This window comes from Sorex fumeus, unplaced genomic scaffold, assembly GCF_029834395.1.
Source record: "Sorex fumeus unplaced genomic scaffold, SorFum_2.1 ptg000183l, whole genome shotgun sequence".
Lineage (NCBI taxonomy): Eukaryota > Metazoa > Chordata > Mammalia > Eulipotyphla > Soricidae > Sorex > Sorex fumeus.
Genome location: NW_026606240.1, coordinates 3,451,784 through 3,523,872, shown reverse-complemented (window position 1 = coordinate 3,523,872; position 72,089 = coordinate 3,451,784). Strand labels below are relative to the sequence as shown.

The following is a 72,089-nucleotide window of genomic DNA, read 5'->3' as shown; positions in this document are numbered from 1 at the left end:
CCAATTTAATCTTTTGCCTTCACTCAGTTTCCCATCTGCTGATCTCTGGCAGACAAAACAATTTTTATTTTATTTTATTTTTTTTAAATTTTTAATAGTGAAACATCATGAAGTACAGTTGTACATTTACCAATTTTTGTTCTTGGGTATTGATTATACAATGATCAAATGCCCATCCCTCTGCCAGTGCCCATTTTCCACCACCATGGATTCTAGTATGCCTCCCACACCCATCCCCCCCATCACACCCTGCCTCTGTGGCAGGGCATTCCCTTTTCTTCTCTCTCTCCTTTTGGGTGTTGTGGTCTGCAAAAGAGGCATTCAGTGGCAATCATGTTCAGTCCATAGTCACAATTTTTATTTTCAAGGGATTTCTTGGCAGAGATTTGGCATTGTTTGCTAGCAACCAACTCCTTTTCTTCTGATTTTTTTTCTAGAAATATATACTTATACAAAGACTGATTAGTCATGGCACCAAATTGACAAATGTCCCTGTTTTTACTTCAGTTCTGTTTCCTAATTATCACATATAATTAGCAGTGGATAGAAAATAACTAGCCCAAAATTCTTGGGGGAATGGGAAATGTTTATGCTTTCCTTAGTTTGGAAAATCCCTGTCAGTAGTATAGAGATATTCATCTAAATTTGTAAACACAGTGATTAAGAAGAGGTAAACCATGACTGCCACTTCAAGGAAGAATGGGCCTTCAGCAAAGATGCTTGGTTTGCAGAAGGATGGCTCTGGCCTGGGTGTGGATAAAACATGAGAACTGTGAGCTACAGGCAGTTAACACAATGCTCTGAGGCTATGTGGTGACACTGCTGAGAAATGTGGAGAGCCCTGATTAGGTAGGGTCATGGGGGAGAATGGAATGATGACAAGAAAACAGAGCAACAGGAAAAGATGATAGATTCCTTTGTATAAAAGTTTTCATCTCTAATGTATTAGTCTATGAAAAAGAGAACCAACTTCTTATCATTCTTCCTGGCAATATATTACACTTACATAGTGCTTCAGGAAAAAAAACGCTTCCCTTGTTAGATAATATAGCCTGAATATCTGTGAGGTCTTTGAACTCTCTCTATGTATACACTGCTGATGACTGAAACCAATCTTACTATTTAACTATCTAAACTGCAATAGTCTCACCATTTAACTCTCTAAACTCTGATGGCTCCAAATCTTCTAAGATCAGCTTTCATCTCTTTCATGATATCCAGGCTTCTCTTCCCAACTGTCAACTCTCCCTTTCTTTCTCCCTCTCTCTACCAACTATGGTCTCCCTGCCAAAATTTGCTAAGACAAGCTTTCTTGAAATATAGATGTAAGTTGACTTCTCTTTTTTAAATTTAGGCAATTTTGATTTTCAAAGTCATTTATAATGGAGTTTTGTCATACAATATTCCAATTCTAATCACACCACCAGTGTCTGCATCCCTCCACCAACAAATGATACATTTTGCCCTGCATTCCCACCGATTTCCTTGATGAACACATTTTGAAATTTAACTATTGTACTTTGGGTTCCATACTTACAGTAGTGTTGGCATTGGTGGTTAAGACATACACCTCAACTTTTTCATGCTGGCCTTCCTGGATCAATGCCCACTGATACCATATAGGGGAAATATATGAGAACAAATCATTAAGCTCCAAATTTGTCAAATAATCTTTAAACAATTCTGATTGAAAAGAAAATAGTGTGAACTGGAGGGGACAACCCCCTGGCAGCCTACAAAGTCTTTTCATTTTTCCACGTTACAAAAGAGGAAACCAGTGAAGGAGGTCTCTCATCACACAAGTTAGCTGACCCTGCTGAGCTGTGGTCAACAGGGTTTTTTGTGCTCTTCTCTCATTCCACCAGAAGTCCCAACCCAATTAGTTTTGTCTCTTAAGTCCGCATAAAATGAAAAAAGTTTAACCACACAGGCACCCATGTAATGAGCCCAGCCAAGCTGATAAAAATAAATTTCAGCAAATTCATAGGTTTGTCATGGTGGTAGAAACTAAATATCATGTTTTTGTATTGAATCTGCAGGAGACACATATTAGAAACCTTTTCATGATTCAGTTTCGATCATAGGACATTTTAACACCCAACCTCCACTAGTATACAGTTCCATTGCTACTGTCCCCAGTTTTTCACCACTCCCTCTCCCAACCCCAAACCTCACCTGACCACCTGCTGTCTCTACACTATGGCAGGCACCTCCTTCTCTCTCTCTCTCTCTCTCTCTCTCTCTCTCTCTCTCTCTCTCTCTCTCTATCTTTCTCTCATCCTTTGTGCATTATGGATTGTAATACAGATACTGAGAGGTTATCACGTTTATTCCTTTTTTTCAAAGAACATTTATTTTATTTTATTTTATTTTTTTATTATATGAATTTTATTTTTTTTAATTTTTTAAATTTTTTTTATAATTTATTTCTTTATTGAATCACTGTGGGAAAAGTGACAGAGCTTTCGGGTTTAGGTCTCAGTCATGTAAATATCAAACACATTTCCCTTTACCAATACTTATTTTTAACCGCGAACCCCAATAGAACCCCACCTCCCACCCCTCCCAATTCCTGTGAGGCAGATGAGTTCTAGTTAATACTCTATCTACTTTGACTAGATACATTGTTTCGATAGAAGATGCACAATTATTGTTTAGAGTTTACGACCCCCCCCCCCCAATCAGACATGCTGAAACAGCGTTGTGAAATGATTTGCTTTCTACAACTTGGTTTAAGAATAAAATGATGTTGCGCGGCTGCCATAGCGGCCGTGCGGTTTTGGATTTCTGCTATTTTACTTATTGACCCTGGAAGAATTTCTATTAAAAGTTAGATAGTTAAGAGATTGGTTTCTGTGCTCTGGAGTCGTGGCCGTGCCAGAGAGCCGCTCGTGGGGGGCAGCTGGTGACCTCGGTCGGGCGTGAAGGACGGCCCAGAACGCCCCCCCTTCCCATGAGGCCCCTGCCGCCCCCCGCCCCTGGCTCAAACCTGCTGTCCACAAGGCTCCCGTGTGGCCGCCATCTTTCTTTCCAGAGAGGAGTGGGCGAGCGGGTCAACACCCTTTCCCCTCCGGGCAGGCATGCTGGCGGGGTTTAACACATAGTCCATTTGCTTTTCTGCTCCAAGCGGGTGGCTCTCTGTGCTAAGTCCTTGTGCCTCCGGGGCCGTGGCCGTGCCGGAGAGCCGCTCGTGGGGGGCAGCTGGTGACCTCGGTCGGGCGTGAAGGACGCACGTTTATTCCTTTACCTACTTTCAGCACTCAGTTCTCACCCAGAGTAATCACTTTCAACTATCATTGTCATAGCTGTCCCTTCTTCATTCCAAATGCCCGACTTCAGCACTTGTGGCAAGCGTCCAACCATTGACCAATTCTCCTGGCACGTGTTTCTGCTATCCTGGGGTATTAGTCTCATATTCTGGTTTTTTATATTCAAAAAAAGGGGTAGTCCAATCAGTATACCCCTTTCCTTCTGACTGGTTACATTCAGTATGATATTCTTCCCTGTACATCCATTTATAAGCAAAGTTCATGATGTCAGTTTCCTACCAACTGCATAGTATTAAATTGTGTAGGTATACCATAGTTTCTTCTGGCTATTTTGAATAGTACTGCAGATGGTATTTCTGTTATAAATATCATGTTTAATGTAGCTTACATAGGAAAATACTTCCCAGGTTCCAAACATACAGAATCCAATTACAAACCCAACTTTTTAATTTTTTTAAATAATATAATTTATTATGATGCTTTCTAAAAAACTGTAGCTATTAACAAAAACTCAGGGAAAGCATATTCTATAAAAGCAAAAAAAATAATAAGTTTAAGAAAGAACAACAGCTACGTGTTCTTGATCCTCAAAGGTCCATGTGTTTCTTGATATAGTGTCAACATCATTCTATAGCCATAAAGCTCTTCAATTTCATTTCTAAACATTATTTTAAGTTATATTAATTTAATAGGTGTAATCAGCTTTATAGAATATTTGTTTGATTCTTTCATATTTTGCATAAATAATGTTTGAATTAACCATAGCACTGTAGCACTGTCCTCCCATTGTTCACCGATTTGCTCGAGCGGGCACCAGAAACGTCTCTATGGTGAGACTTGTTGTTACTGTTCTTGGCATGTCGAATACGTCACAGGTAGCTTACCAGGCTTTGCCATGCGGGAGGGTTACTCTCAGTAGCTTGCCGGGCTCTCCGAGAGGAGCAGAGGAATCGAACCCAAGTTGGCCGCATGCAACGCAAATGTCTTACCCACTGTGCTATCGCTCCAGCCCATATATATATTTATACATATATATGTGTATTTACACACATACATATCTATATATTCCTCTTACATGGCTCTTAAACTCCACCTCATATTTCTTCCTCCTCCAATTATTTACTACTTCTCTCCCCCTACTTGTGGTTCAACTAATTTTCCGAGTGCCCTCAAATGCATTTCTGAGGCCATGATAAAGGCATGCATAACACATAAATGCAAGGAAGGCACAAAGCATATGTAGATAAATTTCATATGGACATATAATTGTGATGACTAGTTTACAAACTTTATTTCCTTCAAGTACAGTGTTCCTCATCTCAGCAACTGTGTATTCATACTCCATGCACTGTCAACTATCCAGCTACTGTCCACAACCAACTAACAACACTCCCCTACCCATTTCAGTCATTTACTTCCCCTCTTCTAAGGACGATTCTGATGTCAGAGTGTAAAGGTTTGATTTTGCTTTTGTTTTCTTAGTCCATTTAATTTTTTCTTTATATTCCAGAAACAAATAAAATATTTTTTTTAAATAAAGGACAGGAGGTGATATCAGGCAACAAATGAAATAGTTGATGTGGCTGAGAATCAGCAAGAGTCTTTCAGGTCAGTGTGAGGAAAGGAACATCCAGTTTTCCTTCCCAGCATATTTCCAAAGGGCTGGCTTGGAGCAGGGTACATGCTGGGAAGAACCGCAGGACAGTGGCAGTGTCTTGAACATGTAAGGACCTATTTTCTTCTTTGAAAATGTAATGGTATTGACCTCCATTGCAAACCACAACACCCTGAAGCAAAGAAAAAGCAAAAGGGAATGCCCTGAGGTGGGGCAGGATGGGGGAGATGGGGCGTGGGAGGGTCACTGGGTTCCTTGGTGGTGGAGAATGGGCACTGGTGGAGGGATGGGTACTTGATATTTGTATAACTGAAACCCAAGCACAAAGGTATGTAAGTCTACAACTGTACCTCATGATGTTTCACTAATAAAAATAAATAAATAATAATTTAAAAAATTAAAAGTGCTATCAGCTGGTATAAGAAAAAAATGTAATGGTGTTGACTAGATTATATCAAGATCATTTTTAGCTATAGGATGCTATGATTCATCTTTGATTCACTGATTGATACTTTAAAATGTCCCAGTTCATTTTCATTCAGAGAAGTCATTTATTTCTTCTAGTATTGATTTGTACAGGGAATTTCTCACAAGATTCTTTATATAATGTATATTGAGGGACTCAAAGATAATGTTCTTATTACAATTTTCAAAGAATACAAAAATACACTTTTAATAAGATTTTCTTGGTTCTCTATATAAAAGCTAAAAGACAACTATTAAGGTTAACTCAATATTTTCTAAAGCACATTACATTAGTACTTGAAAAGAAATTTTAAAAGATTCTAGGAGAGAGGAGGAGGAAAATTCATGGATCCATAAAGATTAGTACATGTCTTTGGGTGTGTGGGGCAGGGGAGTGTCTAGAAAAGTTAGGATCACACTCAGCTATGTGATCTAATCTCTATATATCTATTCTCTAAATTAGATACCAGCGATGTATCCACACAGGTGTATTCATATGACTATCATGTACACTAGTGAGATCCAGGAAAATAATTCTTAGCACTGACATTCTTGGAAACTTAAGTAGTAATCAGGTTTTTATGATTAAGTTGTTATGATTTCATAGGCAGTGTTTGTTTCCTTAACCAACCTGGAATGTCTTTAAAAGACCAAGTATAGGAACATTCTTTCATTTTTAATTTAATATAGAAAATGCTGAATTTACAAGTTAAATAGAGATGAAAATATTTTTCAATAGTCTATTTGGGACACTGACCTTTACTTGTTTTATTAGGAACTGAATGTGGTACCCTATAATCTCTAATTCGATCCCTAGTCCTCCCTTCTCTACTTGTACCAATCAAGACAAACTTCACTTTAGACCTAGTTTTCAGTAATCTCAACTAAACATTAAAGTAAAAAATAAGTCTGATCAAATAATTCTGTTATCCAGCAGTTGTTTAAGATGCTTACACCAATGAACAGATTATTGAGAAAGAAACTAATACTCCAAATTGTGTGTGAAGAAGGCAAAGAATACATGTTGTAATTGACCATGTAAAAGAAAGAAAATTAAAATAAGTACCTTGGTAAATTCTGGTAGTCTTGGAACCATGTTGCCCATGGGGTAGTCAGCTAACTAAGTCTTCCTTAACTTGGATTTTCCTTGTTCACATCCCTGATAACACTCTTTTCCTCCTCAGATCCCATTCCCAGTAAATCATGTTCCCACCAGATCTTGTTGTTTCAAGCGTTGTTTTCAGAGGAACCCAAATTTCAAGCCCTTCCTTTTGCACTTATTGTCTCTTTTCCTATACTTTCAGACTTTTCTCCCAACATTTTTTCCTCAGTGAATGCAAATTTACTTCAAGGGAGTTGAAGCTTGTTAGTTTTGAGAGTTTACTGGGATCATTTTCCTCTAGCCATACATGAAAGGTAGCAAAACACTTTTCAAGTTTTTCAGTTCCCAGTCAGTCAACTACCCTTTCCTGGGAAAATTTGTTAGCAGTTTAGTCTCAGGTCTGTCAGAAACTGCATTCGTTTTCCTCCATTTCCACCAAACTAGTTACTGGTACCAAGCAGAGTTAGTTAAATATATGTTCCTGTTAACATATATTTGCACTTGGGATCCATGTGAACACCTTCCACCTGGCTTTTATTGAAGGTGGTCATCCAGTTTGCTTTTCTGGTGGCATTCTGTTTCTCACTATTCCTCTCCACAGCTAAGTGATGTGAAAATAACATATTTAGTGAACGGTATGATTGAAAGCTCTAGAAGGAATGCCAGCCGTTTCAGCTCTCTCGGTCTTATATGTAAACTGTTCTTTGGAACCTATCTTATTTTCGTATTTTTGTTTTGAATCTCATTTAGAAAAAATATTTTAACGTATTTGAAAAACATCCACCAACTATCCCATGATGATGACCAGATTTCCAGTTCCCTACCCTTCCCAGTTTCCTTTCCATCCATCCATCACCCCATTAACTCTCCTAGGACCTTCTCTTTCCACCACCAATTTCCAGGCTCAAGGTCAACTGGTACCAACTGCTTTGGGAGTGGTGACCTAGGACACATGTCTTAATACGGTACCTGCTGCAACGCAGCCACAATGCCATTTATAAAATTGGTTCTTGTGTGAGCTGCAGTTAAAAGCGATGTTTAGAGAAAGCTACAGGCACCAGGAACCATGGAAGACCAAATACCAGCCCCTCAAGCTAATATAATTTTAGGCTCCCGCCACCAGAAATTTCCTGAAAGCTGGCTTGGCTACCTTGGGGAGTAGCTTGGCTACCTTTGGATTTACAAATCCAAAGACTTACAGAGGCAATGGACCTCATTGTTGAAACTCACTAGTAAAGTGTCACTGTGATAGCAACTATGAATATTGTTGGGAATAAGTGAAATGGTGCAGCTAGGGGTGCTGAACAGAGGGCCCGAGGACATGGTGACTTATCTTTGCATCTCCCAGGAGCTGATCTTCAGGCTTCATGCTGCAACTGTTCTCTTGGCAGGGTCCCTGTTAAGAGTCATTCTTGAATGACTCTGAGGGAGTTGAACACTCATCTGGTAGGTTTATTCCCCAGTGATTGTGTTCGCATCCCCCAGCCATCATTTATAGATAGACCACCCAAACCTTTTAGTGATGTGTCTCAAATTTGGTTATTGCCCAAAGGTGGCCATGAGGCGTAAACACAGCCTCCATGGAAGAATTTTTACTTTTCTTCCGGTCACCTTAATCTCATCTGCCTTCCTCAACCTATTCCAAATTTATTCTTTTAACCAAAAACCACAGACCGTGCCATTTCTCCCATTTTTTTTTTTGAGGACACCAGGGATGGGGCATACTTGACTGTGCTCTGGTCTTACTCCTGGCTCCGTGCTCAAGTTTCACATCTGCTGGGTCTCTGGGGACCATAAAAGATTGCAAGAATTGAACTGGGTCCTTCTTGCTTGCAGAGAAAATGCACTGTCAGCTATACTCTTCTTCCTCTGACACTACCCCACTCTTCATCAGGCCCATGCAATTTCTCCTCTTATGGGCTTTATAACCCTGGAAATGTTTGTATTTCTTAGAGTCTTGTCTATTGCCCCTTTTTCCTCTCTCTAACTTCCCATTCTTTCCCATCCCATCCTTTAACCCCCAGCCACTCCCCAAAACAACCACAGTTGACAGCATCTCAAAATTCAGAACTTTTATTAACAACCAATTAACTATGATGCATCTCTTTAATTTGAAAAAATATATTAGAATAAATAAAAGGTGTATGGCATGTCAGTGTTTGCCTAGGGAAACAATCAGGTACCTAAAGTGGAACCTACCATTCCAGCTCTCACATTACATAGCCATAGTAGAGAGAGATGTCCATCTCTTTTTCCCTCTCAATAAAGAACTGCACTTTCCCCCAAAGACGTGTGTTTGGCATCGTTCTCACGCTCCTGCTGAGCCTTCCTTTTCATAGCCTCACGCTCTGGTCTCTGCTCTTTGGTGATGGGCTTTGACATGACTGGCTCAGGAACATTGGGCTTTCTCCATGGAATTGGTTGGAAACGGAAGTCTTGGAGGAGAATGTGACTCTGACGTTTGGGTGGCGACTGCCTCTTGTTCACAGAGACGGGAGGAGTCTCCCGCTGGAGAGAAGTGCCAGCTGCTGTCTTGTAGGGAGCAGGTCTAGAAGCTGCAGGGTGACTAATAGGCTGGCTACGTGGATTCTGCAAACCTGGTTGAGATGGGGTGGTTGAAATGGACTGAGCAGGTTTGGCAGAACCAGGCAAAAATGCAGTGGTTGACCGGGAAAAATTGGCAGCAGTTGGCCGACCTGCATTGGTAGAGCCATGCTTGGCAGCGTAAGCTGCAGCAGGACGATGTGAGGCCACAGACTATGGTCTCCGAGGAACAGGTCGAGCTTGCGGCCTCTCCATGGTAAGAAAAGGCAAAGGTACCAATTTGACCTTCCCAGGAGGTGGCAGCTCAGACTGGGCTGGAGATGAGAGTTTTTCAGCACTGCTACTTAGTTTCTGTGCTTTGACCTGAGTTTTCTCAAGGCCTTTTCCATCTCGTGTAGCACCTAGCCATGGCTTTACAGCTGAGGATGGATTGACATCTTTAGGCTTCTTTGAGCTACTCAGGACCTGGGGGGAAGAGATTCCAGGTTTTGGATCACTCTTCTTCCCCAGAGCATGAAACACTTGCACAGAATCCAGCATGTGTATGCCTAGGTAGCGGCGGGGCTTTTTAACGGACTCTTGGCAAAGCTCAGGTTGACTTTTCTTGCGTTTCATCTTGCCAATGGTGGGCTTTTCTTCTGCCTTGACCTTGCTCCCTGGATGCTTACACTTGTTAGCTTTCTTAGAGTTTTCTCTGGTGTTTTTTATCTTCTCCTGCCCAAGGCTCTTTGTCTTGCTGATCCTGCTGGATGCAGCTTTCTGAGGTTTGCTGTTAGTTTTGGCCTTGATCACAGGACACCTATCACTGACTGCAGCATTACGAAAAATCCCTGATCCCTCTAGCAAGTATTCTCCGACTTTTGGCTGGATTTTGGCCTTGGGTTCTCCCTCAAGAGGTTCAGAAGCCTCCTTTTTATTCTTCTGTTTTGCATGGGAGGTCCCCTTAGTGCCACTTGAATATTCTCGCACCTGCTTCAGAGTGATGCGGTCAGTGATGTTCATTACCTGCAGATCTTTGCATTAATCTAGGTCTACTGGCATCTGGTAGGTCTCCAGAGGTTTTGAAAGCCCAGTTTTCATCTGATCAAAATTCTTGACTTTTTGTTCCTGAGTTGGAGTTGGGGTCAGCGCCAGGTTACTTTGGGCTGGAGATATTATGGGAACTTCTCCAAGCTCAGGTGGTGGATTACTCTCAGGTCTTTGAATCCTGCTACTGCAAGATGTGGGCAATTCGGAAATTTGTGTCAGACCAAATGTCTGACCTGAAGCTTGTGATGCCAGGGAAGTCTCCATCCCCAGGAAATTCCTCACTAAAAAGGAACCAAGGAAGAAATCAGTCCCTGCGAAATGAGATATTCCCTCCACAAAACTAGTGGTGCAACAAGGGTGCACCTACCAGAAATAGGCAAGGCATTGTTACTCGGTATTCTACAGATAATGGACAAGGCCCTGTGCCTGAAGATTGGAGATAAATGTTGTAGTTCTTACTGTTTGTCATGTGGTGCTGTTGTTTTTTGGTTTTCTTTGTATTTGAAAGTGTTTCTGTGTAAACTAACTTAAAAAATAAGAGACTTGGGACAGATGGATAGTACATTTGGTAAGGCCCTGGCCCTGCACACAGCTGACCTCAGTTTGATCTTTCGTATCACGTATGATCTCCTAAGCAACTTCAGTAGTGATCCCTAGCACAGACCCAGGAGTAATCCCCGAGCACTTCGGTCTATGACACAGATTCAACCTCCTCCAAACAAAAGCTTTTTTTTTAAAAAAATTAGAGATTTTCAAACTAATAAGTGCCATACAGAGCTTAGCATTGTAATGTATTATACTCTCAGTTTATTCACTTTCCTGGAAAATAAAAGGACGTTAATAACATAGAATAAGAGTATGAATGAAGCAGTACTTCAGCATGATATTTGTGCTGAAGTACAGATTCTAGGTTTCATGGTGTGAGACAGAATCTCCGAACCACAAGTGTATTCAGAACCTTGCTGTTCAATAATGGAAGGGAAAGTTAAACTGGTACCATTACAATAAGAGTTCTGAAACTTCTTAAGAAAATAACAAAATACTAGTTTAAGACATGTATTTTACTTTTAGTGTGATAATTCTGGAGGACTACTGAACTAGAACAGTGAAAAATGTGACATTCCCTGCCACAGAGGCTGGGTGGGATGGGGGGTATGGGTGGTGGGAGGAATACTGGGATCCGTGGTGTTGGAGAATGGGCACTGGTGGAGGGATAGGTACTCCATCATTGTATAAATGAAATACAAGTACAATAATTTGTAAGTCTACAACTGTGCCTCATGATGTTTAACTAATAAAAATTTAAAATTAAATGAAATAACTAGGGAAAAATGTGGCATTCGTGTGCTCCTGAAGTTTCATTATATGAAACCTAGATGTCCATTATACGATCATACCTTACAATCTCCATTAGGAGCTCTTATGTTGAGTGTGAAAATAACATGCTGAAAAATGAGTGAGGGGAGTAAACATGAACTGAGTTTAGTTAACTTCATTTCATAAACTTAAAAATATCAGTGTATTTAAATACCATCTGTCTATGGACAGTTTTCCTCTTTTTGATTTCAATTTTTGAGTTTTCTTTCCCTTCTCTCAGTTTAACTCACCTTGATAACTCGATTCTGTGATGGGTTGAGCAGACATAGAGAAGTCAATTCCAGAGGAGGAGGCTGATGTTTGGTTATTTGGGGGATGGACCTCCTTCAGAACCATAACCATTTCTCTAGATGAGTTGCTGTAAGCTTGGGGGGCAGAGCCATTTTTCCCTGTGTATGACATGGAGTCATAGGACTGCAGGCCAGAAAGGAGAGTTCCCAGAGTGCCTTGATGATACTAATACACCTGGCTTCGTTCCTGGTAGGGAAGTGACAGGCTTAGAATCTGATGTGGAACCAGAGATGGTGTTCTCTCAACAAGACTGCCAGAAAGTGATGGGTACACAGACACCATGTTGTAGGTATACAGGGTTCTCTCATAGCGAGCTGACTTAGACATGGAAGAGACAGTGGTGTATTGGTCAAGGACAGTTACAAAAAATTCTCCCATGGAAGACTTCACTTCAGCACTTCCTGCAATATCCCTTTGCAAAACACTCGGGTAGGAAGCAGTTGAGGTGGATATATGACTCTGGTGAAACACTCCAGATAGCGTTGTTGTGCTGAAATGTTGGTAAAGATGGGCACTACTCATCAGTGGTTTGAAAGAGGTGCCAGAGGCTGAGGGCAGGAGCCAAGCATAACTACCAGCTGGAGCAGATAGTCTGGAGTAGTTGCAGACACTTCCTGTAAGGGAAGCTGCATCGTTCACCACGGGAAGGGAATGCTGCAGAGTATGTGCAGTTCCCAATACAGATGTATTTTGAAAATTTTCTGTAAGGAACAAGAGGGAGATGAAAAAATTCTGTGAGACTAATAATCTCCTGCAATGCTGAGAGGAACAATATTAACTTAAATTTTAAGCCATCGAGATGCTTCTAGTACCAGCAGTCAATTGAGTTTCCAAAATTCCAACAATTTAGGGTGATTCAAATCCTGGAACCTTTTAGCAATTTGTGTATTTGGTATCGTGCTTCCAAATGAACACAGAACTGTAGAAGAACCAGGTGATCGTGTCTGTACCTGGAGTTCTTGCTTACAGAGAGTTTCTCCTTAGCCTAGCAATGCCTGTAGCTTGCTCTCCTATTGACTCATATGTTATTTCCTATAAGGGAAGCTTTTCCAAACTAGGAAGTCTAAGAGAATGGGTAACATTCTCTGGACAAGAAGAAACCTGAGGGCCAGAAATGACAAAGAGACTTCATGTTTTCCAATAATTTTTATTGGGCGTGGTAAGGAGTATAGTTTGGACCAATAAATGACAGTGATCTTGGCCTCTTTCTGGCTCTACACTCTGGAGTGACCCCTTGTAACATTCAGAAGGGTGTATGCAGTGACAGAGATCCAACCAGATTGGCTCTGTACAAGGCAAGTGCCTTATCCCGTCCAGTACTATCTCTCTGTCCCTTATGAATTCCAAGTTAAGGAATCTAAGCATGTGGACTTTTTTCCAGGACTCTGCATGATCACTACAATGCAGAAACGGTTAGGAAGATACCTTATATTAATAAAGGCATTTGGGGTCTTTACAACTATTACCATTGTAATCATCAGGTTTCCGTTTTACTTGTGCAATGAATATCTGTTAGTTACGGTTCACTTATGACTTAATCTTGTTGATGCATTGAAGGTTACCCTGATTTTTTATCCACTTCAAAAAGGACTACTTGAGTTTTTCCCAAGAAAAGTTTTTGGAAGGAAAACTTTATTTAAATTCTGTGTCTTAAGCTGTTTATCTACAATGTAGTTACTAATAACTCTAAGAATAACAATGCATACATGAATATAATTTTTCCATTTCATGTGGTTTACATAGGAGGAAGAATAAAGAAAACATAATGAAAAATATGTATCACAGAACTAAAAAATAAGAATATAGATATCAATGAAATCTGGGCTATGTAGCAAGCAGCATAGTACAGTAAGTTATTGAGAGCAGACCCAAGAGTCAACCCTGAATAACAGTGGATGTGGTCTCAAACAAAACCATGTTTTACCAGTAACTACATAACAAAAAGAAAATAGGAATACACGTGATTGTATTTCATAGGCAAGAAATGTTTTAGATAAAGATAAGATAAAGGCCCTCCCGTTGATCGTCGATTTGCTCGAGCGGGCCCAGTAACGTCTCCATTGGAGACTTTGTTGTTACTGTGTCTGGCATATCCAATACTCTCGGTAGCTTGCCGGGCTCCCCGAGAGGGGCGGAGGAATCGAACTCGGGTCGGCCATGTTGGCCGCTTGTAAGGCAAACGCCCTACCCGCTGTGCTATCGCTCCAGCCCAAGGTAAAGGCCCTCCCGTTGATCGTCAATTTGCTCGAGCGGGCCCAGTAACGTCTCCATTGGAGACTTTGTTGTTACTGTGTCTGGCATATCGAATACTCTCGGTAGCTTGCCGGGCTCTCCGAGAGGGGCGGAGGAATCGAACTCGGGTCGGCCATGTTGGCCGCTTGTAAGGCGAACGCCCTACCCGCTGTGCTATTCTTAGTTACAAAAAATTATTCTCATCAGTACCTCTGAATATTAACCAGTAAACAACACGTGTTTTTAAACATAGCATATGATTTCAGTTTATCACACAAACAAACAGAAAAGACCGTATAAAAAATGATCACAAAATATTGCAAATTTACTTTCAAAACCTAGATTAGAATTATCTTTATTAACCAGGAAAACGTTCTTCTCATTATTTAATAAATGAGCACCAAAATCCCATTAAATATTTTTAATGTAGGAATAATCAAAATTCACAAATATGACAAAAATGTGTAATTAGACACGTGAGACTTGATTTTCCTATTTCCTCTTAGGATCTAAAAACAGAAGTTGACTATTATCAAAATACTCTCATCTTAGAAAGAAAAAGTCACAGGAAATAATATTTGTAAATATGACAAGCAACTTTAACCTGGAACCTACTTACAACACAAATGAATCAAATCTCCTGAATCAAGTTAGAAGATACCATTTTTTAAATTTCAACAGGCAACGCTTACATGTACTTAAAAACCAGAACGTAATAAAAACATTGAAGATTCTATTTCTTCCACCCACCTAGATAACCACTATTAGCTATTTATGGGATGTATCATTTCTGAAGCATGTTTATATTCCAAATTGTCAAGTACCAAGTTCTGTGTTCTTAGAGATAATAAGGAAAAAAGTCACCAAGGATGGCTTTCTGATATACTGGTTTTCCTACTGGTACCCTACTCAAGGAATAGTATACTTTCTAGTTCTGGCATTTATTGAAGTAAATTGCTTTGACTTGCTCTGACTGTATTTATCTCAGCACATTTAACATATATTCTTTCTTTTCTGATTTTAAATCCTTGGTTTTCTTCAACATTCTATTCAGACGGTTTCCTCTTCCTTGATAATTGCCGTCCATATTCTTTCTTTCTTCCTTTCTTTCTTTCCTATTTTAGTCTCCCTCACATCTTCTTGGTTTCTATTGGTCGATGTTTGATGAAAGTGCTCCCAAACATCTTACCTTTGAGGGCTTGCCTCCCTACCACTCAGCACTCCACACCTTCCCCATGCCCCATATTTTCTTATTACCTGGTTTAAATAGAAAACTCAAAGATAAATGATTATTACTGTGTAATAGCACTATATTTAAAATACTGAAGTATAAATACAAGTGGAGAGACCATTACAGAGAAAACATGCTAGTATCTATGAACAGGTTTCCACAGCATCTACATTTTCTGTTTCTGTAAAAATACTGTCTCTGATTTACTCTTTTTCAATGGATATCATGTAAAATACACGAATAAAAGGAAAAAGAAACACAGAGAATCAACATATATATGTTTGTATTTGAGCTCGTAAATATGTCTAAAATATAAAGTAATCAATGAGGAAAAACAGTTTGTATGTGAGAGAAAGTAAGCCAATGTCTAAAATCACACAGCAAATGTCAAAGTCAAGCTAAAATGAGGCTTATAAAATTCTACTTGAATAGTTTCCTTCACTACTACATGTTGTTTTTACTAGAATGCTACGTTTAGGGAGGATAAATCGAATGTAAAGCTTTGAAAAGTATTATTCCTTACCTGACATGGTCAGAGAAGAGGAAATATCGATGCAAGCTAGACGAGAAGAGGAGACAGCACGAGAGTACATCAGTAAACTGCAGCGGCTTAAGACCACAAGTGTCCAGTTCAGATGACTGGTCAATGGTGATTGGTCATTGATCACTGGTCACTTGCCAGGATGATTCAAATTTGTTTACAAACAACCACATGGGAACCCCAAGATTCTTCCAGTTGGTAGTTGGTTTGGTGGGAGAACGATGTCATAAAATAGGCAGTTGAAAGGTAGAGGCTAGCCAATCAGGAGGTCAGATTCCCAAGAAGAAGACCGGATTGGATAGAGAGAGAAGTAGAATGAAGCAGGCTAGGGAGATGGAATCCTACAAGACAGTTATAACAGTTTCAACTTCCTCAGACTGTTGTGTTAGAAAACTACTCCCATCATACTCAAGAGCTTACATATTTCATTAATAAATCACCAAAATTAATAAATAATCATTTTTATTGCACTGTTAAAGAAACAACATTCAGTATTACTAGTATATTTTCTATAACGTTTACAGCACAGCCGGTAACATTTGCCTTGCAGGAGGCCAACCCTGATTCTGATTCCTCTGCCCGGCAAGCTACCCAGAGTATCTCGCCCTCATAGCAAAAGCCTGGCAAGCTACCCATGACGTATTAGATAGGCCAAAACCAGTAACAACAAGTCTCACAATTTGTTGTAAGATGTTACTGGTGCACGCTCGAGCAAATGGATGAACCACGGGAGGACAGTGCCACAGTGCTATGATTGAAAAAAAAGGTGGTTTCTTTCAATATGACAACACTTACTAGGATAAGTTGTAGATGAATCGAGATGTGTTAAAATGTAAAAATAATGAGAAGAAATAGTAAATGCACAGGTATCTTATTTGTACAAAACAAACAGTTGTTCTCAGTTTAAAACTGTAGAATATAAAGAAAAACATATGCTCATTTGTGTGAAAATTTTACAATCTGAAAGAAAAGGTAAAAAGTAAATTAAGTAAAAAAAAGTTAAAAAAAAAAAGTAAATTAAGTGATCAAAAAACAAGCAAAACAAACAACTACTGGCAATTAATATGATAGGCAAAGTGTGAATGTTTTTAATAAATTAGTGCTATGAAATAAATCAGTATTTAGCTATTAATCTTGTATAGAAAAAATAAGCATAAAGCATGATCATATAATCTGTACTAAAAGAAGTATATATGACTCGTAAACACAAGAGCAATTTTCAAGCTCACTAGTAGACAAAGAGCACAAATTAAAATGACAATTTAAAATTTTCCCCAAAATTACAAATATTTAAAAATCAGGTAACATCTTTTCCTAGCAAAGATGCTAAAAATAGACCTTTTCAAGTTATTTTATTGAGAATTAAATCTGTATAATAGTATGGCAATATATACTTAATTTTAAGCAGTTTAATATTCTTTAAGTAAATTAGCTTTTGTGTGCGTATATGGAAATTCAGGGATCAAACCCATAACCTCACAAATGTGAGGCAAATATTTTACCACTGAGATATATTTTCAACCACAGTTAGTGATTTTGGTTTTGTTTCTATAGTGCGAGTAATAGAACCGAAAATTTCATACTTGCAAGCCAAGTGCTTTAGCCCTGAGCTACATACCCAGTCATAAGCAAGTTAGCTTTTCTTTGGGGGGGGGTCACACCTGGCGATGCACAGGGGTTACTCCTGGCTCTGCCCTCAGGAATTACCCCTTGCGGTGCTCAGGGGAATGCTGCAGACTGCCTTGGTCGAAGACCACCAGGCTGAGGGAAAAACAGGGGAGAAGGTCCGCAGGAAAGCAGGAGATTCGGCGCGATGGACAGACAGACACCAACACAAAAGAGGCTGAGTGCTGCTGCGAGTTTATTGAGCCCAGAGTTCCTCTTATTATACAGTTACAGAACAAAGAACCAGGGGTCCTTATCAGACATTACATTAGTCTCTTCATTAAGTTCCCAAAAACGGTACAGGGTCTGCTTTATATTGAGACAAGGCATCCGCTCGTAAATCTTTACATAGGCCTTTCATGTTCAAGGGTGTTTAACCACAATCCAATTTACAGAGTTCTTTTATCCTTATCTTTCCCAATACAAGTTCTGCTTTATTTTTGTAACCAGGTCAGTGAATTAAAGAGACAAGGAAGGTCATTAGGTTACCAAACTGTGTTTAGCATTGTCACATTAATGAATTACGGGGTGCACGTGCAGGGGCCGATGTCTGCAGTGTACGTGCAGGGGTTTGATGTTTGCAAAAGAGGGCATAGGGGTCTTTCAACATCCCCTCTCTCCCACACGTAGGCCTGCTGTTTGTTCATTAATGACTGCATTGTAAGCTGAGCCTGGCACTCTTCTAAAGATAACTTTCAGTGGTCTTGACTGGCTCTGCTTTTGTCTAGCTTCAAAATGAACTCTGACTTTATTTAAAACCTCTTTTCCATGAGCTAAGGTAACTGACAATAAAGTAATTTAAACTGCAACTACAGCACCTCTTCTTATAAGACTTAACCCAGTCTTATATTCCTATATTCCTATTGTCCTAAAACCATGAACTTATTTCCCTACATTCCTGTGGTTAGTGATTATGTTTTCTTCAGTAGTCGATACTTAAACTAAAAGTAAGACTGGCAGGCAAATATTAAAAGCTCCATTTGGGAGGCTAGAGAACCACATACCAGAAGCGTCATGGGCGCTTGCTAGGCCCAGGCAAACAAGGGGGGCTGCCGGAGGCATAGACCTGTGGGCTGCGAACCTCCCATTCCCAGGAACCTGAGGCCTGCCCAGGTTTCCCCGTAACATGTTGCTATGCGGGCGACACCGTTGACGGCGTGGCAATAAGGTACATTGAAGACAAAGTTGGCAAAACCCTCCATGACATTGAGGCTAATGGTACTTTCAAAGATGCCACGCCACTGGCTGAGCAAGTAAAAACAGAGATAGATAAATGGGACTATCTTAAACTAAGAAGCTTCTGCACCTCCAAAGAAACAGTGACCAAAATACAAAGACAGTCTACAGAATGGGAAAGGATATTCACCGAATACACATCTGACAAGGGGTTGATATCAAGGATATACAAAGTACTGGTTGAACTCCACAGGAAGAAAACATCCAACCCCATCAAAAAATGGGGCAATGAAATGAACAGAAACTTTCTCAAAGAAGAAATATGAATGGCAAAAAAGCACATGAGAAAATGCTCTACATCATTAATCATCAGGGAGATGCAGATCAAAACCACAATGAGATGCCATCTCACACCTCAGAGACTGGCCCACATTCAAAAGAACAAAAGCAACCGATGCTGGCGCGGATGTGGCGAGAAAGTGACACTCCTTCACTGTTAGTGGGAATGTTGACTGGTTCAGCCCTTCTGGAAAACAGTATGGACGATTCTCAAAAAATTAGAAATTGAGCTCCCATTTGACCCAGCAATACCACTCCTGGGAATATATCCCAGAGAGGCAAAAATGTATAGTCAAAGTGACATCTGCACTTGTTTGTTCATTGCAGCACTCTTTACAATAGCCAGAAACTGGAAGAAACCTGAGTGCCCAAGAACAGATGACTGGTTAAAGAAACTTTGGTACATCTACACAATGGAGTACTATGTAGCTCTTAGAAAAGATGAAGTCATGAAATTTACATACAAGTGGTACAATATGGAAAGTATCATGCTAAGCGAAATGAGTCAGAAAGAGAGGGATAGACATAGAAAGATTGCATTCATCTGGGGGATGTAAAGCAACAAAATATGAGATTAATACCTAAGAATAGCTTAAATCAACACCAGGAGGATTACTCCATAGCTTAGAGGCCAGCTGGGTATTCTAGGGGAAAGGGCAGTTCAGATAGAGAAGGGATCACCAAATAAAGGGTGTTTGGAGGATCCTCCCAGGAGGGGAAATGCATGTTGAAAGTAGACTATGGACTGAACATGTTTGCCACTCAATGCCTCTTTTGCAGACCACAACACCCAAAAGGAGAGAGAGAACAAAGGGGAGTGCCCTGCCACAGAGGCAGGGTGGGAGGGGGGGTGGGGGGATATTATCCATGGTGGTGGAAAAGGGGCACTGGTGGAGGGATGGGTATTTGATCATTGTATGACGAAACCCAAGCACAAAGATTTGTAAATCTACACCTGTACCTCATGGTGCTTCACTAATAATAATAAAAAAAATGAATGAGAAGAACAAAAGTCTACCGACTGTTTTAGAATTTTCTATGGCGCTCTTCTTCAACTGTTCAATTTCATTGTCTTTCTGTATGTTACTGGAGGCAAGAGCTTTGAGTTGTATTTCCAATGCTGCAATCTGCTGATCACGTTCTTCTCGCCACTTCTGAAGGTTACTGTCTGTCTCTGTCAGCTGTGCCGTAAGCATTTCCTAATCAGAAAGCCCAGATAAAATATTTCCTTGTAAAACAAATTACAGAATATGTCCACTAAATGACAGAATATGTCCACTATGTTCATGTGCAAATTTTATCCCTATCTGTCCAAAATTTCAAAATCAGTTTATTGCTCACCTCTTTATTTGTTGTTTGGTTATGGTGACACACCTGGCAGTGATCCTAGAGGGCTTGGGGGATACAGGATAGGGGATCATACCTGGGACCGCATGCGAGTCAAGCATCCTACCCACTTTACTATTGCTTTGGCCCCTTGTTCACCTCTTTTGTTGTTGTTGTTGTTTTGGGTCATTCCCAGCAATTACTCCTGGCTCTCCGCTCAGAAATTACTTACGACGAGGTTCAGGGGACCATACAGAAAGCGGAGGATCCAATTAGGTCAGCCTTGTGCAAGGCAAATGCCCTCCCTCTTTATCAAACAACACTTTAACATAAAAAAAAAATCCTCGGGGTCGGAGTAATAGCACAGCATGGAGGGCTTTTTGCCTTGCTCCGCCTCCCCTTGTTCACGTAAAAAAATTACAGATTTAAATTAATATCTGCATTTGCTCAACACCTGAAACATGAGCGATGGGGTCAGAACAATAGAACAGTAGGGACAGCATTTGCTTTTCACAAGGCTGACACGGGTTCAATCCCCAGCATCCCCTATGGTCTCCCACGCAGCTCCAGGAATAATTCCTGAGTGCAGAGCAAGGAGTAAGCACTGTGCATCGCTGGGTGTGACACCCTCATCCCCCAAAAAAGCAAAGAGAAGAAGTGAGTGGGCAAAATTGCAGTAAAATGACAACAATAAATTGTAACAAACGTTAGAAAAGTAAAAATAAACTGGGTTAGAACAATCATGAAATAGTGAAAACTTGAGGAAAATATAAGATCTAAACATGAAATATACAAGCCATACTGAAAAAACAAAATTAAGGGGGACACAAGTAAATCAAGAGAGTACATCATTGTTCATCGATTTGCTCGAGCGGGCCCAGTAACGTCTCCATCGTGAGACTTGTTGTTACTGTGTTTGGCATATCGAATACATCACGGGGAGCTTGCCAGGCTCTGCGGGTGAGACACTCTCAGTAGCTTGCCGGGCTCTCCGAGAGGGGCGGAGGAATCGAACTCCGGTTGGCCATGTTGGCTGCGTGCAAGGCAGACGCCCTACCTGCTGTGCTATTGCTCCAGCCCCAAGAGAGTACATACTGTGTGTTTAAGGACAAAGGTTTAACAGTGCGAAGATGTTAGTTTCCTTAACAGATCTTTAAAGCTGATATTATTCTTAGTGAAATTTCCAGCAGTTGTGGATGTGGCATGTGGCTCCCGGTTGAGCACGACTCTTCCACTTGTGAGGCCTGGGTTTGAGCCCCACCCCCCCTCCCTATTTCCCTCCCCACCAGATTCAGGGCAACTTCTGTGTGTGTATAGAGAAAAGCGGATTCAAAGTAATTTATATGAGGATTCCAGTAGAGTAAAAATGACATTGAAAATGAAGAAAGCAGGAGCAAATTAGGCCATTTTATATATTTTTATTTATATGAAATTTAAAAAATGAACAAAACGGGGATGGAACAATAGTACAGTAAGTGGGGTACTTGCCTTGCAGTCAGCCAACTTGGGTTTGATCCTGGCACCCCATTAGGGTCCCCTGCCCGAGCCAACCAAGAGTGAGCCCTGAGCATGGAGCCAAGAGTAACACCCAAAAGCAAGGCAAACGCTCTATCTGCTGTACTATCACCCTGGTCCTAAAAAGCATATATGTATTTCTTAATTTAAAGTTATATTAGTGGAGTTCATGCCCAATTCAATCAGCATAATCAGTGGCTGAATAAATAGCAGCACGCCTACATTTAAAAAAATATATATGTACATATATATGTATATATTTTCACTCCTGGGCATCCGTCATAATTACTTGACTCAAGCTTCAGTTGCCGCAGTCTCTAACCCCAGAAAGCTGGATCCCAGCCAGCTTTTAACCTTAGCTCCTGGACCCCAGAGAAGTAAGTTTTGGAATGTTTGTTACTGTGTATATCGATAACTTCAAATATCAATAAGACGTAAACTTAATTTGTTTAATGTGTACGAGCAGGGAAAGAGAAACACAACACAGATGCATATAGCCCCTGAGCGAATCTTTCAGTATAGCCTCAGGCAGAGTGTCTCCTTGAGTTAATTCCCCCTAAAGAATTGTCTCTGTTGAAACGCTTGACCTCTGTAAATGGTAAATCACAATATGTGCAGTTCTGTACCTCAGACCCCCTCAGACGTTCTATAAGTATGCTATTTGGTTCTGAATTAAAGATTGACTATGCACAATCAAAATAAATAAATAAATAAATAGAGTTAATATTAAAGTATTGTCTGACAATTTTCTTAGAATCAATCACCAACTTCTTTTTTCTGATTAGCAACACTGGGTTTCTGAGTAACCTTTCCATTAAAAGAGAAGGGGAAAAAATCCAAGTTAAAAAATACTTAAAAATCCCCAAGTTAAGATGGAATCACTGTTCAAAAAATAATTAGCTGGTCAACATAAAATGAAACATTATTTCTACCAGGGTTTTGTAGAAATGGTATAGCTGACTTTAAAAAAAAGTCCTGGGCTAGGGAGATGGCTCAAGAGGGTTGGAGTGCAGGATTTGAAGGCAAGAACCCAAAAACCCAAATCCCAGAACTCTAAGCACTGCCAGGTGTAGCTTAACCCCTGCCCCCCAACAAAATGTCCTAATGAACTGGCTTCTAGTAGAATCTATAACTCATTATGTAGAAACTTTTACAACAGAATCAAGGTAACATTGGAGATGAAAATAGATTTTTTAGTACTATTTCTAGACTACATTTAAAAGTTTCCCCAACTTGCAAAATTAACTGCAAAAAGTTAAAGAGCAAAAGTGAACTTGGGACAAGAAGTGAAAGATAAAAACTGGAACAGTAAAATCCTCTTAGGGATTAGTAAACTGCATTGCAAAAGAGAAAGCAGATGGGGCCCGGAGATGCGGCTCAGAGCCTTTCGTGAGGGTCTGAGGCAGAACCTGGAGGTCCCTAGTGCCACCCCCATGCTGCTGAGCGTAATCCCAGCAGCACTGCAGTTTGTGATCCTTGGCACCACAACAAAGTCTGCGATCTCCAGTGTGCCATAACCAACTGCGTGTAAGCACTGCAACCAAAGTGTATGAGACACAGGGCCTTAGAGCAATCACAACAGCAACGAAGAAAAGGGGGAGAAAGCAGAGGAGACACATGCAGAGAATGTATAATTGTTACCAACCACTTGCTTTAAACAATGTTCTCTGTCTTCAACAAATTTTTTCATTTCCTTGTTTCTTAGATTCTCAGCTTCTTTTGCTTGAGTGATTAGCATCATTTTTTCTTCCAACCATTTCTCTCTATCAGCTTTATATTTCTGCTCATATTCCTGTATAGATAAATAATACAGTTAGGAGTTGGAGGGATAAAACAGTGTGTAAGGCGCTTACATAAGCCTCACTCAGGTTTGACCTCAGGGATTACATCAGGTTCCCTGAGCACAGAGCTAAGAGTAATTCCTTAGCACAGCTACGTATAGCCTTCAGCCCCCCAATAATCTATTTTTATAATGCTTATAAATGCTCTGCACTTATGCAACCTGGAATAAGCTCTGAACACCATCAGGTGAGCCTCTACCACTGGTCCCCCATCGCCCAAAGTACCTAAAATTCAAGTAAAACTTGATTTAACAAAAAACACTATGTCTTGGAGCCGGAGCAATAGTACAGTGGGTAGAGTATCTGTCTTGCATGTGGCTGACCTGGGTTCAATCCCTGGTGGTTCAATCCTCATCATCCTATATGGTCCCCTGAGCAACTCCAGGAGTAATTCCTGCATGCAAAGCCAGGAGTAACCTCTGAGCACTGTCAGGTATGACCCAAAAAGAAAACAAACAAAAACCACTATGTCTTAAAAAAACAACCAAAGCAACCCAATCGATCTACATAACTCTTACATAAGGTGGTGTTGGTAGTTGAGGAGGTCATTCCTGGCAGTGTCTGGGAGGCCAGGGAGGTTCAGGGATTAAACTCAGGGCATTCTTGGTCCTTTTCCCACTTTTTTGTTGTTTTATTTTTTATTTATTTAGTTTTTGGGTCACACCCGGCGATGCTCAGGGGTTACTCTTGACTCTGTACTTAGGAATCACCCTTGGCAATGCTCAGCGAACCATTCACAGTCTTGGGGATTGAACCCAGGTCAACAGCATGCAAGGCAAATGCCCTAGCCACTGTACTATCACTCTGGGGCTCCTCCATGTTTTAAAACTTTTTTTTGCCACACTCTGCAGTGCTGAGGGGTTGATCCTGGCTCTGCACTCAGGAATTATACCTGGAGGTGTTAGGGGTGACCATATGATATGTTGGGGATCAAACCTAGGTTTGGCTATATGCAAGGCAAACACCCTACCCACTGTACTATTGCTCTGGCGCTGTTTTAAAACTTCTAAAATCACTGTTTTAGTTAAACTATGGCAGTTCATTCCAGGATTATAAAATATACTTCTAAGATATGTGATTTCATCATTTTAGAATAATTCTAAGTAGGAATGGAGGGGCTAGATCTATAGTACAGAGGGCAGGGTGTTTGCCTTGCACGTGGAAGACCCGGATTCGGTTCCCAGCATCCCATGTGATCCCCTGAGCACCACCAGGGGTGATTCCTGAGTGCAGAGGCAGGAGTAACCCCAGTGCATCACCAGGTGTGACCCAAAAAAGAAAAAAAAGAAAAAAGAAAAAACAAAGTAGGAATGGAGCGACAGTACAGCAGATATGGCATTTGCTCTGCATAAGGTTGACCAGGGTTTGATCCCAAGTATCCCATATGGTCCCCCAAGCTCCACCAGGAGTAATTTCTGAGTGCAGAGCCAGGAGTAACCCCTGATTATTGCTGGATATGGCCTCCCAAGATTCCCCCACCAAAGAAGGAATAAGGAAAGGTATACTAATACTCCTTGTATGAACTCTCACAATTAGTATGTTTTCCCTGTACTAGTGATGTTCTAGCAGCTTTTGAGTTTTTTCACAATAAAAAAGTAAATAAGCACATTACAAAAGAAAGTAGTTCTTTGTTTTTTTTCTTAATTTCTGACTCTAGAGACTGAATGTAGATTTAAATCCCCAATCTTTAAAAAACATTTTAAATGTTAATTAATGTTAATTAAAAACATTAATGTTTTAACTAAAAATTAGTTAGAATGTACTTTTAACAAAATGTATAAAAACTTATGTAGTATTTTGTAAATCCCATGAAAAAAAGAGAACCCCATGTTATATTCTATACAGTACGATGAAGCAGAACATGAAAAAGACAAAGATAGTCTTCTTTATAGTCTCAAATATATTATTGTATTTTCATATGTTATATTCTTTTCTTGCTTAAAATTTGAAAAATTTATAATAGTCAAGATGATTTCCTAATGCTCATCTTCTCCATAGCAGTGTTTGATGAGGACGCAGTAAAAAATAGATATACATTCCTAGGCATCTGCTTGAAGAAAATGGAAACTCTAATTTGTAAAGATATATCCATTCTTCTATGTACAGCAGCATTATTCACCATAGTTACCAACATGGAATCAACTGAGATGCCTAATGTCAGATGGCTGGACAAAGAATCTAAAGTACATACATTAAGAATTCCACTGTCATTAGAAAAGATGAAATTGTGCCATTTGGAATAAAATAGCTAGATACTGAGTACAATCAATGAAATAGGAAGTGATAAACAATTATTACATGGTTACACCTGTATGTGAAAAATGAATAAATAAAACAAAGAAGTTGGCAAACAATACCAGACGCACAGAAACCAATCTTGTAATTATCTGGCTCTTGGCAGAAATCCCTCCAGACTTACCTAGTAAAATATCAGAAATCCAAAATCTCAATAGTGGCCGCGTGACATCATATGGTTCTCATAACCAGCGATAGAAAACAAAGTATTTCACAATGCCTTTTCAGCAGTTCTGATTGTTGGGGGGAAATTCTAAACAATAATGGTGCATCTTTTGTTGAAATAATGAATGTAATCAAAGTAGAGAATTAAGTAGAAATCATCTGCCTCACAGGCATTGGGAAGGGTGGGAGGGGGTATACTGGGGTTCTTGGTGGCGAAAAACGAGTACTGGTGAAGGGAAAGGTGTTTGATCATTGTATGACCGAGACTTAATCTTGAAAGCTTTGTAACTTTTCTTACAGTGATTCAATAAAGGCCCTCCCGTTGATCATCGATTTGCTCGAGCGGGCCCAGTAACGTCTCCACTGGAGACTTTGTTGTTACTGTATTTGGCATATCGAATACGTCACGGGGAGCTTGCCAGGCTCTGCCGCGCAGGTGAGATACTCTCGGTAGCTTGCCAGGCTCTCCAAGAGGGGCAGAGGAATCGAACTCGGGTCGGCCATGTTGGCTGCGTGCAAGGCAAACGCCCTACCGCTGTGCTATCGCTCTAGCCCTGATTCAATAAATAAATATAACAAAAATAAATGAATAAATAATTAAAAAAAGAAGGGAAATGGGGGGAAAAGTCAGAGGTCTCTTTTTTGATTGTGTGACAGCACTATGGTGAAATGGATGAGGGAAATACTTGTGTGGAGTGTCAATAAAAAAAGAAATGATAATGAAGAACAGGCAATAAGACAAAAAAAGGTAATTAAAGGATTAATACTGAAATTATGGAAAAAAAAGACCCAATCATTATGTTTACGTTGACATTTTGTCACTGTATCTTGAAAATTTCTTCTCCATATTATTTCAATATCTATTACTAACAATTTCTGGCTTTTAACTCACCCATATGTAAGTTAATAATAAAACATACACTGAATTTTCCTCTAATGGAAATACAATCGTCAGATACAGATAAATTTCATACCTGTAACTCATCTTGAAGCTTACTGAACTTTTTACTAAGTGAATCTTCATTATCCTTAAGTTCTTTATTTGACCTTTGATCTTTTTTGGTTTCCAGATCTTTGTTTCTTTCAATTTCTTTCTTTCAATTTCTCCAATTCTGATTTAAAAACAAAATTGTTTTAAAATACACATGGGATACAGACAAGAAATCACCAAAGCCCAGAAGAAGAGACCAAGGAGAACTGATGCAACTGATACAACTCCCAGAGCTACACGTTAAGTTTTTAGGGAAGAACAACTACTACAAGGAACTTTCAGGTACCCACTACATAGTGTTCAGGTATATTATATTTTAAAATATGCCAATCTTAAAAAAATTATTACTTTTTTGTCTTTGCGCACTACTTGGTAGTGCTGAGGGATGATTTCTGACTGTGTCCAGGGATCACTGCTGGTGGGGCTTGGGGGTACCATATGGGATTGCTGGGGATCAAACCCAGGTCAGCTGTGTACATGGCAAGAGCCCTACACACTATAGACATATTGCTCCAGCTCCCAATATACATGCCAATATTATAAAAAACAGCCTGTAATTCTCAAAAAAAAGTGATGCATTGAGTGATATGATCATACTATTGATTGATCTAAACATTTAAGATGATATAAAGAATGGGACAGAGGTGAGACTTAGTTGAAAAATAATTCTTATTGACAGAAACACTGCAACTTAACATTGTATCTTGAAAATTTCCTCTCCAGTTGCTGGAGCGATAGCACAGCGGGCAGGGCGTTTGCCTTGCATGGGGCCAACCCGGGTTCGATTCCCAGCATCCCAATGGTACCCTGAGCACCGCCAGGAGTAATTCCTGAGTGCAGAGCCAAGAGTAATCACCTGTGCATTGCCGGGTGGGACCCCCCCCCCCAAAAGCAAATACATAAATTAATTAAATTGAATTTTAAAAAAGCCAAACTTAAAAAAAAAAGTCCAAATCTTGATTGAGGAACCCACTTCGGGGAAACCTCCCTGAGAAATTAACCCAAGATGTATAGAAAGCCCTAATGAGAGATGTTTGGTTGGCCCTGTGATATTTAAGCCAGTGAAAAAAATAAATAAATTAAAAAAAATTTTCTCTTCATATTATTTCAATATATATTAAATATTTGTAACTATATACTAACAATTTCTACCTCTTAAATCACCCACATTTAAGTTAATAATAAAACATTCACTGAATTTTTCTCTAATAGTCAAATACAGATAAAAAAATCATACCTATAACTCATTTTGAAGCTTACTGAGCTTTTGACACTTATTGTGTCTGTGTCCTCATCCTTTTTTTTAATATACAATTTTACTTAGATAAAACTATTTTAGGGGCAAAAGTGATACTACAGCAAGTAGGGTGCTTGCCTTGCATGTGGCTGACCTAGGTTCAAAAAAATTAGGGGAGAATATTTTTTAGAAACAGTACTAATACATACTATCCAGATAATTGACTTTTTGAGTTCTAAAGTTAAAACGTAATTTGATTAACTATAAAAAATGTGAATTCCATATAGGTAGAAACTTTGAGTTGTTCGTTACTGAATCCTCAATACTGGCAAATGCCGAAAACAATAGATCAAATAAATATCAGCTGTACAGATAGATACAAGAATGATGGCAAAAATAAAAAGGAAAACAAATTTTTAAACAAAAAAAAACTGAGCATAAATCATGAAACTTAGAAAAACTGTTACTTTTGACAGGATTATTTTGACAAAGCTATTATTTTTAATACTAACATTAAAAAACTAAGACTTTTTCCTCCTAAAAACACTTTTAGCCCCAATCTTAAAAAAAATCACAGGAATATTTTTCCTTTAAATTTGTTCAATTTTTGGTATTTTTTGCCAGACCTGGTGGTGCTATTTGTGGCTCTATGCATGGGGAACCATGTGTTGCCAGACTGAACTGGGGCAAGCCCCTTTAGCCATTTCCCTGACATGTAATTATTTCTTCTTGAAAATTGTCATTGCTGAATACTTATTACTTTTATAGTTTCTGGGCTGGAGCGATAGCACAGCGGGTTGGGCGTTCGCCTTACACGCGGCCAACATGGCCGACCCGAGTTCGATTCCTCCGCCCCTCTCGGAGAGCCCGGCAAGCTACCGAGAGTATTCCATATGCCAGACACAGTAACAACAAAGTCTCCAATGGAGACGTTACTGGGCCCGCTCGAGCAAATCGACGATCAACGGGAGGGCCTTTACCTTTACCTTATAGTTTCTACTTCTGCTCTTCTAGAATGACAGTGCCACAAGTCTTACTAAAGTTGTTTCTGGGGACAGGAGTGATAGTACAGGTAGGGTACTATCTATACTACCGCTGTACTAGAGGGTAGGGTGTTTGCCTGCACGCACTGACCTGGGTTTGATTCTCAGCATCCCCTATGGTTCCCTGAGCACCGCCTGTAGTAATCCTTAAGTGCAGAGCCAGGAGTAACCCCTGTGCATCACTGACTGTGACCCAAACAGTCAAAAAAAAGTTGTTTCTGGGTGCCAGAGTGGATAGGGTGCTTTCCAGGTTGACCCAGGTTGAATACCTGGTACCCCATTTAGTTTCCTCAGCTCTATCAGGAATAATTCCTGAGTGTAAAGCCAGGAGTAATCCCTAAGCATCACCAGTGTAGCTGAACTCCTACCCCCTGAAAAAAAAGTGACATTAAAATGACACAAATCTTCAAATATGATTCCCTTAATTAAGGGCACATAAAGAAGTTAAAACAAAAGAATTACAACAAATCGTATACAAGATTTGCTGTGCCTCATTCCATTGACACCAGACTGCCAGGATGCTAATAAAACAGAATTCCTTTAAGGATTATTAAAGAAGTCTTAATTTTATGTAATTCATTTCCTTCATAAGCATGATTTACAAACAGATTCATACTATGTTACTAATCATAAATTTATTCAAAGACACTCCTTTATTTTTTAAATTATTTTTTGGTGCAAGGCAAATGCTCTACCCGCTGTGCTATCACTCCAGGGCTGGAGCAATAGCACAGCGGGTAGGGCGTTCGCCTTACAAGCGGCCAACATGGCCAACCCGAGTTCGATTCCTCTGCCCCTCTCGGAGAGCCCGGCAAGCTACCGAGAGTATTCGATATGCCAGACACAGTAACAACCAAGTCTCCAATGGAGACGTTACTGGGCCCGCTCGAGCAAATCGACGATCAATGGGAGGGCCTTTACCTTTACCTTTTATTTTTTGGTACTGGGGCCACACACCAAAATTGGGATTTACTCCTGACTCTGTGATCAGAAAGCACTACTTGCGAAGTTTGAGGAACATATAGAATGCTGAGGATTGAACCGGAGTCAGCTGCATGCAAAACAAATGCCCTCCCCACTCTGGCCCCCGAACCCTTTCTTTATCTTTACATTTCACACTCAATTAGAAGCACAGACTTTATATTTCACTTCAAATTAATAAAGTGGCAATACTAACTAATGACCATCACCTAAAATTTTATTTATTTATTTATTTAGCTTTTTGGGTCACGCCCGGCGATGCTCAGGGCTTACTCCTGGCTCTGCACTCAGGAATTACTCCTGGCAGTGCTCAGGGGACCATATGGGATGCTGGGAATCGAACCCGGGTCGGTGGTGCATGACAAACGCCCTGCCTGCTGTGCTATAGCTCCAGCCCCACCTATAATTTTAAATGTAGGGTCAGTAAAGGGGGAAAAAAGATAATGTTATTGCCTCCAAATAACATATCACAAAACAATTCAGAAATATGCAACAAATCAAACAACTTCAATACATTTAAGAGGTAGATATCTTGGGCTGGAGACATAGTATAGAAGGTAAGGTGCTCTGCCTTGTAAGAAGCTGACAAGGATTTGATCTCCAGCATGGAAGATAGTCTTCTAGTATCACCAGGAGTGAGTCAGGAGCACACCAGGGTGTGGCCCAAAAACAAAAACAAAAGTGAAAAAGAAAAAGAGATAGCTATCCCTATGTGTTATCACAGTAGAATAAATGACTGTCAAATGGACAATCAATTATTTACCATCAGAAAGAGAATCACTTAGAACAATAATGTTCTGGAATACTTTCAAGGAGGAAAGGTTTAGAGAATAAATGTTCTTGAGAGAACATATGAGAATAAGTGGTAAGTGGAAAGAAGAACATCACACACTAGAGACAAAAATGTCACATAAACGTCAGGCAAAACAATGGATGAGAAATATTTCGTGATAGTTTGCACTTATTTCCTATCTGTATACCAGTTACATTTAAGACAGTACAGGACAGGAAAGACAGAACAGGGGTTAATGTGCTTGCTTCGCATGTGGCTAATTCTGATTTGGTCCCCGGTACCTCATATAGTCCCGGAAGTCCCTCCAGGAGGGATTCCTGAGCACAGTCAGGTGTAAGTCCTGAGCACAGCCACGGATGGCTCCCAAGATTTTTTTTTCTTTAAAAACAAAACAAAACTATAACGGATTAGGGAGGACCATAATCCAACAGGCAATGTCCTTTTAAGAAGGGGTAGGGCCATGGCCCAGTGGTGCCCAGGGCTATTGCTGGCTATGCGCACAGGAGCTCACCTGGGGGTGTTCAGGGGATCATTGTGGTGCTGGGGATTGGACCAGGATTGGCCAGATGCTATGCAAGTGCCTTAACCCCTATACTCTCTCTCTCTCTGGCTCCTTAAAAGAAGAAAATTTGGGAATAAATATATATTTTTAGTGAAGCAAGATAGTTTTTATTTTTTTGGCTTTTTGGGTCACACCAGCAATGCTCAGGGGATCGATAATGGGACCATATGGGATCAAACCCAGGTTGGCTGCGTGCAAGGCAAATGTACGCTTCACTGTGCTATCCCTCTGGCCCTACAAGGTGATTTTTACTGAACAAAACTTACTTAGAACAAAGGAGAAATATTTCCTCTCCAGAGTGAGTGGGGGAAAAAAAAAAACTAAGACGCACTGACACAAGCAAGCAAGATGTGTACATATTCAAGGGAGAATATGGGCTTGAAGGAGAAAGGATAAATGCATTTTATTATTGGAATCAGGGATTTGTTTCTGACCTCTGCATACTTTCTCATACTGTTGAATAGCTTCTTCTGCTTTTTGGTTATTTAACTGCTCCTGAAAAATGAAGCAACATGAATTAAATTAATATATAACTTAAAACACACAGAAATACTTAACAATGGGACTTTCACTTTGGTAAAAAGGGAGAATGGGAAGTGTAATGGGAAGAAACCCGTTATACTTTATGGATAGGAGACAACTCAGGGCTGAGCATATGCTTTGCATGCAGGAGGTCCACACCACCCTGATACCACATAGGGGATTGCCAGTGATCAAACCAGGTTTGGCCGCATTCAAGCCAAGTGCCCTAATGCTATACTACTATTGCAGCCCACAAGACAGTTTTTATTGAAACTTATTTAGAAAGATGTGAGGGGAGGAAAAGCGGTGTGTTTTTAGAATAGAGCTTCCCCAGATGGGAAACAAGGAAGCAAAGAGGCAGAGATGTGTTTCAGGGCGAACACGGTCTTGAAGAGCAAGCCAACAGAATCTTTTCAAGCCATTCTTTTTTTTTTTTTAACTCTTTTTTTTTAATTTATTTATTTTTTTACAGTTGTAGATTTACAATTTTTTTTGTGCTTGGGTTTCAATTATACAATGATCAGATACCCATCCCTCCACCAGTGCCCGTTTTTCACCACCATGGATAATATCCCTCCCACCCCCATCCCCCCATCCCCCCTGCCTCTGTGGCAGGGCAATCCCCTGTGTTCTCTCTCTCCGTTTGGGTGTTGTGGTCTGCAAAAGAGGCATTGAGTGGCAAACAAGCCATTCTTAAAAGCAAAATTTACCGTAAGTTGCTGAATGGTTCGCTGTTTCATATCTATTTCCTGGGAACCCTGGTTTTTCTTTTTCTCCAGATCATTAATTTTAACCCTCATTAATTTCTCTTCATCACGCATTACAGATACCTAGAAAGTAAGATTTATAAGAGATTAAATATTTTTATTATGAACAAAAATATTCATTATAAAAATTAATAAACGCAACAAGTAGAACTTTTGCGGTAGGTTTTTTCCCTCTTGGGGTACACCCTGCTCAGGGCTTACTCCTGGCTCTGTGCTGAGCAATCAATCCTGGCAGGCTCTGGAGGCCCTATGGGATGCCAGAGATCAAATCCAGACTGGCCACATACAAAGCAAATGCCCTTCCCACTGTACTCTCTGTACAGCCCTGGCAACAAGTACTTTTATTTTTATATTGGCTTCCTCTACTGTTTTATCTAGATTGTCATCAGTTAGTTCAGTTTCCATACTTGGCTTTTCTTCATTTTTTTCTAGATCTTCAACCAAATCTTCATCTTCCAAGTATTAAATGTAAAAAGATCCACTATTGCATGGGAAAGTAACCTAGAAGATCTCATGCAATAGTGGATCTTTTTACATTTAATACTTTATTTTCTGAATTATTAATGTCTAGTGATACATCTTGAGAAGATCTGATAGATCCAAAATATTTCTCTTGAGAGGAATTTAAAGACTCTGGAACACAAACCTGTCAAAAATTCAAAGGTGATTTTTAATAAATGGAAAGAATTGTCCACTAATAATTAAAAATTTTAAGTAAAATGACAAGTTGATTGCCTTAAAAAAACCCACAGAACACATAAGGATCAACCCTTGAGAAGGGCAACTAAAAAAACCGTGAACTACACATGCAAAGTTATGCTCAGAAATATGTACTTTCTTCAGTTAAGTTCTCATCCTAACAGGACCTCCTAATTTATTACTAATGAACCAGAGAGATGGCTAAGTTGAAAATTAGTGTAAGAATATCCATCAATGGTCCCCTGCAGGTATTGCATTTTCCTTGCACGCATCTGTCCCGGGTTCGATTCCCAGCATCCCATATGCTCCCCCAAGCACCGCCAGTTGTAATTCCTGAGTGCAAAGCCAGGAATGACCCCTGAGCATTGCTGGGTGTGACCCAAAAAGCAAAACAAACAACAACAACAAAAATTTCAATAATTTCCTAGGTTTACAATTAAAAGAACAATTTCTTTTTTTTTTACCTACACAAAGAAAAACACAATGATATTCTATTAAGTTCTATGGAAACTTGAATATATTTACCTTTTGTGCAATGACTCAGAACTTCAACACATTGAGTGTTTAATCATAGGCAAAACAGCACTGACTGATGTTGACAATCATAGATATTTTCCCTTTACCATTAAAAAAGCTTTGAAAATAGTGAGTCAGTTTACTTTCCCTAAAAGGCACATGTTGAAACCTATGAAAAAAAAGTTTCACAAGAACTTTAAGTTAAAACAAATCAAGTGAGGGGCCGGAGTGATGGTACAGCAGGTAGGGCGTTTGCCTTGCATGCAGCCGACCTGGGTTCAACCCCCGGCATCCCATATGGTCCCCTAAAGCACCACCAGGAGTAATTCCTGACTGTAGAGCCAGGAGTAACCCCTGTGCATTGCCAGGGGTCACACACACACACACACACACACACACACACACACACACACACCCCAAAACATACTCTAGCGAAGTCAAGATTCTAATAAATTTTACAGGGAAGTAATTAATCTATTATAGATTTAAATTCTAGACTAGAAATTAGTTAGTCGTGTAATAATAATTTTTTGCTTACTTATATTTTTAAAAAACTACCACCACAATTAACCCACTAGGCAGAATGTTAAAAAAAAAACCTAACTGGGTTGTGTTCAGCAATGTAGAGCAATTTTATATATATATATATAATACATATCATTAAACACTTAGAAACAGGCCAGAGAGGTGGCTCAGGGGCCTAGAGCTCATGCCTTGTGGGCAGAACAGATTAAATCACTTGCACTATATGGTTCCCTGAGCACAAGACTGGTGTAATCCTCAAGCACAGCTGAGTGTAGTCCGAAAACTAGTGATGAAGACTAATTCATAATTTACTCAACCTAAAATGCTTAGGCAGAAATCAGTCAATCTAGAGCATAATTATAATGAACAAACCAGCATCATGAAAAGCTTATTAGCTACTGACATATTTTCTATGAAAACCTTTATTTACTTGGCAAATCACTAACATTGAGACTGTGTTCCTTTCTTCTTCTCCTTTTTTTTTTTTTTGATTTTGGGCCATACCCATTGATTCTCAGGTTACTCCTGGCTCTATGCTCAGGAATCACCCCTATTGGTGCTAGGGGATACGCGATGTGGAGGATCAACCAGGTTGACTGCGTGAAAGGCAAGTGCCCAACTAGCTGTACATCTCTCTGGCTCTTGTGTTTTATTTCTATCATTAAAAAAAAGCAATCATAAGCCATTGTCATTACATAAAAAAAAAGGTTAAGAAAAAATACTTTCTGGGTTGGGGAGATAGCTCAAAGGGATAATGAATGTTCTGCATGTCCGGGCCCCAGTTTCCATATACTACTTGGTTCCGAGTAGTGCTTGAAGCTGGCAATGCTGGAAGTAGTCTCCAGCACTACCAGGTGTGACCCCCCATGTGAGCCCTCCACAAAGGAAAAAGAACTTCTTAAAAGCTTAAGTATTTTAATACTAAATATGCTAGTAACACTTATAACACTTACTTTGACTTTTCACTATTTTTCAAAACATTAATACACTTTCCCAGAGCCAGTAAAGAAGTGTTGATGTTCCCAGTTTCTCTTAACCTTTCACCTTCATTTTGTGTCTTCATGCTTCTTTTTGAACCAGCAAGATCACACAATGACAGTCTGAGTGAACCAAAAAGAAAGAAAAAATAACAAAAATAACTTTAAAGGCTTTTCAAACAGAACAACTCAAAATAATAAGAATTTAAAGTATGACCAACTTACTCACTGACTTGTGTTACATGAGGCATCTCAGAATCTTTGATCTGCAATATTCGTATAGTAAATATGCTGTGACTAAAAGAAAGATCAAATGTTATCTTTTATTAGTAATTTTGGCATTAAAATATTCTAGGAGGCAATTAACTAAATAAGAAATCTATTTATGTCCTGATACAAGTCATGGTTCCAGTAGTATATTTTCTAACTAGCTGCCAGAGAGCTCACTTCAGTACTTGGGTGTCACCTATAACATCCACCCGTATAAAATGAAATCTTTCATTTCACTTAGCCCATGTGCCTTAAACTGAGTAACAATAAAATCTCAATTTGCTTGCAAAAGATCATACTCTTAGTTTAAATGGTATTTATTATACACAGTTCTCTTAGAATTATGCCATTTGACCTATATATATATATATGCTTGTCTGGATTATATATCCTCACGATGTACTGAGAAAAGAAGGACAGGATTATTTACATTTTAAGAGAAATCTGTTTGAAGTATCTCATTGCTGAAACTTGTTTTAACTTTGTCTCACATTCTAACTCCTTCCCTCTTTCCTTAACCTCAAGATCTGGGCAAATCCAGGTTGCAGAAAAGCTATGCTCATGGGATAACTGCAAAAAAAAATTCACCAATACTTGCAACTCTGAAAGGAATAAGCTTAGATATTAACATAAAGAAAAGCACCTTGGAGACAAATTAGTAAATCCAAGAATAAATGTTCCTGATAAGTTTTATTTTTAGAGTGCACTTCATGTTACAGTATTCTGCACATCTGTGAAAAAACTTAACAGCAGATAACCTCCTACTTACTTTAATCTTAATTAGTTTTATTTAAATTAGCATAGAATAGTCTAGGTGTTTTGGGTTTATGCCAAAGGATGCCTTCTTTACATTCTACTTGAAGCACTGTTCAGTTTAGTAAAGGCAACACTCCGATTCTTTATTCCTAGTTTTAAAAGTTTGTATGCTTCTTTGGAATCACACACTTGAATCCAATGTAGATCTTGATAAAATAAAGAAGGTACAGATCAAAAAAAACACACACACAGCATTTGTCATATAACATAAAGTCATATAAATATATGCCCTAGAGGTAGAATCAACTCAGCTTTTCACTATTTTATTAGAAGGTATAGAAAAGGAAGACATAATGTCACAGACATCAAGTCAAAGTTTTTTTTTTTTAATTTTTATTAGTGAGACATCATGAGGTACAGTTGTAGACTTACAAACTTTTGTGCTTGGGTTTCAATTAAACAATGATCAAATACCCATCCCTCCACCAGGGCCCATTTCCCACCACCATGGATCCCAGTATCCCTCCCACCCCCCATCCCCTCCATCCCACCCTGCCTCTGTGGCAGGGCATTTCCTTTTGTTCTCTCTCTCCTATTGGGTGTTGTGGTTTGCAAAAGAAGCAATGGGTGACAAAGTTAAAGTTCTTAAATAGTCTGACAAACAGAAAATCTTTTCCTTAGAAGTAGAATCCAGAACATAAAAGAAAAATACAGTACAGCTTAAGCCTATAGCGGTGAGACAATGCAGATTCAAATTAGGCAGTCATAAAACAAAATTTACTCAGTCATAATCAGTATTATGTAAAATTAAGTTAAAAAATGTGGGGCTGGAGAGACAGCTGATGTGACAAAGAGCACAGGCTTTAAGCTCTAGCACCGCCTGGTCCTTCAAGCACTGCAGAGTGACTCCTGAGCACTAGGCTGGGAGCAGTCCTTGAGCACTGCCCAGTATTGCCCCCAAATCAAAATTATTATATTACTACAAAGGTTATACTTTATCGTAAATAAAATCTGAGGCATAAATATACATGCATGTATTAGTGTGCATATTTATATAGATATATAGGTACTAAGTCATGACAGTATTGATACGTAGGTATTGACGCTGTGAGTAGGATTTTCTATCACCTCTCCTTCTCTCCCTCTTTCTAAGATCCAAATCCAGGGCCTCACTATCAAAACATGCACTCGACCACTGCTTTGAAAACAGGTCACTTTATTTTTCTTTTTGTTTTTGGGCCATACCAGAGATGCTGAGGGCCTACTCCTGGCTCTGTGCTGGAGTAGGTGGGTGCTGTCCTCCCGGTGGGTGCTGGGACCACATGGGGCTCCTAGAATTGAACCCAGGTGGGCTGCATGCAAGGCAACCTACTATACTATCATTTTGGCCCCTATCTAAGCATTTAAAATGGCCTGTTCAGGGGCTGGAGCAGGTTGGGAGAATAGCATTTCGATAGTTGTCAATTTGGACACTGTTATAGGGCAGAATAATATGAAAACTCACAGCTTTTCCCACTTGTGAATCCAATTAGGGATATTTGGCAACGCTATGGCAACACTCAAGTAGAGCCCTTTATATTCAAGTTTAATTAACATACTTCCTAAACACAATCTTTTTATCTTGAATTTTAAAAGAATAAAATAATTTCAATTTCTGGTTTGATTTTTTTTGAGGGGGATCATTATGATCGGGGTTACTAATGCGCTGCACTCAGGAATAACTATTGGCAGTGCTTGGGGGACCATATGGGGATGTCAGGGATCAAACTCAGGTTAGCTGCATGCAAGGAAAATTCCTTACCCACTGTACTATTGATCTATTCCTTGGTTTGATTTCTTATAGCTTTAACAAAATCTAGAAAGGAACTTTGAATCAATCAATAAAATAAAAAGTACTCATTACTATACCTTTTATAAAAGAATAGCCCTTTACATCCTGAGAAAGGCGTAGCATATTTCTCTTTAGGAGCTTAGAAGATACAGGAACAAACTAGTCATAAATACATTCATTGTAAATCTCAAAGAAAGAAATCCAAATAGAAAACTTTGTGCTATCATCCATGTTCAAGCAGGACTGTTCACAATCTTTCATAAATTCTTCAAACTCTGAAGTACTCAAAGAGTTCATCGAACTCCCTACAAAAATTTTTAAAAAGGATAATCACAACAATTCAGCAACTCATTAAAAACAAGATAACAGGATAGAACAAGCCTCCTAGACTTGAAAACTTAATCATTTAACAGCAGCTCATAGATTTCAGATGAAACAGATATCTGTTTGTCAACTAAAGTTTGGCTTATCTTTCTTTTCCTTTTGGAAATATTCTAATGAACCAAACTGAAACCAAAGTCAAAGGACAAAGAAAAAAAATTGTCTTGTGAATTTAAGATATTTGAACTAGTAAAGGGCTATTTATGCTCTAAATAAAACTTTAGATTGACATTTCATACTAAGTATCATTTTCTAGATTTGTACTGTCACTAAAGAAATTAAATCAATAGGAATGATTAAAATTTAAAAGCTTTTCATGTATTTCTTCAGCAATACACATTTTAAAGATTAGTGAAAAAGGACACCTTACCATGAAGAGCATCATAACTGTCATGATGCATAGCAGCCTGAAAATATAAGATTAAAAAAACTTTAAAACCATGTTAAGATAGTTGATCTATTAAATTTTCCAGCCAATTAAAAAAGTACATTCTCAGGCCAGAGAAACAATATAGGGGTTACAGAATGTACTTTGCGTTCTGCCAACACTGGTTCTAATTCTGGGCACCAAATAGGGTCTCCTGAGTATTGCTAGGAGTTACTCTTGCACACAGAGCCTTGGAAAGTCCTTGAACACTGCAGGCTGTGGCCCAAGTCACTCCCAACCCCTCATAAAGGGAAAGCTGGAGAGACAGTACAGGAGATATGGCCAAAGCATCTCCTACTCCTCCCCCCCTCAAAAAAAGGGGGGGCTGGAGAGATAGGACAGGACTAGGCACTTAGCCTTCCATACTGTTGCAGCAAAAAGTACTAAATTACTGGTTTGAATTCTTGATACTATGTGTGGTTCCCTGAGTAACACTTCTTAGCAGAGCCCAGAATAGCCTCTGAGTTACAATGGCTATGATCCCCACCCCCTAGAAAAGGGGTCCAGGGATAGTGCATTGGGTAAGGTGCCTGCCTTGCATGCAATTATTGGCACCCCATATGGTTCTGAGTGATCCCAGGAGTAAGCCCTGACTGCAGTTGGTAAAGGCCAGAAAACAAAGCAAAACAAAACTAAAAACCACCCAAAAATACAAACAAAAAAAGAAAATCTCTATCAATCCCAAGGCAAGTGTCCAACCCACTGTACTATCTATCGCCCTGGCCCTATAGAAAATATTCTGTTAAAGACTTTTACAAAACTAGACACACGGGGGCCGGAGAGGCAGTAGAGCAGAGAGAGCACATGCCTTGTATATAGCCAACATGGGTTTGACTCCAAACATTTTATATGGTCCCCAGAACACCTCCAGGAGTAACTCCTAAGTGCAGAATCAGGTGTAACCCTTAAGCATCACTGGGTATGACCCCCCCAACCAAAAAAAAAAAACCAAAATAAAACACAAAAATACATACAAAAACTTTTTTGTAAGTTCTTTCTGTATACTATGAATAGTTTCTAGTCTGGTAACTTTGTTCTTTAGGAAGAGAAATGTTCACTTTATATTTTACACATACAAATTACTTCTACAATTAAGAAGTAATTTTAAGGGCACCAGAGCGATAGTACAGTGGGTAGGATGTTTGCTTTGTATATAACTGACCTGGGTTTGATCCCCAGCATCCCATATGGTCCTCTGACCACTACCAGGAGTAATTCCTGAATGCAGAACCAGAAGTAAACCCTGAGCATGAATGGGTGTAGTCCAAAAACCAAACCAAACAACAAAACCTGCCCCCCCCCCAATAGCCCCGATTACCATCATACATTCCACTATAGGCTAAAACAAATGATGGAACTTTAAAAAGGCTATAGTGTGTATATTATATACTAAGACAACTCCAAACCTCTTTAATTTGCCGAAGCAATGCACTTTTGCTAGTAACTTCTTCTTTCTCTTGATCTGGTGACAATTGTAAATATTCTCTGGCTCTATGTGGTTTAAGATTCATTTTCGTATATAGTCTTGCCCGAAGAGTGTCAAATAGTACATTCAAAGTCCGAGGCAGGATGCCAACATTCTCTTTCGTGCCTGTGGAAAGAATTTTTGTCTTGTTTTCTCTCAGAGTACTGTGAAGGAAAAGAATTTCTGCACTATTGGGGTTCCTTTTATGTCACCAATAGGCACGGTAGCACTGTCCTTCCGTTGTTCATCAATTTGCTCGAGTGGGCCCAGTAATGTCTCCATTGTGAGACTTGTTACTGTGTTTGGCATATCGAATACATCACAGGTAGCTTGCCGGGCTTTGCCCTGTGGGCGAGATACTCTCAGTAGCTTGCTGAGCTCTCCGAGAGGGGCAGAGGAATCAAACCCAGCTTTGCCGGGCCGGTTGCGCACAAGGCAAATGCCTTACCGCTGTGCTATCGCTCCAGTCCAATAGCCAAAAAAACAAAAACAAAAACAAAAAACAAAAAAAACAAAACCCTACAGCAAAAGCAAGGAGTTAAAGGATTACTAATTTTTCTTTCACTCTGGTCTCTGTTGTACAAACAACACTTTTAAAACTATTATTCTGATACGAAACCTGAAATTTTACATTCAGAGCAAGACTTAAAAAGTGCAACCACTCATAATTATAAAATATAAAATGTTTTTGCTTCTTTGCTCTGCTTAATTCACTATGTTGTATCAATCCTTTTACTGGTTTCTGTTTTTGATTTTTTTTCTGGTTTGGAAGTGTTTACCCGCTGCATAACACAGCAAGTAGGGTGTTTGCCTTGCACACTGCAGACCTGGGTTCGATTTCTCCTCCCCTCTCAGAGAGCTCGGCAAGCTACCGAGGGTATCTCGACCGCATGGCAAAGCCTGGCAAGCTACCTGTGACGTATTCGATATGCCAAAAACAGTACCAACAAGTCTCACAATTTGTTGTGAGATGTTACTGGTGCCCGCTGGAGCAAATCAACGAACAACGGGAGGACAGTGTGACAGTGCTTGGAGGTGTTTAGGGTTTACTTCTGACACTGTGCTCAAGGATTACTCCTGGTGGTATTTAGAGGGATTTTATGTAGCGCTGAACTTCAAGTACTGTAAATCAAGTGTCTTACTGGCGTTACTACCTCTCTAGTTCCCTATTTTTAGTATTATCTACGTCTCTTTTTGGTTTTTTTTCAGGGCACACCCAGTCCTGACTTTGTTCTAAGAGATCATTCCTGGAGGTGCTCAAGAGATACAATCAGAGTCAGCTAAATGCTAGATAAGCAAGCACCTTATCTCTCTTCAACTCCCCTCATCATCAAACTCTTTCATATAGGTAGTTGTACTAATTAAAAAAAAATCAAACTGGGGGCTGGAGCAACAGTACAGCGGGCAGGGCATTCGCCTTGCATGTGGCTGACCCAGGTTCGATTCCCAGCATCCCATATGGTCCCCTGAGCACCACCAGGAGTGATTCCTGAGTGCAAATCCAGGAGTAACCCCTGAGCATTGCTGGGTGTGAACCCCCCCCCCAAAAAAAAAACCCCAAAACCCAAACGGAATTAAAAGTCACTAGCAATACATATTCAATATACTTAAAAATGGAATATACTAGATAGTGAAAATATAATTATTAACAAGTATATAAAAATCTGTATTGGTTCTTCTTTATTCTTTCCTGAATAAATAAAACAATTACCCTGAAAAGTATATGTTTTTCCAGAATTTGTTAGCCCATAAGTAAAAATCAGCCGACTTTCTCCTTTCAAGAGGTCTTTTATTTGCTGCAGAGTACAATCTCGGAAGAATTCCTTCTGTGTAGTTTCTGGGCCAAAAACCTAAAAAATTTTTAAAAAGAAGACCTTTAAAGAAAATTTCAGGACTCACAAATGAATCTTAGAAAAGAGCAGCATGCTGCAGAGATAGATATCTCCCCACCACTCACCAGGCTGATTCCACTGGGTACATAGGAGGGGGGCAGGTGTGTCCATGTGCCTGCCCCAGATGAACCCTAGCAGCCTCAAACCTCCAGAACCTAATCCCCGCCATGCTCACAGCTGACCTTCACAGGTTCTTCCCTAGGGAGCTCCCTTTGCATGAGAATGAATCTGCTAATACCCAGGAATGCAGGAACTGTGACTGAAACCCCAGGCTTCATGAAGTCAGGAATGGTCAACCCTCCCCCCCCATATCCCTGCCCTTCTGGTTTCCTGGAAGGCACCACAGAGATGCCTCTGAATCCCAAATATTTAAAATTTTAGAATTCTAGGAGCACGAGGCCACTTTCGTGGCCATGCAACATCTCATACTATTCACAACAAGCAATACAAAATAAATTAAATTTAGCATCTGCCTGTGTGGCAGGCTTGAGTATTAGTGGGAAAATTCAAATAATGGGGGTGAGATTGGAGTTGAAATACTAAATGTCATCAATTATTGTGAATAGCTTTATGAAGATAAAAAATTTAAAAATTTAAAAAATAAAGAAAAATTTAATAGTTACTATTAACAATGGATTCCTCCCTATCCGTCACTCATACTTCAAAAATTAAAATAATTTGTTTTAGAAGATTCATTCTTAATATAGTACCGTATCCCTAACTCTTACAAATATACTTGATAAAATTGTTTAAGGACCACACACTGATTTGTTCACTACCATTATACATGTATTAAATTTGGCATTTGAGTCCTAGACTTGAGAAAAAAAGTACCGGTGCTTAAGATCTAAGTTCCACAACCACATAATACACACACACACACAGAGCAGTCTATATACACAATTTTGTAATAAATCTGCCAAAGTTTCCCTCTATTAAAAGAAGACTTTTCAAGTTCACCTTTTCCAGTGTACCTACCTTAGAGAAACCGAATTTCTGTGCCATCTGCGTAGAACTTTTCTCACTTAACCTACCAGGGATGCTTTGAGGATCTTTCAGCATAATAGTCTGGGAGTCTAAACTATAAACACAACCCTAAATAGAACACATCACGTAAAATTAAACATAACAAATAAATGAAAATAATGGTATTTTGTCCATTCAATACAAAAAGTAAAAGAAAAAACCCCAAGCAAACTCAACACAAACCTGAGTCTCATGTTCTTTTTCTTTTTTTTTCCCTTTATTTTATTTTATTTTTTTTAAAGTTGTAGATTTACAATTTTTTGTGCTTTGGTTTCAATTATACAATGATCAGATACCCATCCCTCCACCAGTGCCCATTTTCCACCACCATGGATAATATCCCTCCCACCCCCATCCCCCCATCCCCCCTGTCTCTGTGGCAGGGCAATCCCCTGTGTTCTCTCTCTCCTTTTGGGTGTTGTGGTCTGCAAAAGAGGCATTGAGTGGCAAACATGTTCAGTCCATAGTCTACTTTTGACATGCATCTCCCCTCCTGGGAGGATCCTCCAAACATCCTTTATTTGGTGCTCCCTTCTCTATCTGAACAGCCCTTTCCTCTAGGATACCCGGCTGGCCTCTAAGTTATGGAGTAATCCTCCTGGTGCTGATCTCAGCTATTCTTGGGTATTAATCTCATACTTTGTTACTTTATATCCCCCAGATGAATGCAATCTTTCTATGTCTATCCCTCTCTTTCTGACTCATTTCGCTTAGCATTATACTTTCCATATTGTACCACTTGTATGTAAATTTCATGACTTCATCTTTTCTAAGAGCTACATAGTACTCCATTGTGTAGATGTACCAAAGTTTCTTTAACCAGTCCGAATGGCAAAAAAACACATGAGAAAATGCTCTACATCATTAATCATCAGGGAGATGCAGATCAAAACCACAATGAGATACCATCTCACACCTCAGAGACTGGCCCACATTCAAAAGAACAAAAGCAACCGATGCTGGCGTGGATGTGGCGAGAAACGGACACTCCTTCACTGTTGGTGGGAATGTCCACTGGTTCAGCCCTTCTGGAAAACAGTATGGACGATTCTCAAAAAATTAGAAATTGAGCTCCCATTTGACCCAGCAATACCACTCCTGGGAATATATCCCAGAGAGGCAAAAATGTATAGTCGAAGTGACATCTGCACTTGTTTGTTCATTGCAGCACTCTTTACAATAGCCAGAAACTGGAAGAAATCATGTTCTTTTTCTGATTGTGTGAATGGTCTCACTCGAAGATAAACTTGGAGATAATCTATGGGTTCCAAACTGCTTGTCTTAAAAAAAAAGGGAGCAAGATAACTTTATTTTAAAGATACAAAATAGGGCTTTTCATAGGTCATCTTTCTTTAAAGTGGGCTGTAAAGACATTATAGAGGGATAAGGCACTTGCCTGCATGTGACTAACCCTTTTTCAATCTCTGGCACCACAATCCCATATTCCTAATTTGGAAAATGAATGGGTGGGGAAGGAGTAGAAGTGGGTAGTAAGAGACACTCATAACAGGATCTATAAAAAGTGACTAGATCTATTAAGTGGAACACCTTTTCCTCCCCAGATGTCTAAAGATACACCACCTGATGTATCTGTTGAATGTAATCAATTATTGTGAATAGGTTTATGAAGATAAAATTTAAAAATTTAAAAAATAAAAAAATTTATAGTTACTATTAACAATGAACACATCAACAGGACTGTAAATCATGGTATCTCAATTGGGAGTAAACCATGAAAAAGTTACTAAAATGGAAGGTTGCCTCAAATCTACAGATTTTTTACTGTTATTTTTTGGGGAACGGTGGTGCTCAGGGGCTACATTCTGGTTTGTAGTCTGGTGGTGCTTTGTGACCATGTCAGACCAGAGTTTAATCCAATTTTCCTGCATGCAAACGATGCATTCAGTCTGCTGAGCTACCTCTCCGACCCAAAATCCAGCCAGAAAAGCTCTATTCTAGATCTACCATATTTCCATGCAGACACACATTTCCACTCAATTAAGATACTCAAAACAGTGCTTTTCTTGTACTCACCTCATTGTTCGAAGCAACTAAGGAAAATTTATGTGAGAGATCAAGCTTAATGGCATCAAAATTTATTTCTGAAGGTCTTACCTCTGGGTCAGCACTAATAACATCAGATAGTCCAGGCAATTCATCTTGATTTAAATTGGACGCCATCCTGCAAGAGTAACAACCGTGTTAGTCGACTTTATTTATTTTTTGGTCACACCTGGCGATGCTCAGGGGTTACTCCTGGCTCTGCACTTAGGAATTACTCCTGAGTGCAGAGCCAGGAGTGCTTGGGGAACCATATGGGATGCTGGGAAATGAACCTGGGTCCGGCTGTGTGCAAAGCAAACGCCCTACCCACTATACTATCACTCCAGTCCCTTGTTGGACAACTTTAAACCAACATGTATGCCACAATAATTTTGAAAGTCTGACTTGAGCAACCACTGCAAATGATATTCTAATGACATGCTGAACATTGGTGTGTTTTCGGAAGGCCAGCGGCACTCTATCTCTCCCGCCGCCCATGTTCGGTAGCTCGAGCCATTTCCCCTACCCCAGGGAGGTCGATGGTGATGGGCAGGCGAGGTAACGAACGAGGGCCACGCTGGCCGGTCGTATTAATTGTTGTTTTTTCCAATCTTCACCCACCCCTCTCTCTCTTCTCTCTCTCAAGCCTAAGCCCCTCTCACCTCTGACTCTTTCCTCTGGGGCCCAGCCTCCTCCTCAGGCTGAGCTTTCTCCTGCCTGCCTGCACCTTCTAACTCCCCCCCCCCCCCCCCGAGCTTACAGTCTTAGTTTATATAGCAATCATATGGGGTGGTGACACAAAGGTGGGTTGAACATTAACAAATCAGCAAAGGGAGGTAAGACCACTCCTCGAGGAGATTAACTCACGGATAAAATCTCATCTAAAGAGATTATTCCAGATTACTAGGAGATCTGCTCAAAGGTGGGATCCCAACAAGGGTGTGTTCTTTCCTCAGCTAGTACTTTCAATATTTCTAGCAATGTCATTCTGTATGAACACAGTAAGAGATATAAACTTACAGTTTGGTTCTTCCTGAGGACATCTCACCATATATTCCGCAGTCCTCAGGCCAGGTTAGTCTTCCTAGCCCCAGCAGGGTCCTATTCTCGTCATTACTTACTTTTGGATCATGACAGCATTTGTCCATAATCATGCCCTCAATTTATCTCACAACTTGCCCTGGGTCCCTCGTCAGGACCCTGCTTTAGGGGTGCTAGGAACTAAGGGAAACTGAGTATTATTCGGAGTCAATTAACTCCCAAGTTACAAAGCATAATATTAATTGTCTTCCTGTGTCCATACCGAAAGGACATTGCTTTAAGGTAAATTATAGGAAAGACATAATTTACAATACGAGTTCAGTGTCCTTAGAAGGATCTGATCTTACAAGCTAACATAATCTGATTAGGGAGAAAAGGTGATCAACTGGCTAGGGAGGAGAGCACAGAGAAGAGTTTACAGATAAACAAAGGAAAGGGAGTGACTTAGGAGCACTGTGATGGGTGCTACTTGTGGCAATGGAGAAAGGACAAGCCAAAGTTATCTTACAAACATTGTTTATAATTTTGATAGAAAAAAGCAATCTCCATGTGTCATGCTGAACAAAGAATGTTTTTGAAGATCTGCTTTTTTAATGTCATTTTCCATAAGTCAAAGTCTTTAAGAGCCTCCTGGCAACTTTGAGTGAAGAAGTACTGTTATTAGATCTTCAAAGGAAAACACAAGACGACTGATCTATAATGACCCATGGAAAAAGCAAAAGGTTAACTAATTTACAGATTTTAAGTCATATAATAACACCTACTAGTATTATTTATATAATCTAATCTCTACATGTAAATTCATCTAGAGATTTAATGAATAATCTGTCAACAGAGGAAAACTCTGAATCCCTACATGCATGTCTCAAACATGGAGGTGGAAAATTCTCTCTAAATGAAATAGAAAGAAGATGGTTAAGAAAATTACGACACTGGTCCTTCACGTCCTACCGAGGTTACGAGTTGCCCCCCCCCCCCCCACAAGCGGCTCTCTGGCACGGCCATGACTCCAGAGGCAAAAGGACTTAATCCAGAGCCTGGAAGCTTGCGGCAGAAAAGTGAATGGACCATGCGTTAAATTACAGGCTCCATGCTCCCCCAGGAGGCAAAGCCAAGGAGAAAGGGAGGGAACTCGCTGCAGTCTTTGACGTGATTTTAAAATATCCAGAACAGCGAGTTCTAAACTAATGTTCCTGGTTCAGAAAGGTGGAAATGATGATACAAAGATGTTACTATGTAAAAGAGTCAAAGAGGGTACCTGAGATGGACCTGCGGTGCTGGGACTCCAACCTGGACCTCCTGCGAGCAGAGCAGGTGGAGCGCTTTGTCCTGCCCACGCTGCCTTGTTTGAAACACAAAAACGAGCCCGTGGTTTTATCACCTTAAGCAATGATTAAAACCGAGGCTAGTTCATAAACTGCGTCAATTAATCTTTCAAGCAGTCAATATTGGAATCACTGAATCAGGAAGCCAGACGACAGGGGAATCCTGTTAAAGGGGGAGGTGGCAGCAATCACTGCCTTCCCACACCGTGTCTCCACCCCGCTGCGTTCGCTGTGGCCAAGAACAAGGACAAGTCCCAGGCACCATGACAGCCCGGTATTAAGTGCCCGGAGGGGTGGCAAACAGGGTCTCCCAACGTGAGAGCACGTCGCCTTTCAAGGGAACCTCATCTCAAGAATGCGGGCACAGGGGCTGGAGCGATCGCTTGACGGGGAGGGCGTTTGCCTTGCATGCGGCCTGACTCGGGTTCAATTCCCAGCATCCCATAGGGTCCCCCGAGCAGGGCCAGGAGTAATTCCTGAGTGCATGAACCAGGAGGAACTCCTGTGCATCGCGGGGTGTGACCCCCGAAAAAAGCAAACATAAATAAAGAATGCGGGCAGCTGGGCTCCGGTGACAGCGCCTCACCAACAGAGCAATTAACAAGAAAAACATTCAAGACTGCGAAGAGTGACTGCCGTACGCCGCACTTTATGACAGCCTCCTAGCGTTTTTTATTATTATTATCCTCGTTTAACGTATCAACAAAGTGAGACCCTCGAGGGATTTGGTTTTTTTTAGGGGGGCATACCCGGCGGGAGCTCAGAGCTTCCACCGGTGCGCTGGATCGTTCCTGGCGGGGTGCGGGGGCCCGGCGGAGGACCACAGCGGTGCCGAGGCTGACCCGGGGTCGGCGGGACGCAACGGGAGACATTCAACACGCGGACTGCGTCATTCTGCTCGTGTGTGTTCAGGGAGACACTCAAACCTCAGGCCGAGTCTCGGTCCAAGCAGCCTGGGCGCACACGAAGCCCCAGGCACCCCCAACGCGCCTCCGACAAGCCTCGTAAGAGCGCAGCCAGCACCTCCTCACCTCTGAATGCCCGCCTGCCCGGCCCGAGTAGCGGGTAGCCCCGCGCTGTTTTGTTTTCAAATTCAAACAATGCCAGCCAGGGCGCCGCACGGACGCTGAGAGGGAGCGGGGCTTCGCGAGCACGGCCAGGAGGTGTCCGCGGACGCGCTGAAGACACTTTCAAACCTGGGGGCGGAGCTCAGAGCGTGACTGGCCAATGGGCGTGGGCGGGTGGAGGGCGGTGGGCAGGTGCTTTACCTGAGTTTCCAGCTGGGCCGCGCAGCGTCGGGTAGGCTCTGGCTCTTTCGACGTGGTGGGAGCCACTCCCGGTCTCAGGATTCAAACAAACCAACTTGGGTTATGCCGTTGTGCACTGCCGCCACACTTTGCTCCGTGCGACCCTAGAGACGGGCGGAGCTCTTGCGGGCTGGCAAGGGCCTGTCCCCTGGGCTGGCTAGGCACTGCGTCCCAGAGTCTCTGTGGCCCGCACGGATAAGATATTTAAAAAATTTCACTCATGAAATGAAAATTCTTTTTTTTTTTTACTTTAAATACATATAAAGTAAATGTATTTAGCTGTTGTAAGGCGGGGAAGGATAGTGAAGTCAACATTTTAATGTCAATAGAAACATTCCTAGGAAGTTCTTTTGGTTCCCAGAGTTACCTAATTGTTTTTATTTATTTATTTATTTATTTATTTTTTGCTTTTTGGGTCACACAGGGGTTACTCCTGTCCCTGCACTCAGGAATTACTCCTGGTGGTGCTCAGGGGACCATATGGGATGCTGGTAATTGAACGCTGGTCAGCAAATACCCTATCCGCTGTGCTATCACTCCAGCTCCAACCTAATTTTTTTTTCATTTTTTTTTATTAGTGAAACTCCATGAGGTACAGTTGTAGGCTTACAAATTTTGTGCTTGGGTTTCAATTATACAATGATCAAGTGCCCATCCCTTCACCAGTGCCCGTCATCCATCACAAGGATCCCAGCATCCCCCCCACCCCCCATCCCCCCGTCCCGTCCTGCCTCTGTGGCAGGGTATTCCCCCTTGTTCTCTCTCTCTTCTTTTGGGTACTGTGTTTTGCAAGAGAGGCATTGAGTGGCAATCATGTTTGGTCTATAGACTACTTTTAACATGCTTCTCCCACCCTGGGAGGGTCCTCACAACGCCCTTCATTTGGTGCTCTCTTCTCTATCTGAGCTTCCTTTTCACCTAGAGCGTGTGGCTGGCCTTCCATTCATGGAGCAAAATTCCTGGTACTAATCTCAGCCATTCCTGGGTGTTAGTCTCCCTTTTTGTTGCTTTATGTTTCCCAGATGAATGCAATTTTTCTGTGTCTATCCTGCTCTTTCTGACTCATTTCGCTTAACATGATACTTTCCATGTAGTACCACTTGTATGTAAATTTCATAACTTCATCTTTTCTAACAGCTACATAGAACTCCATTGTGTAAATGTACCAAAGTTTCTTTAACCAGTCATCTGTTCTTGGGCACTCAGGTTTTTTTCAGATTCTGGCTATTGTAAAGAGTGCTGCAATGAACAAACAATTGCAGATGTCACTTCGACTATACCTTTTTGCCTCTCTGGGATATATTCCCAGGAGTGCTATAGCTGGGTCAAATGGCAGATCAAATTCTAATTTTTTGAGAATCGTCCATACTGTTTTACAAAAGGGTTGGACCAACCGGCATTCCCACCAGCAGTGAAGGAGGGTCCCTTTCTCGCCACATCCGCGCCAGCACCTGTTGCTTTTGTTCTTGTGGATGTGGGCCAGTCTCTGTGGTGTGAAATGATATCTCATTGTGGTTTTGATCTGCATCTCTCTGATGATTAGTGATGTAGAGTATTTTCTCATGTGCCTTTTTGCCATTTGAATTTCTTCTTTGCGAAAGTTTCTGTTCATTTCCTCACCCCATTTTTTGATGGGGTTGGGTGATTTCTTCTTGTGTAGTTTAACCAGTACCTTGTATATCCTTGATATCAACCCCTTGTCGGATGTGTACTTGGTGAATATCCTTTCCCATTCTGTAGGCTGTCTTTGTATTTTGGTCACTGTTTCTTTTGAGGTGCAGAAGCTTCTTCGTTTAAGATAGTCCCATTTGTCTATCTCTGTTTTCACTTGCTCGGCCAGTGGCGTGACATCTTTGAAGATACCATTAGCTTCAATATCATGGAGAGTTTTGCCGACTTTGTCTTCAATAAACATTATGGATTCTGGTCTGATGTTGAGGTCATAAATCCATTTTGATCTTACTTTTGTGCATGGTATTAGGCAGAGATCTGAGCCCACTTTTTTGCATGTAGCCGTCCAGTTTTGCCAGCACAATTTATTAAAGAGTCTTTCCCTGCTCCATTTCACTTCTCTTGCCCCCTTATCGAAGATTAGATGATTATATGTTTGGGAGGAGATGTCAGTATATTCAACTCTGTTCCATTGGTCTGCAGCTCTGCCTTTGTTCCAGTACCATGCTGTTTTGATTATTTCTGCTTTGTAGTAGAGCTTGAAGTTAGGTAGGTTGATTCCTCCCATTTTCTTCTTCCCAAGAATTGCTTTAGCTATTCGTGGGGGCTTATTGTTCCATATAAATTTCAGGAGTGTTTGCTCCAATTCTTTGAAGAATGTCGTGGGTATCCTTATAGGGATTGCATTGAATTTGTACAGTGCCTTGGGAATTATTGCCATTTTGACAATGTTGATTCTCCCCATCCATGAACAGGGGATATTTTTCCATTTCCTCGTGTCCTCTTTTATTTCCCGAAGTAGCGTTTTGTAGTTTTCTTTGTACAGATCCTTTACTTCCTTAGTTAAGGCGATTCCTAGGTACTTGATTTTCTGGGGCACAATTGTGAATGGAATTGTTTTCTTCATGTCACTTTCTTCTCTTTCACTATTTGCATATAGGAAAGCCATGGATTTTTGGGTATTGATTTTATAGCCTGCCACTTTACTATACAAGCCTATTGTTTCTAGGAGTTTCTTGGTAGAGGTTTTATGGTTCTCTAAGTATAGTATCATGTCATCTGCGAATAGTGAGAGCTTAATTTCTTCTTTTCCTATCTGGATGCCCTTAATATCTTTTTCTTGCCTAATCGCTATTGCAAGTACTTCCAGTACTATATTGAACAGTAGTGGAGAGATTGGGCATCCTTGTCTCGTCCCTGACCTTAGGGGGAAGGGTCTCAGTTTTTCCCCATTGAGGATGATGTTTGCTGTAGGTTTGTGGTAGATGGCTTTAACTATATTGAGGAAAGTCCCCTATATCCCCATTTTGGCAAGCGTTTTCATCATGAATGGGTGCTGGATCTTGTCAAAAGCTTTCTCTGCGTCTATTGATATGATCATATGATTTTTATCTTTTCTTTTGTTGATATGATGGATTATGTTGATTGATTTCCGAATGTTGAACCATCCTTGCATCCTTGCATCCTTGGTCATGATGTATGATCTTTTTGATGAGTTGTTGTATTCTATTGGCTAGTATTTTGTTGAGAATCTTCGCATCCGTGTTCATCAGGGATATTGGCCTGTAGTTTTCTTTTCTTGCGGTGTCTTTGTTTCCTTTTGGTATTAGAGAGATATGGGCTTCATAGAAGCTGTTTGGGAGAGTTTCTGTTTTTTCAATTTCCTGGAAAAGCTTGAGAAGAATTGGCAATAGGTCCTCTTTAAATGTTTGGAAAAATTCGCTAGTAAATCCATCTGGGCCTGGGCTTTTGTTTTTGGGAAGACTTTTGATTACAGTTTCAATTTCCTTGATGTGAATAGGTCTATTCAGGTACTCTATATCTTCTTGATTCAGCTTTGGGAGATGGTAGGAATCCAGGAATTTATCCATTTCTTCCAGGTTCTCGTGTTTCGTGGCATACAGACTTTCAAAGTAGTCTCTGATGATCTCTTGAATTTCTTTAGTTTCTGTTGTGATATCCCCATTCTTATTTCTGATTCGATTTATTAGGGTTCTCTCTCTCTGTTTCTTTGTGAGTGTTGCTAGTGGTTTATCTATCTTATTTATTTTCTCGAAGAACCAGCTCTTGGTTTCATTGATCTTTCGGATTGTTTCTTTGTTTTCCATGTCGTTGATTTCTGCTCTAAGTTTTATGATCTCTTTCCTTCTGCCTGATTTAGGCTCTTTCTGTTGATCCTTTTCTAAGGTCTTGAGCTGTGAGGTCAAATTGTTTATGTGCATCGTTTCTATCGACTTAAGATATGCTTGCAGAGCTATAAATTTTCCCCTTAATACAGCTTTCGCTGCATCCCATAAGTTCTGGTAGTTTGTGTCTTCATTCTCATTTGTTTCCAGGTATCTTTTGATTTCATCCTTGACTTCATTCCTGACCCACTCATTGTTCAGCATCGAGTTGTTTAATTTCCAGGTGTTTGATTTGGTTCTCCGTGTCTTTGTTTGATTCACTTCTATCCTTAGTGCATCATGGTCTGAAAAGATGGCTGATACTATTTCTATCTTCTTGATTCTGTTGAGGTATGTTTTGTGTCCTAGCACATGGTCTATTTTGGAAAATGTTCCGTGCGCACTGGGGAAGAATGTGTATTCTTTCTTTTTGGGGTGTAAAGCCCTGTATAAGTCCATAAGCCCTTTCTCTTCTATTACTTCTTTCAAAGCCAATAATTCCTTGCTGGGTTTTGTTCTTGTTGATCTATCCAGAGGTGATAAGGCGATGTTGAAGTCTCCAAGTACTATTGTGTTGGTAGTGATGTCCTCCTTAAAATCTGTTAGCAGTTGTATTAGATATTTAGCTGTTCCCTCATTAGGTGCGTATACATTTAAGAGTGTGATTACTTCCTGTTGTACGTATCCCTTGATGAAGAGAAAATAGCCTTCACTGTCCCTTCTAATCTTTTTCAAAGTGAAATTAATGTTGTCGGATACTAATATGGCCACCCCAGCTTTTTTGAGGGAGTTGTGTGCTTGCAGGATTGTTTTCCATCCTTTGACTTTGAATCTGTGTTTGCTCTGGCTGTTGAGGCAGCAGAATGTTGGGTTCTGTCTCTGTATCCATTTTGCCACTCTGTGTCTCTTAACTGGTGAATTTAGACCGTTGACATTGAGAGAGAGAATGGTTATAGGGTTTGTGTCATCTTTCTGTGCGGGTGTGTTGTGGTTGTAGGGTTTGTCTTTTCTTATAGTAGCCCCTTTAGGCCTTGCTTTAGGTTTGGTTTTGAGTCTATGAAGTTCCTGAGCTGCTGTTTATCTATAAAATAGTGTACAGTTCCTTCGGTTTTGAGGGAGAGTTTAGCCGGATAGAGTATTCTTGGCGAAGCATTCATTTCCGTGAGTTTTTTGACTATATCTCGCCACTGCCTTCGGGCTTGTAGGGTTTCCTCTGATAGGTCTGCTGTGAATCTAAGGGATGCTCCTTTGTATGTGATTTCCTTCTTTGCTCTTGCTGCTTACAGTATTGTGTCTCTATTGGTAGTATCGATCATTCTAACTATGATATGTCTTGGAGTGTTTTTGTTGGGGTCTCTTTTAGCTGGCACCCTTCGGGCTCCTTGAACCTGAATGGCTGCATTGTGCAGCTCTGGGAAGTTTTCAGCAATGATTTGTTTGACGGTGTTTTTTTTTGTTGGGATTGTTTCCTTGAGCTTCAGGTAGTCCCATGATTCTAATATTGTTCCTCCTGGACTCATCTGCTAGGACTCTGATTCTCTGTAGAGCCATTTTGAGGTCCCTTGCCACTGTTTGTTGTTGCTTGTTGGCTTGTTGCAGCTGATCTTCCAGGTCACTGATTCTCTCTTCAGCTGTGGTCATTCTATTTTTAAGAGAAGAAACTGAGTTTCTCATTTCATCTATGGAATCTTTTAATCATGACATTTCTGCTCTCATTTCTTCTCATAATTTGTCTATTTTTTCTGTGGTGTTACTGGCTGTCTGTCTGACTGTTTCATTGAGTTGATTGAACATCTTCATGACTTCGTATCTGAATTCTATGTCAGAGAGGTCCTTTAGGTGAGCTGTATTGATGGAATGTTCTAGATTGTTTTCGTTGTTCTCCCCTTGTGGTGGGGATTTTCTTTGTTTCTTCATATTGCTGAGTAGGTTGGGATCTAGATTCCTTGGGGAGTAGGTTCCTTAGTATGGGAAAACAACCTGCGTCCGCGTGAGCGGCCGCCCGCCAGAAATTAAGTCACGCCCACTTTTGAGGCCACGCCCACTTTTGAGGAGGCCACGCCTCTACAGATTCCTGGGTTTGGGATGAGATGGGTGCCGTGGTCAGGAGTGAAGAGGGCAGGGCAGATGCTCAAAACTGCTTCTCTTCAGGCATCTCGGGGGACACCTGGGGTCCTGCAGGGAAAGATGGAGGTCCCAGGGTCGCGAGCCGGCAGTTGTGCTGACCTGGATTTAAGATGAAATGGGCGCCGCGGTCCATAAGTCTCTATTTAAAAGGCCTTGGTCAAAATCTCCTCAGGACATTTTAAATTCTAAAGATTTCTATTCTGTTGCTGATGGAAAGAAGAGAAAGATCTCATCTGGAGGAGAGATCTAATCTAGAGGAATAGGGATTGCACCTTGGTAGTGGCTTTGGAGGGCAAGAAATGCTACTAGAGGGAAAACTGGATTTATGTGAACTAGAAAATTTTGCTCTTCCCAAGACACTCCCCCTTCATGATAGTACACTGTCATAATACATTGATTCTAACACAAAATATTTTGCTTTCATTTGAAGAAAATAGTGATAATGAGCAAACAAATGTATGCTATTTAAAGTCTAAAAGCTCCTCTTACTTCTGGCATCACTGAACATGGCACCTCCTACACCAAGGAATGTGGCAGCCTGATTAGAGTACCCGGGTTCGATTCCCACCATCCTATATGGTCCCCCGAGCACCGCCAGGAGTGATTCCTGAGTGCAAAGACAGGAGCCAGGAGTAACACCTGAGCATTGACGCGTGTGACCCAAAAAGAAAAAAAGACAGAAAATATGCATATATTCTGTTTCTCATCAAAGTTTGTCTCAATAATTTTACCATTCACTGATGATTTCTTACCTATGATAATTATCACTCTTTGACAATGAGCAATAGTAAGGCCAAGTTTGAGCTTTAAAATAAAGTTTTGTTTTGAAAGAGTGTCCAGAAGTCTGTGAGAAATGTCTTATAATTCAACAACATAAACTGATGACTTAGAACAGTTTTACTGTCAAACAGATCAAGATTCAAATATTGGTTATGTGAACCTTAAATAAATTTATTTCTCTGTACTCAGTTTCCTTATTGGTAATGTAGAGTGTGGAGTCTGCCTTATTAAGCTCTTTCTTTGTTTTGGTTTTGGGGTCACACCCAACGGTGCTTAGGGCTTCCTTTTGAGTCTGTTGCTCAGAATTACTGCAGATGATACTTGGGGAACCATATGCAGTGCTAGGGATCGAAACAAAGCTAACTGCATGCGAGAATCTTACTCCCTATACTATCTCTTTGGCCCCTTGTTTATTTACTTTTGATTTTTTTTGTGGCCGTACTCAGTGGTGCACAGGGCTTAGTCCTGGCTCTGCACTCAGGGATCACTCCTAGCAGGGCTCAGGGTGTTGGGGATTGGATCCAGGTCAACTGCATGCAAGGCAAGCTTCCTGCTCACTCCTGCCCCCTCGATGATGATGATGATGATGATGATTATTATTTTTAGCAGTGGTTTCACTCCTGCTCTCAGTAGTAGATACCTCTGTTGTATTAGTACATGGGAATGTGCACAACTTGAAATGCAATCTTTATTTTTCAGGTTCTCTGGCAATCCATGTTAGCTAATATTGATGTAGGCAGGATAGGGAAGGCCCCCTCCCAAGGCAATGGCAGAAACCAACCTTGCAGAAAACGGGAAAAATAGGAACTAAGAAGGCCTGGCACATATGTTGCCTGCATCTCCCCTCTTGATATGTGTACTTTCATGCTTTCATGTCTAATGCTGGGATGTGTGGGGGGGGCTCTCTCTGGCCTTGGAGAAGACTGCGTTCTCTCTTGAGCACGTTTCTCTCTCTCTTTCACTGTCTCTCCCTCCACACCTTAAAACCCTCCAAATAAAAAACCTGTTTTACTTCACTGCTTGTCTACTCCTGAAATTCTTTTCTGCGAGTGAGAAAAGAACCCCAAAAACCTTGGATAAGACCTGGGTAAGGCCTGGAACTGTCCTGTGCTTTCCTGCAAAGAGCAAATCCTCGCTCCAGCCTGAGTCTGTGGCTCCAGGAGAAATTGGGTGGTTGGGCCTGGCAGATCAAGCGGACTTCAGGTGTGGACTGATGGCCACTTGGTGGGGTTGGAGGGGCTGAGGCCTATGCCAGAGCAGGGGCTCATTGCAGACTTTACCAGTCCTAGTCTTCCCAGTGGGACTCGGGTGGCAGAGGTGGAGTGGGAGAAGGTGACCGTCTTTTTCTCCTCAGGACTCACGTGAGCCACCCGTGGGGTTTAATGACATCAATATGACCAATAAGCAAAGATATAAAAATAATACCTCTAGGTTGCTGGAGCAATAGTACAGCAGGTAGGGTGTTTGCCTTGCATGTGGCTAACCCAGGTGCGATCTCCGTCATCTCATGTGGTCCTGCCCAAGCACTGCCAGGAGTAATTCCTGAGTGCCGAGCCAGGAGTAACCCCTGAGCATCACTCGGTGACAACCAAAAAGTGAACAAAAAAAAGAAAAGAAAATGTATTACCTCTAGACAAGCTATTAAATTGAATTTTGAAGAAAGATCCTAACTTGGCATGTCCCTTTTAGCTTATACTTTCCTTCCTTATTCTGATTGCAGTTCAGAAGTAATTCTTGTAGAGGTAGGGGCCATCTTGTAACTGGAGGGCTAAGAGCCACACAGTAAACATGGTAGAGCTGGAAAATGAAAGGAGCTTTGTTCCTTGTGACATTAAGCAAATTATTCATTTTCTCTTCAGCAATGCAGCTGGGATGCAAATCAATGTCTGCATGATTCTACTGAAGTATTTTCTACTATAGTACAAAGTTCCTGTGAGGACTGTGTGCTTAAAAATCCAGGAGGCAATTAAAAAAGCAAAACTTGCATGTTTGGGATCAAAGAATTGCAACGTGGGGAACACAAATTTACATTAAAAACTCAAAATGTGTCTCAAAGAGAAAATACAGGATGGTAGGAAGATTCGTATGGAGGGAAAAAGAGGAAAGTGGTCAGGTGAAGAATATAAAAATGAAAATGGTCAGGTGGAGGGATTGCAAAGCAGATGGAGGCAAAAGTTCTTAACAATACTCTCACACAGCGCGGGCTTCTTAGAATATTTTCAGTTTGACTTAGTCCAGGGGGTTGAAACTGGTAAAGCAACTTTTTCTGCAGTGGTTTGCTCTGGCCCTATTTTGTTTTAAAATGGTGCCAATAGTGTCAAAATTTCAGAGAATGAACATATTTCTAACTCTTTTTTCCACACACACATTGTGAAAGCAAAGTAGGATGGATAAATAAAGTAAGCTATACCCCTGATGACAGAGCTACAAACATAACTCACAACGCTGGCTGATCAGCGACAGGACCGGCAGGGTCTCCAGCCAAATCAGAAAAAAGAGGCTGCAAACAATGGGAAGTAACACATGATAAACAGCACCAACAAGTAGTTGGCATTCAGGCCTGGGCCGGGGAGACAGCTCACAGAGCTATAGTGCCTGCTTTGAGTTAGATCCCCTGCACTTTATGGTCCTGTAATACCACGGGAAATAACCCCCAGAATACCACTCCAGGACTTTCCCCCAAGCCCTATCAACAAAACAAAACAAAATAACATGGACTAAAGCCCAGGTCAAAGAGCCCTCCCTAAAGAGATGGTAGATGTGTTCTGATTGGTGGCATAGATATTTAATAAACTGTTTAAACTAGTAACTAGCACGTTATAGTTGAGAGTGCTCACTGCTCATATAAAATTCTGAATTCTTGGGTGACAATAATTCACTGAATCTGTTCCCTTTAGAACACTATTATGCATGAGACAGAAGAATGGCTACTGTAAATGTGGACACAACTGACTCAGATAAGGAAGGAATCAGAAAGTTTTGAATTTTATGGAAAAAATTCCCCGCAAAGTTTCATAACTACAATATGTTATATCCTTATATCCATCTGTTTGTTTCTACAAAAACTGGTAACTACTCTACCCTATACTTGAACATGTCAATATTAATCTTAGCCCTTTCCATCTTTGATCATTTCCCATAATTGACCAGGTTTTTCTGGCAAGCATGAACACAAATCCCAGAAGACGAATATGATTCTGTCAATAGAGTTAATGAGCTACAAGTGCCCATCATCAAAGTGTGAACACATTTACAATATGAAGGTCACACTCATGTCATGACCTGGTGAGTTGCCTTTAATGAGAATGGTGCTTTGAAGGCAAGAAATCAATACCCCATAAATCTCCGTATTTTCTGAAATTCCACGTATTCTTCACTGTTTATGAATTTACTGCAATTCTGTAGGTATATACAAACTAAAGTTGGTGAAGAAATAGTGCTAATCTCTCTAGAATATGTCCATATTCTGACTCTTTCTGAATATACTATTTTTTCCCCCATAACATACAACTTTAAACTTATTTACTTAGGCTTTTGAACCACATCTTGCAATGATCAGGGGTGCCCAGCTCAGTGCTTGGGGCTTGCTTCTGGAGGTACACAGGAGACAATAGGGTAGACTGAACCTGAAAGCGAGTACTGCAGTCCTGCAGGGGGCCCCGATAACCACTCTCTGGCCCGCGGAGGTGGCCCGAGGATTGATCTGATGGTGCAAGGAGGAACCAACTGAATGAACACGAGACACAAGAGACAGAGTACAGTTTAGAAACAGAGAGAAAAAGGGACAGGCTTTATTGAGGGATACAGGCTGTTTATATAGGGTCCGGGCAGCTCAATCAGGAGCAGAAGCAATATAACCATATATGGTAAGGTCAGCAACAAGAGCTTTACCTAACATTCAAGATAGACATTTGTACATCAAAGGGTCTGGTTGCACTCACGCCCCCCACCCCCCCATACACACATGGTGGTTTACGACCCCCTCTTCTTGCTGAAAAGGTGGTGCTTCTCATGTGGGGGCTCTATTCTCGCAGAGGTGGGAAACAGTTCCTTCTGTGCATTGGCCCCACCCAGGCCCATGTGTCCAGGAGATTCCAGCTGCTTTGCAGGCCAACCCCACCTCATGGAGCCCCCTGCCTTGTGTGGAAGCAGGAAGTGATTGGGAGTGAAACCCCAGGGCTGGGAGATTGACTGGTTGGGAATGTCTGGGGGGTGCGGGTAGTTTGGGGAGGTTGCGCCAAGATGTTGACTGACCATTCCAACCTTGGTTGTTCTTGTGGGTTGTCACACAGGCAGCACCCAGGGGCTGCTCCTCATGCTGCACTCAGAGGTCTCTCCCAGCCATACTTTGTGCGTGGGGGTGGTGTCATGCAGTGCTAGGGACCAAACCCGGGCCTCCTGTATACAAAGCATGCACATTAGCACTTTAAACTCTCTCCCCCTCGTTTTGCCCTTTAAGGAAACCCTAGTCCCAGACCCTGTATTCTTCAGCCCCCTAAATATCATGGCCCCTTTGACCGAAATTCCCCCATCCCGTCCCTTTCCCCTTGAACTTGACATTCCATTTGGCTTCCCTTGTGCACAGGCGTATGCCACAGGAACGCAGAGCTGAAAGGCCCTGGGCATGGGGCCGTTGGCGCTGGGGTTGGAGTGGCTGGGAGAATGCGCTCAGATGCGCGGATGCAGGGACCAGTCACTGTCGTCCCGTAAGCGCAGCCCCCCCCCCCCCAGAAGCACCAGACTCTGCAGCACACCCTGGCAGTACAGGTGGGAGCAGAACCAAGTTAGAGAAAGAGCCCAGCGGGCGGGACGCTGGGCCTGGGGTTAGCATTCCATGTGGTCCCCCAAGTGCCACCAGGCGTAATTCCTGAGTGCAGTGCATCACTGGGTGTGGCCTCTAATCCCCGAAATAAGAAACAAATCCCACGAAAACCACACTGGAGCTGCTGGGCCCGAGAGACGCGTGGTCATGTGATCATGTGACCCACAGGACGAAAGGGGACAGGGCGGGAAGTGCAGGTGCATGTTCTTCCCACAGAGAGGAGGGGCTCAGCGAAGAAGGGTCCTGCAGATGTCTGGGGGGCTTGCATGTCTTTGACGCTCAGGCCACAAGCCAAGAACGCAGATGTCGCCTTCTGGGGATGGTGGGGGGGGGGGTCCCTGGATCCCAGCGACCAGGGGTGTGGGCGAGGAAGCTGGTGAGGCATCTAGCCATGGAGGGCCCCAGGAAGGACTTCAGCTTTCCCCACACGAGCCTTTCCCGTGCACAGGGGCAGTGCTCACAGGATTTGGCTTTGGGCCCGGCATTGCAGGTCACCTGGCCCGGTCCAGCTCCGGTTTTCCCACTGGCAAACAGGCGAATCTGTCTGGGGAAGTACTGGCAATTCTCTCTCTGCTTGAGGGTGAGCTCGGGGTCATAGGAACCCTGTCCCTGTGGATGGGCACGTCCAGTGACACTTGGGACTAGAGTGGCTGACCATGTTTCCAGCTCACAGGAGTTGACTAAATATCATTCCTGCACCGTGCCATGGATCAACCCGGTCAAGGCTACTATGCAGTTCTGGAGTCCGATGGGCAGCCCCCTGTTAGCAGCACGGGGGGGGGGGGGGGACAGTCCCCAGCCTGTGGCCTTTCTCTCTATGCAGGATCTCCCAGCGTGTGGAGCAGAGCCGGAGCCAGCTTCAGGCCATTGAGGAAAGGGTCTCCTTGGCCCAGGCCAAGATAGAGAAGATCAATGGCAGTAAGAAGGCCATTAAGGTAGGCGTTTGGCCCGGTGGCCTCCACTCTGGCTCAGAGTCTGCCCTGCCCACATTCCTGTGCTATGGAACTTGCCTGCCCCCTGCCCTTGCTTACCAACCCCTCCCCAGGGCTCCCTCCCGCCCAGACTTCTCTGCAGCCAGTCCTTGGCCCACTGGGCTGTCTCAGGCTCCTGGACCACGGGACTCAGGTTCCCCCGTGCCTGCAGGTGTTCTCCAGTGCCAATTACCCAGCTCCCGAGCACCTGCGGGAGTATGGCTCCATCTTCACGGGGGCCCAGGACCCCGGCCTGCAGAGATGCCCCCGCCACAGGATCCTGAGCAAGCACCAGCCCCTGGAGGAGTGGGCCCTGCAGGTCTGTGGGCACTCAGCTCCCGTGGGCTACTGTGCCCAGTGGCCCCCACGTTAGGATTCCAGTCCCCCAGAGCATGGACTGGGACGGGATGGAGGTTGCTGGGCCTAATGCAGAATTCAGCATCCCTCTGTCCCCCCTCCAGGAGAAGCTGAAATATTTCCTCGTGTGTGTGACCACCAGGCTGGAACCCAAGGATTGAGACCGAGGAGGACCTGGGGGGTCTTCCCAACAACATCAGCTCAGTCAGCTCCCTGCTGCTGTTCAACACCACCGAAAACCTGTACATCTGGTGGGGGGGGCTGGGGCTCCCCTGCAGGGTCCCCATCGGTGGCTTAGCCCTGTGGGTGGCTTCGGAAGTCTGTGCTTTGGGAATCCATACACCAACTCGAGGGCGCTCCTGGAACAGCACAGGGGGGTCAGGGCCACGGACCTCCGCAGGTTGAGCCTGGCACCCACCTCCACAGGTACAAAAAGTACGTCTTCCTGGACCCCCTGGCCGGCGCGGTCACCAGGACCCACGTGTCGCTGGGCACCGAGCCGGAGGAGAAGCCTGTCGACGTGCCGCTCTCCATCAGCAAGAGGGAGCAGCTGGAGTGGCAGGTGGGCAGCGAGCTGTATATGGCGGGCGGCGGGCGGGCCCAGGGCGCCGCTCACAGCTGGCCCTCCCCCCACCCCAGGCCCGCGAGAGCTACTCCTATGTGCCCGACCTGGGCCAGGTGCCCGAGATCGACTGGCGTCCTGCCTGCCCGACCTGCCGGGCATGGCCGACGACTTTGATGATATGCACAGTAATACAGCATCCACAATCAATTTTATTATCTCCCAAGTAGCCAGTGGTGACATCAACACAAGCATCCAAGCTCTGACTCAGATTGATGAAGTCCTGAGACAAGAAGACAAAGCTGAAGCTATGTCTGGCCATATTGATCAGTTTCTCATAGCCACGTTCATGCAACTGAGACTCATTAACCACACACACATGGCAGATGAGAAATTGGAGAAGGATGAAATCATCAAATTGTACAGCTGTATCATTGGCAATATGATTTCGCTGTTTCAGATACAGAGTCTAGCCCGGGAGGCCTCCACTGGAGTGCTAAAAGATCTGATGCATGGCCTCATCACCCTAATGCTGGACTCTCGAATTGAAGATCTGGAGGAAGGACAACAGTTGATCCGATCTGTGAACCTCTTGGTGGTGAACGTTCTGGAGAAGTCAGATCAAACCAACATTTTGAGTGCCCTACTTGTTTTGCTTGAAGACAGCCTACTAGCAACAGCCAGTTCTCCCAAATTTTCAGATCTTGTTATGAAGTGTCTCTGGAGAATGGTCTGATTGTTACCTGATACCATCAACAACATTAATCTAGACAGAATTCTTTTAGATATACACATTTTCATGAAGGTCTTTCCCAAAGAGAAATTGAAACAATGCAAAAGTGAATTTCCCATAAGGACCCTAAAAACATTGCTGCACACTCTATGCAAATTAAAAGGACCCAAGATCCTCGACCACCTCACAATGATCGACAACAAGAATGAGTCGGAGCTTGAGGACCACCTCTGTTGCATGATGAAGCACAGTATGGACCAGTCAGGGAGCAAGTCTGACAAGGAAACCGAAAAGGGAGCATCTCGAATAGATGAAAAATCATCAAAGGCCAATGTGAATGACTTCTTAGCTGAGATATTTAAGATTGGTTCTAAAGAGAACACGAAAGAGGGCCTAGCAGAGTTGTATGAATACAAGAAGAAATATTCAGATGCTGACATTGAGCCATTTTTGAAAAACTCCTCACAGTTCTTCCAGAGCTATGTTGAGAGAGACCTCTGGGTGATCGAGATGGAGAGGGAGGGCAAAGATCGGATTCCCACTTCAACAGGCATCTCCCCGCAGATGGAGGTCTCATGCATGTCTACCACCACAGGCACAGTGCCCTCCATCGTGAACTCGAATGGAGAGGAAGTGGGGCCCTCCGTCTACCTGGAAAGGCTGAAAATCCTGTGGCAGCGCTGTGGTCTGGACAATACCAAGCAGCAAGATGACCGGCCTCTGCTCACTTCTCTGCTCTCCAAGCCAGCCGTCCCTCCCGGCGCCGGGCACCATCATCCCGAGCTGCCCGCCTTTGCCATGGAGCTGGCGGCGCCCGCCAAGCCCAGTGAGCCATACACCAACTCGAGGGCGCTCCTGGAACAGCACAGGGGGGTCAGGGCCTCCGCAGCTGGAGCCTGGCACCCACCTTCACAGGTACAAAAAGTACGTCTTCCTGGACCCCCTGGCCGGCGCGGTCACCAGGACCCACGTGTCGCTGGGCACCGAGCCGGAGGAGAAGCCGGTCGACGCGCTGCTCTCCATCAGCAAGAGGGAGCAGCTGGAGCGGCAGGTGGGCAGCGAGCTATAGGCGGCAGGCAGCGAGTGGGCCCAGGACGCCGCTCACAGCTGGCCCTCCCCCCCCCCCCAGGCCCGCGAGAGCTACTTCTACGTGCCCGACCTGGGCCAGGTGCCCGAGATCAACGTGGCATCCTGCCTGCCCGACCTGCCGGGCATGGCCGACGACCTCACCTACAGCGCCGACCTGGGCCCGGGCATCGCGCCGTCGGCGCCGGGCACCATCCCTGAGCTGCCCGCCTTCGCCATGGAGCTGGAGATGCCCGCCAAGGCCGGTGAGCCGGGGGCCGGGTGGGGATGGGCTCCTCGGCGCCCCCCGCCCCCTTCCCGGGCACCCTGGCCTTTCTGCCTTTCTGTTTCAGACCTAGATGGTGGCGTTCTTGCAGCGCTGCCGCGTCCTCCACCACCGCTGGACCCGGCCGTGCTGGTCAGCAACCCCGCGCCCCCGCTGCCCCCCCAGGAGGCCGCCGCCTCGAGGCCGCCGCGTCGCGGGCAGCGCGGGGCCCTAGGCAGGTAGGAGCAGCGACCTTCGGCTCTCCCGCCCGCCCCTCTGTCTGCTTTCTGGCTCCAGGAAGGCCTCTCCTGGCCTGCTAAGTGGCCTTTCGCTCCCGGTCTTGGGAGCAGTGCTGAGTCCAAATATCTTGTTCCACTGGAATCCTCAGAGGGGATGGTGGAGCCCCACGGGTACAACCCTGACTCCTGCAGGACTCCAGGGGGTCCCCCCTTCTGGTATACCCTGCAGGGAAAGGGGCTTCCTTAACAGCGGAAGCAGAGCTCCCACACCCAGAGGGCACACCTGTCTCAGGGGCACCTCTGGCACTGGCAGTACCTGGCCGCCTCTGCAGGGTGACACACCCCCCAGTTAGGACACGGAGGACACAGCTAGCACCCAGGTCCCCAAGTACCAGCTCCCTCACCCCAGCACCCCAGCAAGGCTGGGCAGCGCTGTCCCCCAGCCGAGTTCCTGCCCAGGCCACTTCTCTTCCTTACACCCTTGCCTACCCCAGCGCCGGTCCAGGGAGCCCCCAAGGAAGTCATGGACCCGTCTAGTGGCCGGGCCGCTCTGCTCGAGTCCATCCGCCAGGCTGGGGGTATTGGCAGGGCCAAGCTGCACAGCGTCAAGGAGCACAAGCTGGAGAAGAAGAATCAGAAAGAGCAGGAACAAGGTGAGGAGATGCTGAGGCAGCTCGTGGGGGTGCTGGGGGGAGGAGGGAAGGGTGTCTTCTGTCCCAGTCTCCTGCTGTCCCCGCGGGTCAGTGGTCAGTGCCCCCTCTGCGGTGAGTCTAAGCCCTGGGGCTCCCCTCTTCACCCCCCACGTCCTCCTACCTGATCCCATTTTTGGAACTTGCTTAGCTGAACTTGCCTCTCTGAGCTGGTAGGAGACAGCCTCATCAAAAGATGAGAGAACAGAAAATGTTCTTTTTTTTTTTTTTTGCTTTTTGGGTCACACCTGGTGATGCTCAGGGGTTACTCCTGGCTTTTCACTCAGGAATTGCTCCAGGCGGTGCTGGGGGCAGTACTATGGGATGTGGGGAATCGGACCTGGGTTGGCTGCATGCAAGGTAAACGCCCTCCCCACTGTACTATCGCTCCAGCCCCAAATGTTCTGTTTGAGATAGAGGACACAGAGGTTAGCTCCAGCGGCTTCTCGCAGCTGCTTGCGGCCACAGCTCCTGTGCACTGCAACTCCCAGACCTATCGGGTCAACCTTGGGCACAGAGCTGCAGCCACAGGCCCAAATCCCAGAACCCCATGAGCTCTGCACGGGAACCCCTCCTGGGGCTAGTTTTGTGCCCAGGCAGGGGACAGCTCGACTTGCCCTTTTGGCACATGGAGGGCTATGATAGTGCCAGGAGAGTCACATTTCAGGTGAGTTCCCTAGAGCTGAACCCAGGAGAGACCGAAGCTCCAGGAGCCTGGGGGAGCGAGCCCTGTGAGCAGAGAAAGCGGGTAGGGCCCTGAGGAAAGCTGAGCGACACGCGTAGGGCGCCTGGTACTTGGTGCCAACCCCTGACTTGTCATGGTGTTCCTGTGTTCCTGTTGCAGCGAGGGCCACCAGCCACGGCGGGGACCTGATGTCAGATCTCTTCAACAAGCTGGCCATGAGGCGCAAAGGTCAGAGGCAGCGTGAGGCGGTGTGGGGCCCACCCTGCCCTGCACTTCATGTTTTTCTGTCTCTAGCGGCTGGGGGAAGCGGGGCCCCCAACCAGCCCCCTCACCCCTCCCCCTCCCCCTTTTCCCTCCCAGGTATTTCCGGGAAATGACCTAGGGCAGGGGCCAGCGAGGGGCCAGGTGGAACCTTCGCCCAAATGTCAGACTCCATCCCGCCTCTGCCACCCACACGGCCACCCCCAGGAGAGGGAGAGGAGGATGAGAATGACTGGGAAACCTACTCTGGTGCCTCACACCCAGGCTCAGGCTAGTGCCCTTTCGAGGGGCCGACAGCCAACACGGCGACTGTGTCTGCCGGACCCCTTGGCCCCTGTGTCCCTGGAGGAACTGCAGAGAACTGCCCAGGCCTGACCTTTGAGGAGCTCGGGCTGACAGCATGGGGTGGGGAGGAGGCCATGGCTCTGTCGCCGCACTTCCCCGAGGAGACTTGAAGACTCATTGCGGATTAATAAATGGCAAGAACACAGCCTCGACCCTTAGCAGTGCGCTTTGAATGAAGTGCAGAGTGCAAACATGCCACCTTGTCCTCCAGGCATCCCACGCCTCTTCCCCTGGGGTCAGGGTGAGCAGGGGAGGACAGTCAGGGTCAGCAGGGGCAGCTGCTGCAGATTGGAGGGGGGAATTTTCACACAGGAAACAAAAATGGGTGACAGATATAGAGTTTCTAAAAAAGGTCACGTGGCGTGCCTAATGGCCCTGGGTGCAACTGCCCATGTCAGAACAGGTGTCTGGAGGCTGCTTAAGTGGCTGAGAGGGATGGGAGGCAGGACCAGGAGAGGAGGCCAGGGAGAGCTGACGAGGGGTGCGGCATGGCTTCAGGGAGGGGGGCCTGTGGCCAGACCTCGCAAGAGGCTCCCTCCCAGGGCCAGGGTGCTGCTTGAGGGAACAAAGTCCCCATCCAGGAAGAGCCCTGTGGGCTCGGGCTGGGCATGGGTAACGTTTATCATTCCCAGGAGAGAGGAAAAGGTCTGGGTCTGCTGGTTTTAGCTAGAAAGAAGAAGGGGAGAGGCAGGCTGGTAAAAGGAAGCTGGTTCCGAGGAAGTGGGTGAGGACCAGGTGCAGCCTGGGGGCGGCAGGAGCCCCTGTACCTGAGGTCCGACAGTCTGGTGTGGTAGGCCCAAGACATCTCTGAAGCCGCGGGGTGCTGTGTTCACACGTGTGTGGCGGGGACTGTGGCTGCTCACCTTTTCCTGGCAGCTCCTCGGCCCAACCGGTCACTCTTCTGCCAGCAGGCGTGGACCTGGTGCTGATTCCCACAGGAGGGAATGACACCAGCCCCCCAGACACCACAGCACACAGGCTATAGAGAATGTGGCCCATCCCAGGCAGCTGAGGGAGACAAGGCGGCTGGAGAGCGAGAACAGTGGGTAGGGAAGTGCGCCTGCTTGCCCGACATGCTGCCAACCCCAATTCAATTCCTGGAACCCCGTATGGTCCCCCGAGTTCCATCAGGAGTGATCCCTGAGCACAGAACCAGGAGTCATCCAGGAGCACTATACCTTCCCATGGGCAGTGGACTCCGGGAAGCAGACGATGGCCAGGTGGCTCCTCCGGGGTGGAGCTTGCCAAGCACACCCAGTGATGCTTCTGGTGAGTGGAAGCGCCTGGGGCAGACCACAGAGCTAACAGCACTCAGCGAAGGCCACCGAGTCCTTCCTTTTCTCATGGTCAGTGTCCAGGTGGGCAGTAGGGGACTGAAAGGCTATTGTAGCCTACTGGGCACTTAAAACTCTGGGTATGACCAACACCTGCGCAGAAACTAAGGGGCTGGGGATTAAGGTACTTGATTTGAGACTTAAAACTCTGGGTATGACCAACACCTGCGCAGAAACTAAGGGGCTGGGGATTAAGGTACTTGATTTGAGTTGATTAGATTCACACTCCAACAGGCCCCACTCTGGCACCCCAAATGGTTCCCTGGGCACTACCAGGGGTGATCTCTGAGTGCAGAGCCAGGGCTACCTCCTAAATACTTCCGCGTGTGCCTCTCTACCCCACCCTCCAAATAAATGTGGATGTGGACGTACAGCTTGACCCTGAGAAGCAGACCGTTCCTCCCCCCACCTTCACCCCTCGTCCCTCAAGTGTCTCTCCTGCCCAGGGAAAGACAAGCTGGCGGCTCCTAACTGAGGCAGCTCCATGCTCTTCTGTGTGGCCTCCAGCTGCCGGGAGGAGGGTCCAGTGCAGAGTCGAGGATATTGTCTGGGGGATCATGTGAGCTGGTTTGAGCCCCAGTGGGGGGCTGAAAACTGGAGGTGCAGGTTCTTCTGAAAGGCAGGGCCCAGAAAGGGCACCCCCAGCCCCATCTCAAAATGAAACAACCCAGAGTGTAACACCCCATCCCCACCATTTCCACCATGGCATTGGATGGTGTACCTCACCCACTGTAGGTGGGGGGGTTGTCGGGGGACACAGCGGATGAGGGCAGAGGGCTCAGCCTGCAAACGCTCAGACCCCACCTCAGGATCCTCCCACCTAGAGGGGTTCCAGCCCCCCACTGGGCCCTGGGGTCTGAGGGGGCACAAGGCAATGGAGCAGGTGGCCCCTCGTGGCTCATGACAAGTCTCTACAGGAGCTGCAGCCTGTCCGCTTGCTGGGTCCTGCGATCCAATGTGGGTTTTGCCAGTCCTGCAGGAAGGAGCTCCCTGATCTGCTGAAGATCCTGAGTGGTGAGGCTTGGGTTGGGAGGAGGAGCAGGGGGCCAAGGGCAGATTCCGGGAGATGAGACCTGAGGAGTAGGAGGGACTTGTGGTGAGAAGAGAATGGGGGCCAGCCCTGTGTCCCCAAGAGGCCGAGTGCATGGGTCTCCTTCAATCAGCCATTTCCTTACTTTACACTGAACAGAGTTGTGGGGCAAGTTCTCAGGAGGACTGCTGGAACTCTTCTGGGTGGGCAAGCAGGATTTAGCAACCCAAGAGGCCTGGGTTTGCATCCTTGAGCCCTTTATCTGACACTGACCATTTGAAAGGCTGCACCATTGTGTCCATCTGACCTTTGGGAAGGGCCCATCGATGCAGTCAAGTGGGCACATAGTTGTGTGTGGGGTTTATGAAGAGGATGGGATGAGGTGATGGAAAGGCAAGCCTGGGCTATTCCTTGTGTGGGCTCCTGGCCTGGCCTGGCCCTTCTGACCTTGGGGTGGGGGGTTCCCTGTGCTCTTCTTTCCTAGATAATGATAAAACATCATTAAAGAATAGCCCCAAGGATAGCCTTCTCCTGGGTGGACAGCCGCAGTTATATTTCCCAATCTGGGCACTCTGTACTTTCATCCCTCGCTTTGTCGCCTAATTAGGGCTGGAGCGATAGCACAGCGATAGCACAGCAGTAGAGCGTTCGCCTTACAAGCGGCCAACATGGCCGACCTGAGTTCGATTTCTCCGCCCCTCTCAGAGAGCCCGGCAAGCTACCGAGAGTATTCAATATGCCAAACACATTGACAGTGTGAGCTGGGGGAATTCATTTCTGCCCAGTTCATGTGCACCACACCCTGTGAGAAATAACTTAACTGTTTGACCAGAGTGATATGTGATAAGCCCAAGGTCTTCTCTGTGGCTTGGTCAGTCAGGCCGCATCCCCAAACCCCTCTTGATGGACGGGATGCTGTGGCATCCAGATGCCTATGAGTGTGAAATGAAAGGTCTCAAGTTAGACAGCGCGGCAGGATTTAGACATGATTCAAACTCACAGTCAGACAGGCAGGTTTTCCTCTGAGAGAGCGGCTCCTCTAGAGAAGAGTTTAATTTTTTTTTCAATTTTTAATTTTTTTCCTAAATGTTATTCTTTTAATGAATCACCCCCTGTGCTATTGCTCCAGCCCTAAAGGTAAAGGTAAAGGCCCTCCCATTGATCGTCGATTTGCTCGACCGGGCCCAGTAACGTCTCCATTGGAGACTTTGTTGTTACTGTGTTTGGGCCTGACTGACCAAGCCACAGAGAAGACCTTGGGTTCATCTCCAGCATGCCTCAGGGTCCATGAGCGCCACTGGCTCAGACTCCCCAGGCCCCTTACAGGATAATCAGGTTCTTCTAAAGGCATGAGCAGAGGGTGCCAGCTGCCCTAGAGTCTTGATCTTGAGCGCCTGTGAGGGCAGCCGCAGAGCCCAGCACCCTACAGATGTGCGAGTGATGGCCTGGCCCCCACCCAGGCTCCCACCTGGCCCTGGCTGCAGTGCTCTGCCTGCCTTCTGTCTGCAGCTCCCGCCTCCTTCCTGTGGGTAGAGGCTGCACCAGCCCAGCCCACGCCCCCCACCCACCGGGACACAGGGCCATCCTGAGAAGCCGGGGAGGAGCCGGCCAGACTGGGGAAGGCAAGTGCGATGGGCTCCGGGCCTTGCTGCCATGTTGCTGGAGAGGAGGGCTGGGGGTGGGCGTGCTGCAGGGTGCTGGGTGCTGGGTGGTTTCAGGGATGGAACGAGAGGCGCCTGTGGTGGAGGGTGGCTGAGGTGGCTCTGGCCTGAGCCCTGGCACAAGCCCTGTCCCTGGACCCCACTCCTCTGTGGGTTGAGGGCTGACAGAGGGTCCTCCCGGAGAGAAGGGGGATCTCCTGGAAGAGACTATCCCTGCTCGGATGCCACCAGGGGCCCGGCCTCACAGCGAGGGGGCGTCTGGTGCATCCAGCTAGCTCCCCTGTCTGTTCTGGGCAGCCGGGTCAGGGCGCTCTCAGATTCTTGTGCCAGAACGCAGCCGTGCTCTTCAGCCAGGCGGTGAAAGGGGCGGGCCCGGGTGACGGCAGGGGGCACCGTGCAGCTGGTCAGGCCCCAGGTGCAGCCCTTTGCTTCTGGCAGGGACAGGACGGGTGGATGCTGGATGCTGGATGCCCAGGATGGATGCACTTGGGCCCCTCTGGGTCTCCAACCATAGAAGGGCGTGGATGCGCAGACTGCACTTGTCCACTAGGTGGCGCCACGGTCCTGTGTCATTGCGGCCTGGGCCTGTGCGCCTCTCAGCTCACTGTCCTGGGGCCTCTGGGCACACTTCGGAGAAGCCCTTCCGGGGGTCCACCCTCTCCACTGGGGCCCCTGGGGTCATTTTCTCCTGTCCTCCCATCGGGAGAACTCTCTCCTTTGCCCATTTTCCCCTTTTTGCGGGGACCTCCCAGGCAGTGCCGGGAGCCCTTGGGGTCACTCCCAGTGGTTGCGGATGCCCAGAGCCAGACTCAGAGCCAAGCGCCAATGATGCCATGCTGCCAGGCCCTCTGGTGCCAGGGGTTCCCTGGAACCCCCTGCGGTGCTTGGGAGCTGCCAGGGCTGACTCCAGTGATAATGGGGACCTTGTGGTG

The 72,089-nt window shown here is 43.6% G+C and overlaps 2 pseudogenes; one reads left to right on the top strand and one right to left on the bottom strand.

Annotated features, from left to right (window-relative positions):
• Positions 1–17,589: 17,589 nt before the first annotated feature.
• Positions 17,590–45,860, bottom strand: LOC130017224 (kinesin-like protein KIF20B; annotated as a pseudogene).
• Positions 45,861–48,026: 2,166 nt separating this feature from the next.
• Positions 48,027–67,242, top strand: LOC130017223 (WASH complex subunit 1-like; annotated as a pseudogene).
• The last annotated feature ends 4,847 nt before the right edge of the window (positions 67,243–72,089 follow it).